At 33.8% G+C, this 59,518-nt stretch overlaps 3 protein-coding genes and 1 long non-coding RNA gene across 6 annotated transcripts; 1 reads left to right on the top strand and 3 right to left on the bottom strand.

The window, feature by feature from the left end:
• Positions 1 to 9,326: 9,326 nt before the first annotated feature.
• On the bottom strand, positions 9,327 to 10,565 carry LOC132058513 (uncharacterized). Its single transcript, XR_009415325.1, has 2 exons — positions 9,951 to 10,565; positions 9,327 to 9,734 (listed from the first exon to the last, which is right to left on the bottom strand). It is a non-coding gene; the product is annotated as an uncharacterized LOC132058513 (long non-coding RNA).
• A 985-nt stretch (positions 10,566 to 11,550) lies between these two features.
• On the bottom strand, positions 11,551 to 14,836 carry LOC132057238 (large ribosomal subunit protein uL4z-like). Its single transcript, XM_059449736.1, has 3 exons — positions 14,050 to 14,836; positions 12,860 to 13,224; positions 11,551 to 11,914 (listed from the first exon to the last, which is right to left on the bottom strand). Exons 1-3 carry the CDS (start codon positions 14,789 to 14,791, stop codon positions 11,801 to 11,803), a joined length of 1,221 nt encoding a protein of 406 aa, XP_059305719.1. The 5' UTR covers positions 14,792 to 14,836; the 3' UTR covers positions 11,551 to 11,800.
• Positions 14,837 to 25,067: 10,231 nt separating this feature from the next.
• LOC132057237 (uncharacterized) lies at positions 25,068 to 34,473 on the top strand. Its single transcript, XM_059449735.1, has 2 exons — positions 25,068 to 25,278; positions 33,960 to 34,473. The coding sequence occupies exons 1-2, from the start codon at positions 25,137 to 25,139 to the stop codon at positions 34,238 to 34,240; spliced, it is 423 nt and encodes a 140-aa protein (XP_059305718.1). The 5' UTR covers positions 25,068 to 25,136; the 3' UTR covers positions 34,241 to 34,473.
• Positions 34,474 to 42,343: 7,870 nt separating this feature from the next.
• LOC132057240 (zinc finger CCCH domain-containing protein 11-like) lies at positions 42,344 to 56,187 on the bottom strand. 3 transcript variants are annotated; one of them, XM_059449742.1, is made up of 8 exons: positions 55,843 to 56,187; positions 51,793 to 51,877; positions 51,195 to 51,335; positions 50,982 to 51,079; positions 48,201 to 48,386; positions 47,960 to 48,090; positions 47,741 to 47,840; positions 42,344 to 42,817 (listed from the first exon to the last, which is right to left on the bottom strand). In XM_059449742.1, exons 1-8 carry the CDS (start codon positions 56,008 to 56,010, stop codon positions 42,767 to 42,769), a joined length of 960 nt encoding a protein of 319 aa, XP_059305725.1. In that variant the 5' UTR covers positions 56,011 to 56,187; the 3' UTR covers positions 42,344 to 42,766. The 3 variants fall into 3 exon arrangements, with proteins under 3 accessions (XP_059305725.1, XP_059305723.1, XP_059305724.1); XM_059449740.1 differs by lacking the exon at positions 42,344 to 42,817 and adding an exon at positions 45,210 to 45,765 and having other exon boundaries at positions 55,843 to 56,181; XM_059449741.1 differs by lacking the exons at positions 42,344 to 42,817; positions 55,843 to 56,187 and adding exons at positions 45,210 to 45,765; positions 53,602 to 53,784.
• Between the last annotated feature and the right edge of the window lie 3,331 nt (positions 56,188 to 59,518).

Here is a 59,518-nt window from a genome sequence, read left to right as displayed (position 1 = left end):
ATTTATTTAGAACAAATACTATTAGTGTATACAAATAGATATTCGGAATATGACCGCCGCACTTGGTAGGGTTATAGAAAGATGAATAAAATGGATCTTGAGTAAAATCCATCATCAAAGGATTGTTAGCGACGTCAAAAGCGTTATTGTCTTGATGATCGATAGCGTAGTGTCAATTACCTTGCATTCTTTCTTGTAATTGGATTCAAAGGAAGGATCCTAGAGAGACATATACGCGGCCGGTTCTATATGAACGAAGAGTGCATGAACGAAGGTCAGCTAGTGTAGTCACTTCATGCACATCACTCTTCCCTATAAAACGCGTAATCCAAGTGGACGGGCGATCTTGAAGATGCCGTTTGCTTTTAGAAAGTGGACGGGCGATCTTGAAGATGCCGTGCAGCACTTTTAGAAAGTGGACCGCTCCTTTCATAAAGTTGTCGGCCATCGGGGGTTTCACACCGAGGGTAAAAAACTTTTGAAAAGTGGACGAGCACTTTTCATAAAGTTGTCGGCCACAAAAATCAAATGATCGGAAAAAAAAAAAAAAAAAAAAAAATCTGGAATTGTGTATAGATACGTATTTTTTTAAAATGTAATTAAGAATAGACGTATATAGCAGATAACAAATCTGTAATACGTCAAAACCATGATATACAAATCAAGAATCAATTAATTACGTTATATAAGTACGGTTAAGAAATCTATATTGACAAGAAATAATTTGTATTAGTACTTATACACATAAGAAATATATAAAGACAAGACAAGTACTTTAAAGTAAATTATCTACCCTAAGTCTACAATACAGTGACTTATACCTTATATTTGGCTAATCATTTTAATTTGGGCTTTGTCCGCCTTATATTTGACTAATCATTTTAATTTGGGCATATCCGCCTTTATAATAGGACTTGGTTAATTTATTTGGGCAGGTCCGCTTAAAATTGGACGTATTAAGAGCACTGGTATTGCACTTGCATTCGCACTACTTTTACCTTGAATGATTTTCGTACTAATCGCACACTAATGCTACTTTTATCTCAAATATTTTATACTACTCTCACGCTAGCACTATTTTTATCTCAAATATTTTATGCGATCTCACGCTAGTACTATTTTTTATCTCAAATATTTTGTACCGATCTCGTATCGGCACAATTTTTACCTCAAATATTTTGTACTTGCACAACTTTTACCTCACATATTTTGTACGAATCGCGCGCTTGCACTATTTTGTATATCGAAATAATATCGCACTAATTTTTTTTTATTTTTATTTTTTACACCTGCATTAATTTTATCTAGGAGTAATTCCACGAAACTTCTTGTAAAAGGAAAGAAAGTACGTAATGTTCTGACCTTGCAAGGACTATGCTTAGAACGGTTTGAGTTTTCTTAGGACTAATTTTACAAAGATTTTCAAAATGGTTCTAAATGGTTCAACATTAGCTCTCCAAACCTTACTCTAGTTCAAATAATTCTGAGCGTATGCATTGCCTATTTGTTTTCAAGTAGTTACTAAAATATCGAGTTTTAATTTATTTCCCTATTGCTGTAATGGACAGATTCAGTGCTAAAATCAAATTCTGTCCAGTTCCGTAACTGAGTTAAAATCAAGTTCATGCTTAGATTAGGATAAGGTGTTTGAGTTTCCAGTTCGTATGCCTTCTATGTTTGTTTCTTTTCTCTAGATAAGGGAACAACATCTTGGATTCGACTTCAGTATCTTTTAATATATGTTGGGGCTTGGCTGAATTCTGGAAGATGTATTTGAGGTTCCCTATTGGTAAAGCATGCCAACTGCATGTTATACGATCATGATGAAGCTACTGCATCTGTCTGAGCCCTATATACGTCTATGTATGGCAAATATCATACTATTGATGCTGCCTATGTTCGAGTAGATTAGACTGCTTTTATATAGTTAATCTAGTAAGTTATTTTAACGTGTGATTCAAGTAGACATAATTGCATCTCATAGTAAGCTTAGGAGAAATGGGCCAGCTTAGACATGCTTGGTAATATGATTATGATCCAGTTTAGTTCAGACAAGATGTGGTTTGGTTCTTCTTTTTGAGAGTTGTCATGATAGGATCATTAAAGGCTTGATTTGTAACTACATAGTTTTCTCCGATCCCTTATAGGAGCACATAGTTATCTTTAAGTTAAATCAAACTAAGAAGGAATTTTACATGTACTTCTGAGTAACAAATCAGTCCCCAAAAAGGTAGTTTGTCCAAGGCCTTAGACTGTTAGCTTAAGTTAAGCACTTTCTCTAGGATTTGACTCATTCAAAAGAGATAAAATTGATAAAGAAGGTTAGGGAAGTTTTGAAGTGATAATTTGATATTTGAATAAGTATATTACGGCTGAATATATATGAATGGTTTAGGAAGATAATGCAAATCATATTTGTTGCAACCCCTGCCCTGCTTCTTTGGTCTGTTTGGTTTACCTTGGAATACTGAGATGCGTTCACTAACCTGTCATAAATTATCTCATTGTTTCTCTTATCAAATTCCTTTTGAGCTGGTGTTGGTTTCAGAGAAGATGTTCATGTTTATTCATATCCTGAATAGATCTAAGGTGTAAGAGGTGTCCTTTGTGTGTACTTTCCTATTAAAAGTAATAGAACTGATGTATTGAATAGTTGTTCCCTTTTTTAGGTGACATGTTTTCTCTATGCTGTGGAATATAAATCTTGAGTGTTGCCTTGTTTTTCTAGGCCGTAAGCATGTAGTGGCTGAATTGTGTATATATACGAAATATACCCAAATATACACATATATGCACAGTCTACTGATCTACTTTGAATTCAGCCTTACTTATTGTTTATATACTAATCCTTTTCCTTTCATTTTATGCATGAACATCGCATACGAGTCCGAGTGACTCGTTCTTCTTCCGCATTTGGCGTTGGGCTAAAAGCCCAACACGATTCCTCTCGAGTCCAGCTCTGTCCGCAGCAGCAATACAAAGGAAAATCATTGGGCCTAAACCCAATAATGTACACGGTCCAGCAGTTGGGCCGTAAAAAATGGACCAGATCCATTCAATTTTCTTCCCCTCTACCTTATTTTATTGTTGTATATATTTTTGATTTGCTTTGTATGACTAACCTTATCTTATTTAGTTTAGATGAATCCAAATGAATTAGTAGGATTAGTTTTAGTAATGGGTAGTTAGTTTAAGAAACACTAACATTAATTCCATAAATTTTTACTCTCTTGTTTTCATGTTAAAATTGTCTAATATTTGTTTTAGAATAAATTGATTTGCCAAAAAAGGGTATAACTTTATATGTTAAGAAAAGAGAATCATATTTTATCCTTATTGTCATACACATCTCAAAATGTCACTAACATGCAAATGTAAATTCAAGCATATCTTATGAATAACTTTTCAAGTTTTGAGTCAATTATGCATATTTCAAAATATAGTTAATAAAAGGGATAAACAAAACTCATTAGCTATTTTGGTATTTTGTTCATACTCCTAAATTGCAAAAATCAATTAATATCTCATCATCTAAGTTGTTTTAAATATTTATCAAAATATTGCTTAAACTCGCATTTTTCTTCTGTTTATATACAAAATTATTATATTTTTTGCGAATCTCATTTTATATAGCATTATTATATATTCTCACTTAAAATCTTAACTATCTTTATAAATCTTATCTTAAATAGTATTTAAAGACATCTTTATGCGAATTATTATTTTCTCTAAGTCCTATTTTAAACAATATTATTACATTTTCCTTCAAAATCTTATCAATATTTACAAGTCATTTTCTTAAATCTTAAATATTATATTTGCGTCTTTAACTTTAACTAATTAACCTAAGTTTGGCCGGATAACCGTAAGTTAACGGATCTTAAAGGATGCCTAACCCCTTCCCTTTAGGATAATATAGAACCCTTACCTAGAATCACACTGGTTAAGCAGACTATTAACGGAGGTTTAGTTAGGCTTTACCTTAGTTAATAAAATAGGTGCCCTAATTCACCTTAAAATCAATTAGGTGGCGACTCCTTAAAATAAAACAAAAATAGGAATCACCAATACGTCATACTCCTAATTTTGACCCCGGGTTAAAATGGGGTGTGACAGCTATACCAACAATAAAATAGCAAAGCAAGCAAAAATAAATCGAATGGAAGAGATACCAAATTTACGTGGTAAAACCCCTTCAAGGTGAAGAGGAAACATCCACGGGACCTCCGGCCCACAAAAGCTCCACTATAATCAACAAGAGTTACAACAATGTTCTCCAAATGGCTACAACAACAAAGCCATGCATGGAGCAACAATACATAAAAGATAGCACCAAAACTAGTGAAGAAAGGAGAGAAATCACCCCCAAAAATGTGCTACAGTTCGTACTCGAAAACTAGATCTACAGACCACAAAATCCGATCTCCACCGTTGAAATCAAAGAACCAGATGTTGAGAACCCTCAGTTCAAATTTCAGCACGATCCAACGGTTAACGAATCGGAAACGCAATTTAAAGCGGACTGCTGTAGCAGAAACTTTTACGGACGAAAATCGCTTTCTCACGTTTTTCTCTCTATATGGCTGCTATGAATTCACTCTTGTGTTGTCAAAATAAGACCTAAATTGATCCTATATATAGAGGAAACTTTGGGCAAAATTGGCCCGGTCCAAATTGGATTGGGTTTTATTAATCTAATTCCACATAGGAAGGGAAAACCCAAAAACCTAACAATTCCTACTTGTCAATAAGGAATTCTTCAATGCTTGAGGCAACAAAATAAGAGTATAAACCCTATTCACTATCAGTATAAAAAAGATTTACATCATCATATTGTTTAAAAGGTTATTGTAGGTAATTTTTATATAAACATTTATTGGTAACCTTAAGATAAAGGAAAATAATCTTTTGTAACGGGTCAATACACAAATAATGCAAAGTTTTTTACACTATCGGTGCATATAATAACACCTTCAGTTCCCAACATAATGTGTTTACGACAAATGATAATACTATATGATATTTTTACTATTCAGCGGTCACACTTTGAACCAAAAATGAAAAGAAAAAAAAAAGTGACTGGTCAAAATGCTTGAGGCAACAAATGTAAAATATGTTATTTGGGCAAATTATGAATAAAAATCGGCTGCAAATTCTTGTCCCAAAGGAATATTTAAATTTTAATTTATAAGAAGTGATGCTGAATATATATGTCCTCGTCAAATCAAGGTCTATTCTTCCCTTGAAATTTACTATTGTCTGATTCGAATAATATTGTTTCATAATTGTGTTGTCATCATTTCATGGCTGTGACATGAAAAGAGATGAAAAAGAAACAAGACAAGCATAAATAAAAGTTGACAACTCAATATTAGAATAGAACTCCTTTATGTGTTTAACTTGTTTTGTTTACTATTACTGTTGTGTATGAAGTGACTAAAGTGTCGACTATTCATAATCGAAAAAGGTTCGAATTCTGGAGTCTGGACCCTCTATATTCGGAATTAGATGTTTCATTTGATATACTTAGTGTTATCACTAATAATATCCTCAGTGAAATCTTTTAGACAATTTGTAATTTATTTTCAAAAGTGGATATTTATGGAAATTATGTAAGAATATGAAATAATTAAGGAATTTGTGTGAAAGACTACTGTAATCTACCCTCGAAATTAACTATGAAAGAGAACATTTAAGTAATGGAGAAAGTAGGTTTTTTCATCAAAACGATGTCTTTTTTATTTTATTTTTTTGTTTTTTTATGTATCAATGAAACAAAAGAGTTACGGATTTCACTTTTCAGACACAATTCATGTGGGAAACTGTCCATCCTAAAAATCTAAGGTTGGAAAATCTTCAAAAAATACTAGTTAAGTTGACTTACCTATTTTTATTCCTTCTCATAAAAGAAAAACAAATTATAGCAGGTGATATCATCACACTCTATACTATGATTATCAATTCTTTTGCATCTGATTCGATATGAATTTCCCTCATCCCCAGCGAACGACAATCCACAATGTCTATCTATTTGTTATGGCTTCAACAATGATTAGTTTCCCAACTGATTGAATTGAACAGTCAAAGACATGAAGCAACGAAAAAACGAGCATCAATTACCACCACACCAATACTTACCTTTTATGTATCCCTACACCCCTGTGCATCTGTAAAAAAATATCTCATTGAAAAGGCAAATATTGTAACATGTTTTTTTTTGGCCTTTTTGGTAAGAATTGGTATGTATCTTTCTTGTCTTTGTCTTACGAATTAATTAAGCCTCGCCTCCTAGCTAGGTTATTAAATAAGTTGGTTTGACAATGATATGTTACATTTTGCTTCTAGTTGTATCTCATTTTACAGGAGTAAATTTTCTAGGTAATAAAATAAGAAAATTAATACTATAACTATCGATGTTCTTTTTTTCTTTTTCCTTTTTCTTCCGAATGAGTTGTGGGTTTAAATGAAACTCGTCTATGATCATTCAATGTCGACCCATGGATATTTTTCTTTTACTGGAAAAAATGTACGTATAATAGAGTGATAAATTGTTGTTATAAATTGCAAAACTTTACCTTTTGCTTCGTAGGGATGACTTGTGAATTAATCTACACAGCTAAATTAGGAAACTTTCACGAAATTTGAAACTATGTGGCAGTGTTGCTCATCTACAATTATCCTAATGAGCCGTTGAATCATCACATCAAGTGAGTTGCTAGAACCATTGCTTTTACAGCCCTTTAGGATAAAATTCACAATTAGTTAAATTCGGCTTCTATAATTGAAAAATAGTTATTTTCATGACGTTTCAAATTTCATAAATGAACTTCAGAACATTGTTGATTATTATATAAAACTTGAAACTCTATTACCCTGGTTGTTCTTCACGGACAAGACCAAAGACTAGCCAGTGGGCTATTTCACCTAAATAAATAGGCATATTTTTTCTCCACCTAAATCATAATTATAACAATCGAAGTTTGAGTTGACTTACCATGTAAAAATATCTTAATTGAATTATAAATTTCATGAGTTTCCAACTTATTGGACCCTTCAACGTAAATTTAGACAAAATTTCTCTCTTGGATTCCACCAACATCATTACATTTAACATTGGGCCTTCGAGACTATAAGAGTTGCATCACTGTCATAATTGATTGCAAGAGATTAAGAGACTGTTTGGATTAGCTGGAAAAGAAATAGCTTTTAAGCATAAATGCTTAAAGTATTTTTCAAATGCTGAAAATTATTTTATAAATAAGCAGTTACGTATTTGAATATAAGTGCTTAAAGAATTTTTAGAAATAAAGGTAATATTGAAATTAACAGAAAATATAAGGGATAAAAAGGTAAAGTTGTTTATCAAACCAAAATGACTTTTAAGCAATAATAATAATAATAATAATAATAATAATAAGTTGGGATTGAGCAACTTCTTGATTTTAGCTTATTTTAACCACTTTTTAACTTAATTTAAGCTATTTTCAATTTTTGCTAAACACTCAAATAAGTTAAAAATAATTTATAAGCTGGTTTGATCAATTTATAAGCCAATCCAAACAGGCTCTTAATGTGAACCATCACGAAAACGGTGTTTACAAGTTTGACGAGATGGTACAAACTTTTGTGCTTGGAAACTAGAAGAACATGAACTCGGGTAAAATTTTCAATATGCCTCCATAAGAAGAGGTCACACAGATTTTCACTTTCCGTAGTAATAAGTAAACCATATAGCCAAACAGATAATTGAAGTCAAACTCAAGATTTTGGCACCAAGACAATGTTCATTTAATTAATCTATATTCTAATGAATTGTCGAGGTCATTGAATGCTCCTTAATCATTCAATGTACCCGCGCTTCGGTGATAAAAGACATTAACGAATATGCAAAAATAATTTATTTTAAGTTTAGTCGAGATAGAAAAGATTAAAAAAATTATGTACATGAATATAAAATTAATATTATAAATTGAAAAATCACAAATATAAATCTTTTCGTTAGAATTGTCTTCACAAGATTGATTGTTCTTTCTAAAACATTCAAATGTCATGTACATATAAGAACAAAACCCTTTTACGACGTAGAACTTTATAAATTTATGTACATGAATATAAAGTCAATATTATAAATTAAAAAACACAGATATAAATCTCTTCATTAGAATTGTCTTTTCAAGATTAGTTCTGTTTTCTAAAATAATATTCAAGTGCCACACATATATATAAGCACAAAACTCAACTTTAAAGATGTACAATTACAATATTATTTATTTATATCAGTAGTGAAATTTCATCTCAAGAGCTGTTTTTCAGTACTTGACCTTAACACTTGTCGTGAAAACTTCATTGGTGGATATGAAGGGTTTGGATGGCATAAGCAATTATCATGAATTTTATGATTCAATTTAAAATATTAAGTAACTACAAAATAAATGTCAATTAAAATCGTCAACTTTGTTTTTGAAATGAACTTGGCTTTGTTTCTTTTCCCTTATTTTTTTGTGGAGGGAGGTGGAAGGATACTTTCAAGTTTATTTCTCTAATTCATAACAGCTATCTTGACTTCTTAGTATATATATGTTAAAATTTACATTTTTTTTCCTTTTACATAAATTGATATTTCGATAAACTGTAAATCCTTGTCGGAAAGAATTAAAAGTTGAAATTTTCAATCTGATGAAGTTAAAGCCAAAATAAAGAGCTAGGTCTCCCTTCTCTAAACTTAAGAATTCTTTCCTTGTCAAACATGCTTCAAACACCGGAAAAAGAATGCGAGAAATTTAATATGTAGTACATGAAAATCAATAATGACTTTTGTTACATGAAAAAATCACTGATATGATATTCATATGAAATGAAACAACTCCACACCTCCAAAAATCTGTTTTTTTTTTCTTTTCAAAATACTTCATTGCTAATAATCCTCAATGAATTCCTGCCCACTTCACATACTTTAAAACAAATTAACAGTGAGCATAAAAAATGACATACCTCTCTTTTTTTATTAACGTTGAATATAAGATATAACCTCTCAAAGAAAAAATTAGTGGAGGAAAAATTAAAAAGAAACTGTAATCTCTAAATTAGATAACAACATCAAAAATAACTCCGATAAAGAACATCTTGCAGCACCCATGACACTGATACAAATTAAGATTAAGAAAATATCACATGCATGGGAACCTAAACAAACTACTACTCTATAAAAACTGAAGAGCCTAAATGTATGTGTTGTATAGGTTCCTTGTTAATTCTTATCCAAACAATAGAGTTAGCAAATTAATTGATCAAAGATGGGCGATGATGAAGTTGTACGGCCGTTGATCAAAGAATCAATAAGAAGCATTAATATGAAAAAACTCTTTTCAATTTGTACATATGTGAATTTGACACTAATGTTTTACAAGGATAATATATTTCATATCTCTCATATAGCAATTTCAAAAGTTACTAAAAATTAAAGGAAGCACGAAACAAAATGAAAAGACAAAAAGAAAAAATCAATTATGCATCATGTCGCGGAATCAAATTTAATTTCTTACTTATCATCAACCTGTACCAAAAGCTCCTAACTCGAGTTGACCAAATATCACCTGATAAGAGAGCGTGCGGTAGAGAGAAATGAGCTTTAACTCTTCATTTCTTGAGTCTATTTCACGAGAATTTTTTATTGCATTGCATATGTGGTTGTTAGATCTTAATTGGTAGGAGAAATGACGTCAACTACAATAAGTCTGCAAACCCAAAAGGATTAATTAATGACTTCCCAAATATTCTAAGATGGAAATCTTTCAATTACAATTTAGATGTCTTCCTATTGGTTGTTGTAACAAATAATAAGAGATCGTTGATAACTACAAATCATCAAATTTTATACGTTTTACAGGAATGTTAAGACAATATCGTTCATCAATTTTTATTTATCAAGAAATATAAATATCATATCTGACCTTTTCATTATAAGGCAGAGCTGTACTTTCTATAAACCCATAACAAAATAATATTGCCACTTGTCCCTCCATAAAATTCAATGGACATAATTTTAGTTCATGCTTGTTTAGAGCAAAATGAAAGAGAAATGAACAAAGTAAAATCTATTGAATGATACAAATCAGATGGAAAAATTACTCACCGACGGCTAGCAGTGTAATCGGATGATCAATCAATGTAAAATTCACTATCAAATTAAGAAGATGAGATGGTCAAACATATATATAGGTGATGATCCTAAATATAATATAGAATGAAAATTTGCTGACTTTCCAGGAGCAAAACTTTATTCATTTTTTACGTTACAAGCATTAGGAATTTAAGTTAAAAGATGATTAATTGTAATTAAGGAATTTATCACCAAAATGCCTCAAAAGCGTTACTCATTCCTTAATACTCATTATGGTCAATTTGTAACTGATGTAGAGACATAGAGTCTCGTGATCAGAATTTGATGGGCAAGTAAATACATAAAATGGAAGAAAAATGTCAAAAAAGGAGAAAAAAGATAAATATCATTGGAGGCCATAGAGAGGTGCCACATCACCTCTTCTATTCCTAGCTTTATATTATATATAGATATAGATTCATCTTTCAATATTTCCCAACTAGTGTTTTGCTTTATATTAAATAAGGAAAAGATGAAAAACACACCTAAACTATCAAATATAGCACAACTTTATTCACTGTTTAAATTAGTCAGGTTAATTACTTGATTCCAACCATTCAAACAAGAAGTGAGAGAGGATATTTTTGAGTGAGGAAATCTAAGAGGTAACCACGGGGAACCCTCATTTGGGGTAGAAGACAATGATATAACAATGAAAGTAGAGAAATATATCCAAATAAACGGCCAACTCAACAAAACATAAATTTTTACATTTGTTTTTGTCCAAGCTAGAGCACCGTTAGCGCGAGGCATGTGGCTAAAGGCAAGAGAGCTAAACAAAGATAAAAGTTGTTCTATATCAATAGTTCAAGGTTAAATTTGGCCTAGGTTCCTTTAAACAAACACAAAAACGGATAAATGGAATAAACCATTCGCATTCAACTAGGGAAGCAACTTTAGAGTTTGGATTCCAAACTAGAAAAAGCAAATTCCCAATGATGGTCCATATAATATTTTCTTCTTAAATCCACCAGTTGAGTCCAACCCAGATTCCAACCAGAAAACAAATTTTCAAATTTTTTTTATCAATCCCACAACCTTGTTAGTGATAAACAAAGGCATAGAAGAGCTAACTTTAGTATACAGCTTTCATTTGACTGAGAAAATACACACTTCTCACGCTATTACCAATTACTAATTCCAAAAGAAGTTGCCTATTAGATGATTTAAAGAGTTCAAAACACAGGCTTGAAGCAACTAAAAATCATCAATACCAATGGAAACCCTCATATAAAGATCATAGATCCATTAGCCATCAGAAAAGGATCCTATCATTTTAACACGTATCTATGGAGTAGAAGGAATATAAAATGCGAGTAAATTATTAATGTCAGGCTGTTAATATATGTAAAATATATGCAGCAGAAAGAAGATAGATCACACATGCAATATTAGAAAACCAACCATCAAAAACATACTACTCCATAAAAATCCTTAATTCCATACCTCTTAAAGTAATAATCCAACTAAAAAGAAAACTCAAAATGTAGGCAAAGCAAATACAGGCAAGAAGCCCATAATTTTCCTCCCACTCAGTATGTTTCATGTCTTGGACAACCAAAGTAGAACAAAAGAACAGACTTAACCACCAACAAGTAAACAAAATACTTTCTAACATGGTCACATAAAAGAAAAGTCCCTTCACTGAGAAACTCCGAGCCACTTTGAGAAGACGTCGAACTCTGCATAGTCGGAATCTGAGATCATTGTCTTGTACCATGAGTGGCTTGCACCCCTGATAGCTGAAGCCTCCTCCTGCAACCAAAAAAAAAATGGATTAGAAATCAGTGCAAGTAAGTTGGCACGACGCAGCTCACAAATTTGATGTACAGCTTCACTAATGTTCTTCAGTAGATACAAGTGTTAAAGCAACATCCTTGTTATATAAATACCATTTCTTATCACAAGCATCTAACACTCTTTCCACACTGAACCAAACTCACAGAATTATTGCCAAAACCAGTTACCCAGAGCTTCACACCTCAAATTTTTGCTGCACTCAACACTTGACCTTAAGCCAATAGCCCAAGAAAGTAACAACTTCCATATACTTATCACTCAATAGTGTCTTAATGTTTACACAGGAACACTACCAAACCAAGTGAAATATCATCAACCAATCAACATTCAAATTAATAATCAAGTATGCCAAACCCAGAGCTTCACATCTCAAATTTTTGCTGCACTCAACACTTGACCTTAAGCTAATAGCCCAAGAAAGTAAAAACTTCCATATACTTATCACTCAATAGTGTCTTAATGTTTACATAGGAACACTATCAAACCAAGTGAAATATCATCAACCAATCAACATTCAAATTAATAATCAAGTGTGAACAGAGGTCTATTTCCTACAATTGGGAAGCACAACTAAGGGTGTACAGAAAATAGAAACCTGCACAGTACTAATAGATTCAGAAATTATACTCACAAACCATACAAGCCCAAAAGCAGCTTCATTATTATTTTCAGCAGAAACTACTTCACTCAAACAATCGTACCCATAATTTAGGACTCCTCCATAATCTACTTCAAAAATGACTATCGGCAAATATTAGGTATTCATTGCATTAATCATGAAACCTTACCTAATTTAACATAATCTATGGTCATTTATTTGCAGTTAGTTCTTTAACCATCACTGAATATAAACATTTGATGATCACAAGTTACAAAATTAAAGCACAAATTCTATTATACCTTTGTAATTGTATGCCTCTTCTTGTCGAGCTTCTCCTTCTTGGCCTTGACACGTTGTGCCTCGGCCAAAAGGGACATCCTCCTGGCAGTCTTTGCATAAGGATTGAGCTTCAACAGCACATTCAAGTTCTTCAGTGGATTCTTCTTCAAAGTTGCCCTCTTGTTAACATCCTTCTTAATAGGCTTAACGACGGATTGCACCTCATCAGAGTTGATAATCCTAGCAAGATCAGCATTCACCATCTTTGGCCTTGGCAACAAATATCCCTTCTTCTTCAATGATGGCTTATCGAATGAACCATAAATGTCATCCAATTTCTCATAAGCAGATTTAGTCCAGATAATAAACCTACCAAGATGACCACCTGGAGCAAGCTTAAGCAAATTAATAATAAAGTATTTTCTGTGCAACAACAGATGCCGCCTATTTCCTACAATTGGCCAGCACAACTAAAGGCGTACAGAAAACGGAGTCCTGTGCAGTACTAATAGATTCAAGATATGGTTAACTTACGCTCTATTTTTATGTTTGAAAATATTTATGCCACTTAGCCCATACTTTGAGTTTGTTGCCCGATCTAGCTAATAATTATGTAAACAACTTTTATACACTTAATACAAGGTTGATACATAATGTACAATGCTTTCCCCAGGTATAATATTGTATATTGGGCTACATGGGGTAATAATTTATGCTGCGCTGTATACAAAAGTTCCCAAATATATGCTGGCACACCGTAAACAGCACAAAAGCATAATCATTATTATTTTCAACATGACCAAATTGACTCAATTAATCATAACCATTATCTAGGACTCCTGCATAACCTACTTCAGATTAACCTGATTTTATGGGCAAACGTTTTCTCTTTTATTTATTACTTAACATGATTCTATGGGTATTTGCAATTAGTAGATCTTAAATCATCACTCAAAAATGTCAGCATTTGATTACCACAAAACTTATAAATTTAACCAAATGATGGTCTCATCTGGAACAAGCTCAAGCAAATTCAAACGATCCACTGGGCAAATATTAGCTTTTTGTTTATTTATTTATTACTCTCTTAACATAATTCTACGGGCAAATATTCATTTTTTTAATTTCTTTCAGCATGAAATTGATACTACTTAACATAATATAAGCATTTGATTATCACAACAAAAGTTATAAAATTAAGGGCCCAAACCTGGAGCTAACTTAAGCAGATTCAAACGATCAACATGACAAATCTCAACACCAGGAATATTCCTAAAAGCCTTAACAAGCTTAGCACCTTCAGTACCATAAACAATCAACGGTCCTTTCCTTGAAATATACCTCCTATTCCTCATCTTCCCTTTTCCAGGCCTAATCGCCCGACTATCCTTCGCTTTCTCAGCATCCCCATAAGCACCAATCTGCTTCAACGCTTTAATCGCATTACTTGTCTTTTCAATCCCTTCAATTGAATCAGACACAACTAATGGCAATTCAGGTACCGATTCGATACGATGTCCACGTGCCATAACGAGAGATGGTACTGATGAAGCAGCAATAGCTGAAGCAACAGCGTAACGTTTTTGATTAACAGGGATTTTACGGTGCCATCTACGCCAGATTTGTGTTGGTGCAAACATACGTCCACCACGACACATGTTACCGAATGCTCCTTGTCCAGCACGGTGGGTACCACCTCCAGGGACACGTGGGATACGTGAGACGGCTCGGCCTGTACCCCATGATTCAGCTGAGGTTTGGTGTCCGGCTTTTCTTGATACGGCGTAAGGTTGACGGGCGTTCTTGGAGATGTTGGAATGGACGTAGGTTACGACGTCGGGACGGATTGGTGCTTTCATGACGGCTGGGAGGGGAATGGCGGATTTGTCAGTGGACATGTCGTTTTCTAGGGTTTGGATTGTGGTGGTAGGGATGGCGGCTGCGGTGGCCATTGTTGGGGGTAGGGGTGGGGGTGGGAGGGGGAAGAAACTGCTAGGGTTTTTCTTTGTAAAAAGAGTATGAGTGAAATTTAGGGTTTCGTCCTGAAATGTGAATATATAGTGTTGATGAGAAGTAGGGATTTAGGAAATGGGCCTGATGAGATGTTGGGCTTAAGCCCATTCTTCGTTTTGGGTCATTTGCACTTTGTATATTTAATTTTTGTCCTCGTAAGTTTCCGCAAAGCGTAAATTTATATTGATCTAATATTCCATAAATTATGTTTTTTAAAACATAACAACATGCTTAGGATTGTCTTCAAGTGAGAATGCGGGGGATAGAGTTAATCTTTACTTACCTACTTGAGAAGGCAGGAGGTTGTTTCTGAGAGACCCTCAGCTCAAAGAAAGAAGAAAAAGAGGTAGTAGCAGCAAGTAAAAATAATAGCAAGATAATAAGGTAACTGGGACTAATGAAATAACAGATTGTAATAGAATCTAAGAAAAAGAGAATACAAGAATAATGCTAAAACTCTAGGAATGGAAAAGAAATGTGTTTGATTACACTGCTCTTCTACCCTAATTTTCTACCTCCACACCCTCCTACTATCAAGGGTCATGTTCTCGGTTATGGATGTTTTGTCTAATCACCTTATAAATCACCTCTACCCCTAAAAAAAAATCTCTCACACCTCCCCACCGCCTCTGCACCTCTCCTCACGCTGCTCGAATCATCTGTCAATTTTATAGTAGATGGCCTAATGAGATGTTGGGCTTTAAGCCCATTATTCCTTTTAAATTCTGTACAGCCTCAAGTTTAGGAAATGTTGATCTTCCTGTTTTTTGGCACGGATTGTCCTTCATTTGGGTTGGTCTTTAATCTTTGCCCTTCAAATTGGTGGTCTTTAAGTTTTGCCTTTCGCCTAATATCCGAGGTTGTGGGTTTGAACTCCAACTCGCAGGCAAGGCAAAAAATATGTCCAAAGACCATTCTCAGTTTTACGAAGGTCAAAAGTTAAAGACAACCATTTTAAGGAACAAAAATTAAGACCAACCCCACAAATTTCCCATGATCTTCTTCGTTTTGGGTCATTTGCACTTTTGTCACTATTTTGTGATGGTATTTAATTTTTGGCCCTCGTAACAAACAAATTTCCGCAAAGCATAAATTTATATTTTTGCATAATAATATTCCATACATTATATCTCACATGACTTTACAACACAACAACATACTCAGTATATGTCACACCTCGATCTCACTAGGGTGTGATGGGCGAGAGGAGCGAGATTTTCTACGTACTAATTTTTTTTTTTTTTTGAACCTCTAAATCCAAATTTAAGACTACTAAACATTCTTTTATTGCTTTTAAATCACAAAGATTGTGTTATAATACAAAGCCAAACCCACGACCGTTCCAACTTCAAAGAAAAGAAAAGAGAGAGTAGCGACTGGAAAAATAATAGCAAGATAATATCCGTCTGGTAACCGGAACGCTAATGAAACAATAGGATTGTAATAGAATCTAAGAATAAGATAAAAAGAGAATACAAGAATAATGTTAAAACTCTAGAATGGAAAAAGAAATGTGCTTCATTACCTTACCGCCCTTTTCTACCATAATTTTCGACCCCCACATCCTCCTCCTAGGCCTATCACCGGCATACGCCTAGTCTTGTCTTCCTGAGCCGTTGTTACATCCATTATCAGCCGTGCATTGGAGTCGAGCCACTTTATCGGAGTCGTAATCAAACCTCCGATTTGCTCCGTGGTCTTCGTCTCCACCCAAGTACCCTATCTTCTCAAACCATAAGGCATCATTTCGTTGATTTTACCTTGAAAAAGTCATCACAAAAATAGCCTCATCACGGGCATATTCGTAGTAGGACCATAGCCTTGGCATCTTCCTTCTCATATCGCCCGTCAATCATCTCGGAACCATAGTCGGTTCCATTAGGACTTTTTGTAAAACTTGTTTTTGAAGAAAAATGAATATTTTGGAAAACACTTGCAAACTTTTTGTAAGGATGTTTGGGGTCAAGGGCTTTAAGCCCATTATTCCTTTTAAATAGCTAAGAACTCACCGTATAATGCAAATAAGCCTAGTAGTTTAGGAAATGTTGATCTCGGATCAAATGAGGTGGCGTTTTACGTATAATACGTTTCATAACAATACTTATGGAAGTTTTTGTCCTTCATGCAAGTTCTAAGTGTTTGGACCTTTCTTTCAACCATTTAAGAATATTTAAATCTTTGAATAGTAACCAATTTTAATCTCGATTTCTAGGATTAGAATGGTCCCCGGACACGTATTTCTAAGACATTTTACATACCTTTTTCCTTTCGCCTAATATCCGAGGTCATGTTTACCAAACCTTAATTAGGGTTTATGAGTTGATTCCTTAAAATAACACTTGGTCAAGAAATAAAAATATGCAAGAACAACAACAACCAAATGGAACTCGGCCACATTATCAACAACAACACCACAATATTCATAATAATCCAATGCTACCCGAAACCTTCCAAGGTCAAAAGTTAAAGACCACCATTTTAAGGAACAAGGAAAAATGTCATACTAGATTCTTCAACAATGCACATACGACTTCAAATCCATTTCAAGCCACCAAACCTTCATTTTTCATCATGGAATCAAGAACAAAATCTTTCAAATTTGATTCATTTTCTCTACATGATCTTTTCAATAAAATTTCATTTTCCATCCATTTCTACACAACAATTTTGTCACTAATTTGTGATGGTATTTAATTTTTTCATCCATGACAACAACAACAATCGTAACATAAAATCCAAATTTCCGCAAAGCATAAATTTACATTTTTTCTTCATTCACCATAATAATTGTCACACCATAACATCAAGAGGAAGTAATTTTACCTTTCTTTCCTTGATTCTTCAGGGCTAGAACTTGTCACTCGTATGAATATGGATTTTTCGCTTATCCGAACACCCATGTTGTAGTGAACCCTCCATTTAGTAGAAAAGGTGAAAGAAAACAATTTTTGAACCATGTTTTTCCTCCTCCAAGCCGAGCGAACCCTCTCCCTTTTTTTTTTTTTTTTTTTGTTTTGTTTGCCGACTCTTCGAATTAATATATATATATAACTTTCATACATTATGTCTCACATGACTTTACAACACAACAACATACCCCATCGTGGAATCTCACAAACAAGCCAAACATGGCCCTTCCAAGATTTTTCATTTAAATTAAATTTTACCCCTAGCCTTCCATAAAGATATTCCATGAACCCTTTTCCGAGAAAATAATTTTAGAACATAGTCTTGTTCTTACGCAAACCTTAATTTACCTTGAGAAGGCAAAAAGGTTGTTTCCGAGAGACCCTCAGCTCAAAGAAAGAAGAAAAAGAGGTAGTAGCAGCAAGTAAAAACAATAGCAAGATAATAAGGTAACCGAGGCTAATGAAACAACAGATTGTAATAGAATCTAAGAATAAGAGAAAAAGGGAATACAAGAATAATGCTAAAATTCTAGGAATGGAAAAGAAATGTGCTTGATTACCCACTGCCCTTCTACCCTAATTTTCGACCTCCACACCCTCATATCAACTCTGCACCTCTCCTCCTCACATGCCCAAATTATCTTAGCCTCACTTTCAGCATTTTATCCTCGAGGACCACTCCTAACTTGTCCCGGATATCTACATTCCAAATTTTGTCTCTTCTAGTGTGCCCACACATCCATCTCAAAGATCCTCATTTCAGCCACATAACTTTAGTTTCTAAAAGAACTCATGCCTCAATAGACATAAATTTTGTTGCGAGGGGAAAAAATTAAAGACCGATTCATATGAAGGGCAAACAAATTAAAGACCAGTCCATTTGAAGGGAAAATCAGGCAATTTCTTCTTTTGTTTTCTAACCGGTGTCTGATATTTCTTTTGGGCTTGGATAATTCAAATTGGCATCACATACGGTACAATTAAAAAAAAAAATACTCTCTACCAGAAATGTCATTAACTCAGAGACATATGTACATATGGTTTCTATTTTCTGTAAAATCAATTTCGAAATCTTTATTATCCTTGTTAGAGAAATGAAATTGGATATATTAGAAAGATCCATCCTTGTTAGAGAAATGAAATTGGATATATTAGAAAGATCGACTGAGTTTAATTAGTTGAGAATTTTACACGGCTTATCACGGTTTAAGAATTATAAATGTAATTAGCACAACTTTTCAAGTGGAACAAAACTAGCAACTTTTATTACTTTTGGATATACTTACTTATGGTCATTTATTCCACTAAATTAGGGAGAATTACAAAATTTATTTCATCAGGAATCCACAATTATTCTCTTGATATTTTATCTTAATTCTATTTTTCAATTCATTCTCTCTTAATTCTATTTTTCAATTCATTTTCTCTTTCTTCTTGAGTCGATACACCCCATTATCTCAATTTTCTATTTTTTTTGTTGTTATTAGACTCTATGCTACTACTAAGTCATTAGGTTATGGCTGAAAGGATAGCTACCATTAATGATCGTAGGTTTCAGATTGGTTATATACATTATACCATGTATATGTTTATTATATCTTATACATATATGGTGTAAATATATTTTTGTGAAAATACCATGTATAGTTATGGTTTAAGTATATTTTTGTGAAAATACCATGCAAATTTATGAGGTAAATATGTTACATGAAAAATATTTTTCAGTTGAAAAAATACCATGTGTATTCATGGTATAATTTTTTCTTTTTTGTGAAAATACCATGTATATTTATGATATAAATATATTTTTTGTGAAATACCATGTATATTTATGGTATAAATATTTTTTAGCGAAAATACCAAGTATATTTCTATAGTATATGTTACATATAAAATATATGTTTATGTGTATAATTAGAGATATACACAAATGCTGGACAATTTTATTTTTTTCTGCAAAATAAACCTTAGAAAAGGTAAGGATGAAAAAAATTGAATGATAGTTTCATTTACGAAAGATAAATATGCTTTCCAAAAAAAAAATAGGAAAGAGTTTCTTTTGGGATTGATTCTCGTGCAACATAATTCTAGGAATTTTTTTTGGAAGTTGTTGGTATTTACTTGCTATGATATAAGGATCTAGGAGCTCAGTTGGTTGGCTACCTGAACTTTCACCTTGTTGGTGAGGGTTCGAATCCCTACGTTCTACGTTGTAATCTCCTCCCCATTTCCCCTCCCCTTATGTAATAAAAAATATTAAAAAAAAAAAAAAAAAAAAAAAACTTGCTATGATATGAAAACTAAATATTATGGAATTATTTTTTAACTTTGCCTAGTTATGTTTTTTTCCCTAATTAGTTTATGGTAGGAAGGTGATTTTTAAACTTTGGATAGCCATTACCAGATTCTAGAAAAATTGAACCTTCGTTATATTGGTAGGTATTATAAAATAAGGAGATGAGTCCAAAACTTAGTTTAAATTGTTTTTTCTTCACCTCCACTAGATTTTCTCCGTAGTATATTTTATGGTATTTCGGATGTTCATTATATAAGATGAAAATTAATTAGATAATACGTTATCAGCTATATAAATTCTTCTCTTTTTTATTCCGTCATATAAATTCTTATTGTTCGTATCATATAATTTAGTCCATTTCAATCAAATATTTTAAGCATTTCATATTTTTGACGAGTCCTTTACATTTTTTATTGGCACATAGATTTCTGTCAAAATTAATATACTTCTAACAAACATTAGCCATAAATAAAATTTACTAACATAAGAAAACTTAATCCCGATGTATTGTTAGCAACGTTTGTATTTTTTCTTCTTCCATGATATCCTAATATCTGGTTTGTCCATATCAAGGTTTGCTTTAATTTTCCCCATTTTTTATTAATTTCACTTCCTCCATCCATCTACTCTTCTTCTTCTTCAAAAAAAAAAAAAAAAAAATCTCTCAATTTTCCATTCCATTTTTAGTATGAGGATCACATATATCCAATCAATCATCATCATCGATCATCATCATCTTCTTCATTAGGAGAAAAAAAAAATCACACCAACTTTCAAATCTAATCCAAAAAAATCCAAATGTGAAACAAGAACATTAAGTAGAACAAAGTTCATATTGATCAAACAATCAAGTTTAAAGAAAGCCTTTGTTCTTCAGTACCTATTTTAATTTTCTCCCCAAATCAACTCAAAGAATTAGTGCTTAAACAACTCCAACCAAGCAACAAGTAGCAACCCAAACAAGCAACTTCCAATCGACATTTTAGATTTTCATTTAAAAAAAAAAAAATTGATTTGGGAAAAGCAAAGATTATTAATAATCACTATCCTAGCTAAATTTATAATGGGTATTATTTTGACAAAAAAATGGAGAATTAAATAGGGTACAATGAAGTAGCCTAAAAATGGAGGGAATTTAAATTTATCTATGTGGCATCTACGTGGCGGTCCACGGAGCTCCAAAATACATATTTTTTTAAAGGCTATAACGCGCCATTGACATTTATTTTAATCTTTTGTCCGGGGTAATCCAACGCAAAGGTTAGGTGTGTAGTTGGGATTTTGGTTCCCACACATTATCTCCATGTATTGTTAGCAACGTGTGTATTTTTTCTTCTTCCATGATATCTTCTCAAATATGAATTCAAGTACTAAAATACTCTCTCTCAACGGAAACAAGAAAGGAAAATTCCTCAGGTTGTAGCTTTTTTAGTACCTATTTATTCATAATAACTTTTCATTTAATTATTATTAATAGCTAATTAACTTTTCTAAATTATAATTGGTAGCTATATCAAAAATACATACTCAAATACATTTATCTTTTTCTATTCCCATACACTACCCATTTCAGGTTTTTCATATTCTCAAAAGCCTAAAATACTCTCTCTCCCCTTCCCTCATTTGCGCCGCCATAACCACCACCACGACGGCATGCGCCCGCCGCTACTATAACAATATTTCATTCGATTATACCAGATTTGCCCACAAAAAAAACTAAAAGAATGAAAATTTTAGGGTTTTCTTATAGAAGATGATGTGATGATGATTAATAAAACTAGGGTTTAGATGATTTTTTTGTGATAGTAGTTGTAGTTGTACGATTTTGATGTAGATGATGATGATGACGACGATCAGATATGTGGTGACAGCTTGGATTGCGGCGGCGACTTTATTGCGGTCAATTTTATTGCGGCGGCGACTTGTATGGTGACAGCGAAGGCGACGGTGGTGTCGCCATCGTGTTTCAGATATGGCCGGAAAATGGCTCAAATCTAGCCGGCTCAGATCTGCGGATTTGAGTGTTTTTTGTATTTTTTGAGTGTATTTAGCTGAATATATGAACAATGTATTTGACTCAGATATGGGCGGAAAATGGCTCAGATCTAGCTGGCTCATATCTGCGGATTTGAGTATTTTTTTAGTGTATTTGTTAACAGTGTATTTGGCTGAATATATGAACAGTGTATTTGGTTGAATATATGAATATATGTATTTGGCTGAATATATGAACATTGTTTTCAAATACACGAAAATTTGAATGTATTTAGCTTCATATGTAGTTTGAATGTACACAATATATTTGACATTTTGTTGAAATCCATTTAAATACATTGAATATATGAATAGTGTTTTCAAATACACGGATTTTTGAATGTATTTGGCTTCATATGTAGTTTGAATGTACACAATGTATTTGAAATTTTGTTGAAATGGCATCAAATACAACGAAAACCCATAAATGTAGCTACATAATCAATATGTATTTGAAAACAAACAAATACACCTATTAAAATACATATGTTCATTAAATAGTAGCTATGGTTGGTAATATTGAAAAGATAGCTACTAAAGGTCGACCTACTAAAGGGTAGCTATTCATGTAAGTTTATCAAAAAGAAATTCGACCCTAGATAGTTATTCAAGTAAAGGAACAAGAAGGCAACACATTTCATTTCATTTGACAATTACAAATACAATATAGAGAAAACAACTGTTTTGGTCCCTGTGTTATGGCTTTATCATAATTTTGGTCCCTGTGATATTTGACTCCTCAAATATAACCTTTAATTAATCAAAGTGAGTGATTTTAATCCTTTTACTAACGGTGATTATTAATGTAAACATACCGGTCACTAGTGCCAAGGACAATTATGGAATTACAACAGGAAACACTTTTATACTAATAAAAAAACCCAAACATATGGACAAGTTTACAAATCGTATGTTTATTTCGTGGAAGTTGTTAGTAGCCTCATTTGTGTTTTGTGCGAACTGTAGCAACTTCGAGAAGGTGGTTTGGCCCAATGTTTAAGGTGTTAAATTCAGTGTTAACATTTCACTTGTGCTATTTTGAGATATGTGTCTCTTTCCTTTCATGACTATGGAAGATGTGGATTTAAACATACTATTTTAGGGGTTTTTGGCTGAGTTTGGAGACATAGCCATCAAACGGCTAAGCAGGAGTTCATTGCAAGTACTGGAGGACTTCATGAATGAGTTAAAGCTAATTGTAGAACTACAGGGGAGGAGAAGATAATGATCTTGAGTATATTTCAATAGGTTGTAAATTGGTCTTAAACATATATATGGATCGATTTGTAAACTTGTTCATATGTTTAGTTTTTTTGTTGTTTGTATAAAAGTGTTTTCTGCCATAATACCGTAATCGCCCTTGGCAGTAGTAACCGGTATGCTTACATTAGTAACCACCGTTAGTAAAAGGATTAAAATCACTCACTTTGATTAATTAAATGTTAAATTTGAGGAGTCAAATATTACAAGGACCAAAATCATAATAAAGCCATAACACAGGAACAAAAACAACTGCTTTCCCTACGATATATCACTACCAGAGATAGATTTAGGATGAATTTTATAAGCCTAACTAAGTTCATTACATTTGGCTCGAATTATAGGTACATACATAAAATTAAAATCTATAGAAGAAATAAGACACATTCATTTTGAATATGCTAGCTTTAAGTCATGAATTCGTCTCTGCTTGCTGCCCGACATTCTAATTAAAAGTTAAAACAACTAATAACCGCCAATTACATAATAAAACAAAGAGATTAATAAAAATTCTGATAATTGCCTCACAATACAAGCATATTGGTTAGCATTTTCCATCATAGCTACTTTTGGTCCTCAGTTATTGTTAATTTAATTTTAGTTCTTAAGATATTTGTCTACGCAAATCTAACCTTAATGTGTGCTTTTTGATCTCTTTGCTTTTGAATATTCACAATTTTTTCTGAATTGTCGATCGTTCCTCTATTTATTACACACGTGTTATGTTAATCTTGTATTGTTACTCTATATTCGAGGAAAATAGACTTCTAAAAATAGTCCTAACATAAACATATTTCCTATATAAAGGAGCCAAAATAGACTTCTAAAGGTAGTCCTAATATAACATATATCCTATAAAAAGGGGTCAAAGCGCACATTTCAATCAATTGGTTATCGTCTCTTGAGCCGAGGGTCTTTCGGAAACAACCTCTCTACCTTCCGAGGTAGTGATAAGGTCTGCATACACTTTACCCTCCCCAAACCCCACATTGTGGGATTTCACTGGGTATATCGTTGTTGTTTTAGAATCAAAGTTAATTAATAACCAAAAAGGAAATATTTGTCATGTTAATTCTTCATAACTACCCTCATGAAGTATTAAAATTGTCATACTTAAGCCCATAATTTTGATAAATACTTATATGTACCCATTATTTGCACTAATTCAATAAATACATAACATATATCTTCACAACAACTATGGTTATCATTAAATCACAGTCAATTAATATACTGCCTCCATTCATTTTATTTGTCCAGTTTGAACTTTACACGCCCCTTAAAAATTAACAAATGAAGTGCATATTTTACCATGATACCCATAATGTATATAGACTCAATATACTGGTAAAATGATTTAAAAATGAGTAATTAATGTTAAGTGTAAAATAGGAAAAAAAAAGTTTGTCTTTCTCTTGATATGCTAAAGTGAATAACTAAAAGTGAAAATTTATTTTTAGTATAGTTTACGAGTAAAAGTGAAACGAGTGAGTACATTCTTACCTTAAATTATTACTCTACTGAACTATATGATTTATTGGTATAATTTAGTAAAAAAATTATTACCCACGTGTATAGCCACGAAAGCAAAAAAATTAACGTGGAAAGCCACGTGGACTAGACTTGCCACGTGAACATACGTGTTTGGCAACGTAGGCAGCTTCTATTCACACTTGTACATTCTTTATATTTATTTATTACAGTCCCTGTAAGAAGAAAAACGTTTGAGTGGTGCTTGTGGTTTGTACACAAATTGTTGATCAAAGCAGAGCAGAGATATACCAAATGGATATTCGACTTTCATTTAGAAACATTTCTTCTCATGGTTTATGGTCTTGTCCAAGAACCCAAAAGGGTCTCAAACCTTGCTGTTCTGGTAAAGATTCTCAGCAAAATGGTGATTCCAACAGTAACAACAGCAACTCAGGTTAGGTATTTCACTTCAGTAGCAAAGTTTTTTGACAATTCATTGATATATAGCTCGACCCTTTTCTTGATATTGTTGAAATCGTTGCCAATTCAGTATTTTTTTTTTTTACCATTCATTGATATATGGCTTGACCCTTTTCTTGATATTGTTGATCTTATTGTTTTTTAGTTGCATATCAGTAGTTTTCGACCATTTTCATTAGTAATTGGCTCGACCCTTTTCTTGTTATAGTGAAAACTGCAGTAAAGTTCTAGTCTTTTAGTTTCAATTCAATAGCTTTAGACCTGTTCTTTTGTATTTTCCAGCAAATTGGCGATGTCAACTGCAATAACAGCAACCCAGGTTGGGTATTTCACTTTTGTATCAAATTTTTTGACCATTCATTGATATATAGCTTGACCCTTTTCTTGATGTTGTTGAAATTGTTGTCCTTTAGTTGCATATCAGTAGCTTTCGACTATTTTCACTAGTAACTGGTTCGACCCTTTTCTTGTTATAGTGAAAACTGCTGCAAAGTTCTAGTCTTTTAGTTGCAATTCAGTATCTTTTCTTGACCATTCATTGATACATGGCTCGATCCTATTCTGGATATTGTTGAAATTGTTGCCTATTGTTGTCCTTTAGTTGCATATCAGTAGCTTTCGACCATTTTCATTAGTAACTGGATCGATCCTTTTCTTGTTATAGTGAAAACTGCTGCAAAGTTCTAGTCTTTTAGTATCTTTAGACAGCAAACTGGTAATTCCAGCAATAACAACTGCAACCCAGGTTGGGTATTTTACTTCAGTATCAAAAATAGTGATCATTCATTGATATATGGCTTGGCCCTTTTCTTGATCTTGTTGTAATTGTTGCCTATTGTTGTCCTTTAGTTGAATATCAGTAGCTTTAGACCATTTTCACTAGTAATGGCTCGACCCTTTTCTTGATATTGTTGAAATTGTACCCAAATTGATGTTCTTTAGTTGCATATCAGTAGCTTTAGACCATCTTCATTAGTAACTGGCTCGACCCTTTTCTTGTTATAGTGAAAACTGCTGCAAAGTCTAGTCTTTTAGTTGCATTTCAATAGATTTAGACAGCAAAATGGTGATTCCAGCAATAACAACAGCAACTCAGGTTAGGTGTTTCACTTCAGTATCAAATATTTTGACCATTCATTGATGTATTGATTGACCCTTTTCTTGATATTGTTGAAATTGTTGCTGAATTATTGTCCTTTAGTTGCATATCAGTAGCTTTCGACCATTTTCACTTGTAGCTGGTTCGACCTTTTCTTGTTATGAAAACTGCTGCAAAGTTCTAGTCTAATCATTGCAATTCAGTAGTATCTTTTCTTGATAATTCATTGATATATGACTTAACCCTTTTCTTGATGTTGTGGAAATTGTTGTCAAATTATTGTCTTTTAGTTGCATATCAGTAGCTTTCGAATTGGTTCGACCTTTTCTTGTTATAGTGAAAACTGCTGCCACGTTTTAGTCTTTTAGTTCAGTATCTTTTTTTGATCATTCGTTGATTACAAAATAACCCTTTTCTTGATGTTGTTGGAAGTGTTGTCCTTTAGTTGCATATTAGTAGTTTTCGACTAAGTTACTCAGACTTTTCGAAAGTGTTGCTGCACCCGTGTCGGATCCTCCAAAAATACACTACTTTTGAAGGATCGGACACACACCCGATGACATTTTTGGAGAGTCTGAGTAACTTAGGTTTTTGACCAATTTCACTAGTAACTGGCTCGACCCTTTTCTCGTTATAGTGAAAACTGCTGCAAAGTTCTAGTCTTTCAGTTGCAATTCAGTAGCTTTAGACTCGTTCTTTGATATTTGCTTCACCCTTTTGTTGCTATTGTTGAGACTGTTGCCAAATTCTGTCTTTTAGTCGCTGTACTAGTTAAGAACCGAAAAAGCTAAATTTACCCTTTAGTCTAAGTAACGGATGGTGGTTAGGAACTGCTAGAGAGCTTATGTATGGCTTAGGATGCATCAAAATACGCAAGCTTTACCATATTCTACATGGATTATAGTGCAAGCCTTGCAGGTCATGGTTATAGAGGCGAATCCATTATTTAAAGTCAGTGAGTGCTAGGAGTGGCAAACAAGCGGGTCGAAAACGGATAAAATATTCTACCCGCACATATTTAACATGGATCAAAAATGGGTTAATCCACGGATAATTCCATTTAATCCATGGCTTTAGGAATAGTCAGGTGAGACTCCTAGCCAAAATAAGCTTAGACTCCTAGAAAGCGAGAACTCATGAAAAATAGCGGACAAAGGGGTACTGATAATATGGATCTGGATATCCATTTTTTAGTGGATAATATGGATAATAGCCATATTTGATCCATTTTTAAAAAGTCCGGTATCCAACCCATATCTAATCGGTCGCGGATCGGATGGTTATATATATATATATATATATATTTTTTTTTTTTTACCATTTTGCCAGCCCTAGTGGGTGCACCTTTTATATACAGATAGTTGGTCCATGATATGCTGGATCTGCCTCTGATGAGGAAGGAGTATTTGCAAATTTGTACTATAGGGGAAGTGTGTAGTACTAGCATTACTAGCTGCTGCATAATCGGAATGCAGGCTAAGGCGGATGTGGACGTTAGTATTTAACCTCTGACTGATTTAAAAAGACAAAATGTTTGCTGTTTACAAGCAGCAGGTGTCAAGTTTGTTTAGGGAGATCTTTATTGGGTTTAGAGACCCAAAGAAGAACAAGAAAGAAAAAGGACTAGGTATCAATTTTGTTTGGGTAGTTCTTCAAAAACTACTTGGCATTGTGTTGAATAAGTCTATTTCCGGCTTTTACTCCTGTGAATTAGATGGGAAAGAGTATCAGATCCCATGTGAATTAGATGGGAAAGAGTTTCAGACCCCATGTGAATTGGATGGGAAAGAGCTTCAAACCCCATTATGAATTAGATGGGAAAGAGTTTCAAACCCCATCTTCTCAGACGAGGTTGAAGTCATTTTCCCGTCTATGTTGCTCGGACCCTCCAAAAATGCTAACCGTACCCGTGTTGGATCCTCCAAAAAGGCACAGCTTTTGGAGGATCGACACCCACACGGCGGTACTTTTTAAGAGTCTGAGCAACATAGATTCCCATTATCAGGCAACATATACATGGGAGAGATCGCCACATCACCTACGAAGAGTCAGCTGCTTTTCAAGCATCCCGACTCTGTTTGAGGATCGAGAAAAGAAAGGAAAAATAGGCAGCTTTGCAATAGAGTTGGGGATGATGAAAGTTTGGTGGTTTAAGGCATTATAGCTGGAAGTAGTATGCTTAGGTTTCAAAACAAGGGCTCCAATGTTGAGAATGATAAAGAAACTAGATCTGAAACTTAATTAAGGAGGTAGCAATTAGAGAAGGAGGAGGATAAAGGGAATAAGAAAAAGAGAAAAGATCTCCTTCTCCAGGATTATCATCATGAAATTCTTGGAAGCTCAAGCAACTGTTTCATATATACTGAAATTCAGAAAATATCAACCTTACATAAATGTCTTATATTCTCACAAAACATCTTTACACGAGCTGCACGAGTCCAAATTAAGTGCTTTCGACAAGACAACTCATGAGACTAGAGTCCACACCTCTTCCAAGGCAACTATTGAACTAACAAATGTCAATCACTATTGCTCCAAGAAAAACAAACGCCCGTTAAGTCCATCGGAATTTGGCTCGTCGATAACGTTTTCAACAGATTTGTCCAGATGTGTCCTTGAGGGGGTTACCAATAACAGCAGCCTTGTGTGGATCGGATCCCTTAGGGCAGAGAGTTCTTGCTGTTCTGAAGCTCCAGCCTAATTTCCCCCAAAACAACAAAAATAAACGAGTTAAATGAACGAATTTCTCAAGATACTCCAGGAACTGAATGTGAAAGGTCGAACTAGTTATCTGCCTTTCTTGGACTTCGGTTTTTGAGTGTAAGCATTTGCCTTTTTCTTGGAAGCAATGCTGTCATCATAATACACAAGAGGCGTTTGTTTTTCTTGGAGCAATAGTGGTTGACATTTGTCAGTTCAATGGTTGTCTTGGAAGAGGTGAGGACTCTAGCCTCATGAGTTGTTTTGAATTGCTTTTAGACACCATGAAGTCAGTGCTTATCTTTTGTTCAGATTGATAAATGAAATAAACCTCCTAAGATCTTGAAAAATGCCTTGTACAATCATGAAATTTCTCTGGCAACAGTTTTCAAAGGGTACCATCTGTTTCATTAAATGGCTGGAGTATCCAACAAAAATAGGTAAGTTACAACCTCCTTTCCTGTTTGTGACCGTGGCATAGAGCTTGCCTCTACTTTTTGGAATTACAATGAGCCCGTTACAATAACTGCCTCTAAATGTTTTAGTGATTACCGAGAGTGTCACTCTTCTAATATTTCTAAAAGAATTGGATTCTATCTCCACTTTTTTCCTCCATCGATTTCCCAACAAGATCAATTTTTTTGATTATATGATGAACTCTCTTAATAAATATTGGTGGGCGTCCTATAAACATGTTCCTTTTCCTTTCTTTTTAGTTTTTCCATTATCATGAATTCATATAATGCTTCTATGTCTATCAATGTGATGGAATTATCAACCTTGACACCCTTTTCTATAAGGTAATGTCAAAGCACCAAGTGGGTGCTCAAAAAACTGTACAAAGCTTCTGCCTGTTACATTTGCATAGAATACTGAAGCGCCAAAATCCTATCAAAATGATGTACAGCTTTCATTGTATACAAAAAGTTTAACGACTGTAAGCATTTATTCGTTACACAAAATCTGCTTTTTCCTTCCTTCAAAACATCTAGTGACTATTTCTAGCCATAATGTCCATAAGAGGGCCTACTAGAGTTGTCTAAAAAAACGCTTCATTTGCTTCTCCATCTTTTGTCCTTCTTAGCTTAGCATCCAAATTTATTCAGAATAAAAGGGCTCGCTTTGCCCGTTAACAGTATGTAAGCCGTTCCCTGTCTTTGTTTCTATTGCATTCTATCTCATCGTATCACATTCTGTTCTGCGAGATTAGAAAATCACCATGGGAATTTCTAGAGGTGACTTTGTTCCTGGTTCATCTTCCATGGCCACTTTCTCTCATTATCCTTTCGCTTTTTCAACATTTTATAGCGACAGTTAACGGTAAATCTGCTGTCTTTTTTTTCCTTTCCACCATAGCTTATCTGTTTCTTATCGGTCTTGGCACCATTGAGGCCGTGAGATAATTTTTTCTCCAACTTTGGTCTACATTAAACTGTTTTTTTATAACCGTGGTGTCCGGCCAACTTGTGCACAGCTCGACAAGTTTCACGGGTATCGGGTAACTCTATCCATCAAAACTTGGACAAATGTGAAAAAATCACCTAATGTTTTTGCATCCGCTGGGATTTGAACCTGAGACCTTATGGTTCTTAACTCACTCCATTGACCACTAGGCCATACCCTTGGGTGCTGGTCTATATTAACCTCTTATCCGTCCATAATTTCATAACTACTCTAAAGGTTCCAAATTGAAAAACAAAAAGTTATGTCTTCATCCATATACTGTTGATGCTTCCTCTGTTTTGAGTATCCTCTTTCCCTGATTATAATCATCATTTACTACTGGCAGTTTAAGGATGCCCTGATCGATCATAGACATTAGTTTAGGGTACCTCGGACTTTTTGGCCAGTAGGAGTCCTTAGTAACTGCTTGGTGGTATCATCTTCAACAGACATGCATACTGACCAACCCGTTGAGACATCCATAAGTACATCTACTATGTTGTTGCCTATTATAAATTTCCTCTATAAAGGTGTTTAGTAGGGCAAGTGGCTCTTTTATGTTGATTAGCGGTAGTAAAGCTCCATCCATTATTTGATTGAATTATTTCAACTGGTTAGGCTGGTCTAGATAAGAAGAGACTAAGCAGAGCACGAAGAGTTGGACCGAAAGACTCGTGTGATGGGAAAAAGAACCAGCATTGCAAAGGAAAGACACGACCTGAGAGGAGCAAAATAATATCACCATAGTTAGAAATTTTACACTTGGTAGTCTCGAGTAAAGTACTCAAGAGACCACTACAAACTCAAAAGGAAGAACCTTCTTTTGATTTGCTCGCTCACACTCTATTTTTCCTCATAGTCTATTTTTCTTCTCACACTTTTTGTAACTTGCTTGGATACGCAATGAGGAAGATATCCTCTATTTATATACAAAGAGATGGGGCCTCCAAGTAGCAAAAGAAGAAAGAGAGAATGGGAGCTAGAATTCTCTGTCACTCCTTTTGCTTTTCATTCAATTTTTCACAACCACCACCAAATTTTACTTGCTACCAAAGTATTTTGAAAATGGGCGCATGTCTATTTAATTTTCTAGAATGGGGATGGATCCCACAAGTCTCTTTTCTCAGGTCCATTCACCTGAATAAGGTAATGTCAAACTAAAAGTTTGAGCGCATGCTGTCAACTGACATAGCAGGTGATCTTGATCATAGAAAATTCTCTACGGGGCATATGTTTACTTTTTCCATGGAAGTTATGTCATGGTATTAAAGTTGCAGAAGTGTGTCTCTACATCTACAACGATATTGTTGCTACACAAGCTGGCACAGAAATGTATCAGAAGGAGCATGCACACTATCATGATAGTCAAAGCGAAATACACTTCGAGCAAGAACTCTATGTACCATGCAAGAATGAAATACATCAATTTGAGATATAACTAGATGAGAAACTGGAGAAAGAATCCCTGCAGTACAAGAGTTTTCCATGACTAAAAAGTTCTTCGGATATGCCAACTAAGGTAGCAGCAAGGGATAAGTACGAATTGTGTAAAAAACTTGTTGCTCAAACTAGAAGTATGGTATTATCTTTTTTTTCAGGCGAATGAATCTGAAGGGGGAGATTGTGGGGTCCATCCCATTCTAGAAAAGTGAATAGGCATAGTCTATTTGCAAAATATTTTGGCAGCAAGTAAAATTTTCTGTGGTTGTGAAACCTTGAAAAGGCAAGCAAAAGGCTTGGAGGAGAACTTGCAGAAAAGTTTTTACTTTTCTTTCTGTGCTTGGAGGCCAAGCTTGGTTTCTGTATAAATAGAGGATCTCTTCCTCATTTGTGTATCCAATCAAGTCACAGACCGTGTCAGAAGAAAAAAGAAGAGGAAAAATAGAGAGTGAGTGGAATTATAGTGAGGTGTGAAAATCAAAATTAGGTTCTTTCTTGGGTGTATAGTGGTCTCTTGAGTTTTTACTTGAGACTACTGAGTTTAAAATTCCTTACTACAGTGATATTGTGTTGGTCATTCCAGGTCGTAATTTTCCTCCTATTGATTACCTATCTCGGTGTCTGTCATTATTCATAACAATTACCGTGAATATTATTATTGTGTACTATTTTCCCAACAAATGATGCTAAAACATCAGATGAAAATTGATTGCAAAGTTTGGGAGAAAAAAGAGGGAGAGTAGATAAAGAGCTGGTGAAGTGAAATAGAGTTTATTCCTTTTTCATCCTCGTTCAATTTAGGCAGGAGGATACTATAGATAGGTTTTATTTACTTCAGAATTATACATGGTGAAGGTTAGCCAGCATCTACATGCACCTTGGTTGGGCACTACGTACAAGATAGAGAGAGTAGTATCTTTTGGATGTTCATTTGCAAGGTCAATTTAACTTCAATTATGGCTTTTGGCAATTATCGGTTTTTTCCAAAATTATAGTAGCTCTTATGCTCCAAATACTCCATAAATTATAGAAACTGATTGTGAAATATTGTTACAGAGTTGGAACTTGCAATACCTTGTCTTCTTAAAGAATTTATTAGGTCCTGGATCTTACCCTTCTCTTTATGTACTTGGGTCTCTAGCACAATTGTTTGAATGAATATTACTCAACTGGTGAGCCTACATATGATACTGTTGCTCTTTGTTTTTTGATTTTTCTCCTAGTGATGTTTATAGTTGTTTTGGAAACCTTATCAAATCGATCTCTTAGGAAATTATTCTTTCTATTTATAGACTTAGATCTTAGTAAACTGTTAGTTAGACAACAACAACAAGAAGTACACTTCATTCCAAACAAGCTGGAGTCGGCTATATGAATCCTCACCATTCCTTCTAAGCTCAACATGTCATCATCACACCAAATAAAAATAAAAGTTAAAATAAGTTAGATATATGTATGTAAATAAATGTAATAATAATAACATTGGAAGTCTCCTCTTACAAGACTAAAACCTATTCCCAACTAGTAGATATTACCTGTATGAATTTTTTCCTCCATTTTGCGCTATCTTTAGCTAAGTTATTAATGCCAAGAAATTGTTGGTCTTTCATGACAGCTTTCCTCCATGTGATTTTAGGTCTACCTCGTCCTTTTTAACACTTTCAGTCACCATAGTTTCACACCTACAAACCGGTGCATCTGTAGCTCGACTCAGGACATGATCAAACACTACTTAAAAAGGGGAATTTCCTATGGAGGTTTCAGACTGAATCGGTCGGAAATCCATCGAAAAAGTTACCGACAAGCCAAATTCCTACGTATTCTCGACTGGACATTCGTCGGAAATTCCCGTTTTTTCAGTAGTGAAACCATCTCAAGCGTTCTTATCTTATTTATCCACTTTATTGCACCTTACATACTTGGTAATTCTTTTATCAGAAAGTATGACTTAAACTTATTTTTTTCTTCTGTAGGTGATAAATTCTCAACCGATTGGGACAAAGCCTGGTCAAGCTTCAAGAAGCAAAACAGGAAGAACATCTTCTCAAACATCTTTTCGCAATTCTCTCCGAACAAGTATGTAACATGGAATCCTAGGCGTTCCGACTATCCATTGTCTGAAGAAGTTGATCCTATTAAGAGAGCAGAGAAATCAAACCTTATGCTATGGACAAGTCCAAAATTCACTCTTGTTGGAGCAATAGTTATAGTCACATTTCTTTTGGTCTATTCCATTCTTGCTATAGCAAAATGAGCTTTCTATATGTGTCTCTTCGTGCCCTCTTGTAAAGATGCGCTTATTGGTTTATCATAATGGCTGCCTGATGAGGGTTCGGTAAAATTTTAGATCGATGCAGCTTGAAAAATATTTATGGTCGATTCCTTTAAAATTGTATAAAGTATGTAAAGTTGAATCATGAAGAAAATATTACTCTGCCTCTTGTATACTGGTTGTGCCTTGTGAATAATATCTGGTTTAACAGGAAAGACCACTGCCTACTCAAAGAGAAAAGAAAACTGCTACAATTGCTCTGCTATTTGAACTCAAAAGATTTATTTCACTGAACTGCTTACTGCAAAAGGCTTAAACAGATGTATATGTGCATCAGAGCATGTCTTTATTTGTTGAATTAGACTTTCTTACTGCTTATTCTTTTAGATTTAATGTTTCTGATTTATTTGATTGGTAAACGGAAAATTTTGGTTGGGACACGGGATGATACGCCAGATGACTTTCTGCCAAGTCCATCGCCATACTAAGCGCCTCGTCACATAAGTAAGAAAGTTTAGCCACACAGGATAAAAAGAGGCGTAAATCTTATAATTCTCTGCCTTACATACTAGTTGTGGTGTTTTATCTTTTTCTTACTTGAATGAAGAAAAGACAATAGGACAAAACTTCCATTTTCGGTCTTTGCTAACAATTCGCTTTCCACTTCTGAATATCAAAGAGCAATTGAGAGAAGAGGAGAACGGAAAATAAATTTATTGAGATTTCAAAAACAAATGCATATACAAACACACCAATGCATGCCTCTTGGGCATGGGGCAATTTTCGAAATCTAATTAGAATAATTTATTGGCTTATAATAGTAACAGTAATAGTGAAATCAGTATAATAGTAACAAGATAGTTGAAAAAGAATTAAATCAGTATAAAAGTAACAAGACAACTGAATATAGGATGTTATTTGCTGAAGTGAATCTTCAGTATCTCTTTTTTATCACCCTGCTTTTCTACATATAAATATTTGAAATGGTGTAGCCCTGTGGTGGGTGTAAGAGAAGCCATGGTGCTAATATTGAAGAGATCTTAATCTGCTTATTAATCTAAAAGAGAAACATTCTGTGTTGTGTCTAAGTGCAAATAACTAGTTAGAAGATTTACAAATTTCTCCTGGCAAAAGTAGATCTGCAGCAACTATGATTTGAATTACTGGTGATCGGAAATTTTCACGAAATGGATGAATCCCCTTGTCCATAGCCTAAATATCCTCAAGAAGATGCAAAGCATATTCTCTTTGCAAATCATAGAAGTCATATTACAATGGAAAATCTATTTCTTCCAATATCCATAATGGTATAATTATACGTTATAGGTAAGGTTTAGAAGGAGGACAAGCTAATGGGCTAATTAGCATCCTTTATGGATAGATTCGACCCAATAGTTATGTCCAACATCATGGAATTCCCAAAAAGTAGAAGATGCATTGAATTCAGATTATATGTTTGGAATTTTAACAAATTATTGGTCTTTCCGTATTATGCACTTTAAGCTGTGACTGTAAGAGTTTTTTTTTATCTTCCATAGACGACAAGACTTTGACCTGTCTGCTTCTCCCCCTCAAGCAGAGCTTTCATTGTTCTCACAAAGAGAAACATATATATATATATATATATATTTTTTTTTTTTTAAATGGAGGACACGGAATTTTGGAATTATAAGTAATAAGATTTGACAGTCAGGTGATGTGGACAGTTTTATAGTCACTCTCTTTGCAACAAATGACTCGTTTTCGTTATATACATTGATGGTATACAATTTATTTACAAAGAACAGGTTATTTCTAAGATAATCACAGTTAAAAATCTCTATTATGCGTATTAATTGATAGCCTGATAAACATATATATTCACTAACTTGCTATAATAGGTTCAACTATACTCATATAGCTAGTGAAAAAACTCTTAGTATAAGTAAATTAAATCCTTATCAGACAACTAGACTTGTAGTTCTTTTGCTTTAGGTTCAACAAAAGTAGTATCATTGTACTTCCAACCTTTATTATGGTTGTGTTTGTTGTTGGTGGCAGATCCAAAGTATAACCTATGAGTTTACGGGAATTTAGTACTTTTTGTCTAAATTTTGTGTATGTGTTATTAATTTATTAAATATTTATATATGTTTATTTGTGAAATAAGTAAGTATTAACTAGCTATTTTTGTAAAAACTCACTAATTTCAATTCCTGCATCTTTTTTTATTTACGAGTCGCATTTAGTAGGCGTTTGGATATGTGATTTCATCTCATGAGATGAAATCAGCGTTTTGACATGCGATTTCATCTTTGATTTCATCTCATGAGATGAAATCCCAAATCATCCAAAAAGGCATGATTTGGGATTTGAAATCATGATTTCAAAATATATAAATGTAAAATTTGACGTACGTTTATATTTTGTAAAAAAAGACCCATAAGTTGGTAGATATATTTACCAATCATGTTTACCAACCATTTGTATTAAATATTAATCTGCAAGTTGGTAAAATATATTTACCAATCATGTTTACCATGTGGGAGGATTATATTAAAGAGTAGTTACATTACTGTTCATGTTAAATTTTCCTTTTTATTGAACTAAAATTTGATCAATTGATGTTGTATTTTTTAGAAAGGCCTTCTAGTCGCGTATTAATTTTATTATGAACTATGATTTACTCATTTGGTAAGATTGTATAAGAATTGGGAAAATTTTGATGGTTTTTACAACTTGTGGAGTTTTTATGTTTATAAAAAAACTACCAACTTAAAAAATCTAAATTGCATGTCCAAACATGATTTCATATCATGATTTCATCACATGATTTCATGTTATGAGATGAAATCATGTCCAAATGGCTCCTTAATTAATTTCATAGCATCTTGCAAATAAGTATATATTGAAGTCAAGAGGGTCAAGTTAAAAGTGCCCCTCGTGTGCATGTCATGCCAATTATTGACCTGAAGAAAACCATATTATTATCACATTTTTCTTTTCTTGTAAATTATTTATAAAATGGTTGCTTTTTACTATATATATAGGAGGAGTCTTCATATTCTAGAGAACCATAGACATATAAATAGCCTGAAAGTTTATAGGCTGAGATTTTATCATTTGCTTACAGTTTATTTATCAACCAGCCATGAAAGACATTGTGGTGAGAGCGCACACTGGATCTGCTGAACTTATAAAGGAAGAGAAAGTAAGTGTTCCTCCAAAGAGAGGCCAAATTAAGGTTAAGATAGTTAAGTGTTTTGTAAAGTTTGTAAAGAATATTTTCTTTAGGAGATAATTTAAGCCTTATTTTTTCTGGTTCGCTCATATTAGGATGTGCTTTATTACATGTAGTATTTTCTCGTTCCTTTAATCTTTTCGATATGCTACATTAGTGGTTATTTGTCTAGTTAAAGAGAGCCTATATATGTGCATGATAATGTTATCATTGAAGCCATACAAATTGAACATTCCAGAAGCTTCTACAGAGATTGACGCCTGGGTACGACAATTAAAGTTGCTTCTGCTATAATTCAAAGGTCATAAACAAAAATGTCTAAATGTTCTCTCTCTCTCTCTCTCTCTAGTATTATCTTAATCGGGTTCATGTTTGCTTGGAGTTATTTTTTTAATAACCATATTGTATTCAATCTTCGTGCTGCTTGAGACCGTTATGTAAACATTTTTATTGTAAACTAAGTCTCACACGATGATAATAAAAATTTGTCTCTCCCTCAAATTCTTCACCAAGGATGGTAACTCGTATTTTTCTACATTTTTGTTGTCATTTTTATATTCAAGTACACAAGTCCTTGATTATCATCTCCAACGACAGTGATATACGTATGATATTTCGTCAATGGTACTAATATCTAAATACGTAAAAGAGAATAAATCACCATAACCACATCAAATTTAATAAAAACACAAGTAGATGACTATAACTCTCTTAGACGAGTTTTTATTTTCTGAAATACATCATAATAGTCTTATTAAAGACAGTACTAAATACTTCTTTTTCTATATAAGACACCAAAAGTTAGCTCTCTTAACTATAGTAAAGTGTCTTCTGGAACGTGCCATTTCTGTTTTGGAGTAGTTTTCTCAAGAAAATTATGTATATGGATTTAATTTTTGTGTCCACTGACATCAAATTATGAGAAAAAGAAAACAAGAATGAGAGAGGTAGTTCTGTCTCCACTGAGAGAGGTAGTTCTGTCTCCATTATATATGTTCGCGACCACTAATTCATAGTAAGATTTTATGTCAAGTTTCATTGAAATTTGAACTTGTTGATATTCTTCTATGGTATAGATTTTATGTTAAGATTAATGAAAAAGTTAGTGAAACAGAATAGATAAAGAAGGAAGTGGAAGAGAGCAACTTTTAACAAGTTGAAACAAACTAAAACATAAAACTTCATGTTATATATAAATAGAAAAATAAATTACTTTAAAAGTAACAAATGAGATAAAATACATATACTTCTGTAAAAGCATTAAGAAAAAGGGAAACTCAGCCATAGATTCTCTTCGGGTTCACTACTCAAAGTGGATTTGATTCGATTTTAAGTTTCGTGCAATTTTTGGAATTTGGTTGGACACCCCTACTAAGGAGTATTAGCCAATCTGGTACATCAATAGTGTTATCAACATAGTCGTCTTTGTTAGAAAACGTCTTAATTATTATATCGGTGTGAAACTCTCCACTGTAATTTTAAATTTAAGCAGGCCTTAATATGAATACAGATCATTTAGTGGAAAACCAAAAACATCATGTTTTTGTGGTTCTATTATTGGATTAGAATGTATGTCAGTGCCTGCAATCATTTCTTGTGAAAAGACAGTAGCTGAAAAATGTCATTATGTGTGTGGATGACCCCTAATAAGGTTTTTGAAGTTCAAATTAGAGAGAATGAATTTTCTGACTACACTTTTGTCATTGTGTAAGTGACAAATCTAATTGTCCTTCACGCAAAGTAACTTACTTTTTCCATTTGGATAGACGCAACATATTATTACTACATTTGTTTTCTAAATAAAGTTGTTCCTCCCTTATTATTATGAACCAAATGTTTGTTGAGTATGCCAATAAATATATATATATATATATATATATATATATAGCAAATCAACGAGTTTCACGCCATTATTTCATTAGGCTTGTTTCTTAGCTCTTAATTTGTGCGCGCCCCAATAAAAGCACGCAGTATTTGTGCGCAAAATTTTCATCTTTTTATTCGCCGAACCTCATCCATGCCAATTTGTTAGATTAAATTAGACAAAAGACATTATTAATATAGTGAAATATTATCTTATTTGAACCAAATTCGCATAAGTTCTTTAAAAGACATTGCATCTTAAGAGGTCTCTATCTTATATGTAACTTTTTTCTAATCAAATTTTAATGTGCGATTTTGTCAACATGTACATCCAACTAACTTTAACAAGTCAGGCTTTCTTTGGATTTCAGTAGAACAATATAATGACTTGCGAGAAGACAAAAAGTACACGGAAAGAGAGAAATCAAAAGAGATTCAAGACCTACTTTACGACTTTGAATATGATAGTATACAAAAATATTTCAACAATAATTATTGAAATTCTTCTTTTGAAGGTCATTAAAATAAAATAAATGAGAACAGAGAGGCCTAATGTGTCAGAAATTATGAAGAAATAAAAGATAATCCACAAAAGTAGCAAGATTAATTCTACAGTTCATAATCCTTTCTCAATTAAAACGAAATCAGAGTGATTTAGCACATAATATCTAAGAGGACAATAGACAATGGCAAAATTTTAGCAGATTTCGTTTTTATAATTCTCTAATCAAATCAGATCATGTTTGTTATTATAAATATAACAAATTATTGTTTCCAGTCCCAAATATTAGTAGTTTCAGAAAATTTAATTTATTTAACAAATATTTGACATTTTAAAACAATAAGAAGTCATTTATTATTTTTTTTTTTTAGATCTTTTCGTTCTATTTCAATTAGTGGAGTATTTTCTCTAAGTGAGACATTTAAGCAGAGACAGATCTAAAATTTGAAGTTTAAAGCTTCTGGTTATATAGTTTATCATCGTACATATTTTTTCAACAAATATATATGAAGCGGACAAAAGTTATTAGGCTTTATCGAACTAGCACTTCTCATACTAGCTACGTCCTTACGTTTAAGGAGAGTCAAAATTAAAGCTGCTAAATATCTTTTTTAAGTAACTTTTGAATATTATAAAAGAGAGATAATATAAACGGAAAGCAACAATTACTACTAAATAAGGAGATGAAAGTGACGGATTAAGTTGTTGAACAAAAAATGGCAGACCAAAGACTACTCACTAACTTCCATATTTTGCCAAAGCCAACTATAAATTTTGATAGTCATTCAGGGGACAAAAATTACTATGCATGTCTTCCTAGTGTATTTAATTATAGATTTTTCAAACTTTTGGTGACAAACAAGTTAATTACGTCAACATATCAAATAGGGAGAGATGAAGGCTAGCTTGCTTTAAAATAAAATGTCTGTCTTAATTGCTGGCAATTCTAAAATAACAAGACGAGTGAATGAAAGATGTAAACAGTAACGAATGATATTTTCATAGAGAGACAAACTCCTCTGACAAAAATGTTCCCTTTATCACTACATAGAACATATATAGTGGATTCGCATTTCAATAAAACAAATAACAAACAATATCATTGTTAAGAAGAACTTAAACATTAAAGTCATCAAACTGTTGGCAACATTTGGTCTGGTCTATGATCCTCATAGGTATTCAGTTGTGTCTTTTTTTAATCAGAACTTGAAAGGAGCAAAAATCTGAGACACCTGTTACTGATTTTATCCAACCTTGTCTTGTCGTTGATCCTTTTCTGTTGTGCACTTAACACTCCCAAATTTTAGGTGATGGAAAATTTTCGTCTATAGGTCTGTTAACCCTTTTATAAATTTGTTTTTAATTTTATAATTTTGTATTTATTTTTACGCATAAGATATTTGAAAATAATATACAAGAGATCTTTACGAGATTATTTACTTTTATTCAAATTATAAAAGACTATATCACTTATTTTCTTGTTCCGTAACAATAGCCTCAAAGTGTGTCTCATCCCATTAATACTTACTCGCCTCAAAGTTTCTCTCATCCCATTAATACTTACTAGGAGTAATACTATCTCTATTCCACCTTGTGATGTGTTATCTCATTACTGAGAGTATAAAAGAGTTTAACGGGTTATTATTATGATTTTCATATTACCATATTAGATTCGATAGAGATTTTACCTGTTATTGTAAGTAGAGATTTCTAAATTCTCAGTGCACGAAACATAAACATGTTATCGAAAAGTGTTGGAACTTCTCAGCAATTTGAGAAACATCGAAATATCTGTGTTTGACGACAACTGCCTCAATTTTACATATAGCTTTTTTTGGAGAAAGAAACTTCAACAAAGTACAAACTCTGAATATCGGTGCTGAGATCCTAACAGAGACGGAAAAACAGTTATGTGATTGCTTCTCATATGCTTAAATTTTTGGTGAGTAAAGTTACCAAATATTATGTTGGTGGAAGGGAACAAGTACCCAGTGAAATAAGCGAGCTGCGCGCAAGATTTGCCCATGGGATGGTAACCGGTAAACCTGGAATAACCCTAGCCATGCAGTGCTCTATGTTAAACTCAAACACTAATTATAGGCCAAAAACAGTCAATTGCACAATACTGGATATTGACCAAAGCAATACATACTAGACCAGGTGCAAGGAGGACTAAGAAGGGATGCTGCTACTGATGGACTGATGCTACCTCTATAGACAAAAAACCCAAATCATGGAAGACGTAACCGAAATATACACCTGGAATTAAACCACAATGGTATAAAGAGCCGGGGGGGAAGGAACGCACGGGACAGTTTTTTATCAGTTACTGTAAAATTAAAAAGTGTCTCAATTACTTCCTGGAGCATGTTTGCAGACGATAGAGAGCACGACAACTATAATGGCCCTCAAGAATCTTGAATATCATTATTGAGGGGCGGGGAGAAGGCAACCCATGCTTCCAAGCGAAATAATAGTAGTAGTTGTAGTAAAAGTAAATTAGTAAAAGTAAAGTGAAAATGATAGCTCTCTTTGTGGCAGCAAAACAACCAGAGAAGTTCAATTCAGCACAAAATTCCGGAAGAAACAAGTCACAACTCATCGAACTGAGGGTAAAGACTAGTAACATAGAAGATCAATTATTAAGGACACGGATAGCTTACACATCATCTCATTCCATTTACATGCCAACATGATTCTGTATCACGTAGACGTGAAAGAGCATGCACCGAGAGGTATATCGTGTGCATATACTTTGGGACCTAGGTCAAGCGTGACTACTAGGTTCATTGATTAGTAACGACGTTTTTGAAAGGCTAGCTTCCAGTTCATTTAACTCATCCACATCAAAGTCATCATCATCGTCATCAAAATTGTCATCCACTTCGTCATTATGAGGAGCCTTACCACCATCGTGAATATTCTAGGCCGACGTCGAGGGGCTTGCCTCATTTTTAGCAGAATCCTTATTCTCCTGCTAAGGAAATGTAATCTTCTTAGAAAATGATATGCAGGCGCTTTTGCAAGCAACTAACAGCACTGCACAAGAAATGCACATGGCAACAGCCACCTTATTTTTTTTTTAAAGCAAGCAAAAACACATGGCATCGATATCATGCTTCAATTTTTTTTGATAACCATGATGTCCGGGCCACCTTGCCGGCACCTCGACTAATTCCACGAGATACCTGCTACCTCCCACCAACAATCGATACCTGCCAGCAAGACTTAGATAGATGGGAAGAAATCACCTGGCATTTTTGTATCTGCTGGGATTTGAACCTTTACCTCACACCTCCCACTAGGCCACACTCTTGGGTGGATCAGTACCATGCTTCGTCAAATGGCCAGACCAGGGGATTACTGGTTACTTGGCATAGCTTCTTGGGCAAAGGTGCAAATATACCCCTCAACTTTGCGATTTAGAGCAGATATACCTTCGTCATTCTAAAGTTTATCATAGTAGGATTTTTCAACAAATATAGATGATTTGGATCAAAGTTATCAGAGTTTGTCAAGCCGTACTTCCCATACTAGCTCCGTCCCTACGTTTAAGGAGAGCTGACGAGTAGTTTAGACCAGTAATCTTATCATTAAATCTGCTAAATGTCTTTCTTAATGAACATTTAAATATTATAAAAGGCAGATAATATTGAAGGAAAGTAACCATTACTAAAGAAGGAGATGAAAGTGATGGATAAGTTATTGAACAAAAAATGGCAGACCAAAAAACTACTCACTAACTTCCATATTTTGCCAAAGCCAACTATAAATTTTGATAGTCATTCAGGGGACAAAAATTACTATGCATGTCTCCCTAGTGTATTTAATTATAGACTTTACAAACTTTTGGTGAAAAACATGTTAATTACGTCAACATATCAAATAGGGAGAGATGAAGGCTCGCTTGCTTTAAAATAAAATGTCTGTCTTAATTGCTGGCAATTTTAAGATAACAAGACGAGTGAATGACAGATGTAAACAGTAACGAATGTTATTTTCATGGAGAGACAAACTCCTCTGACAAAAATGTTCCCTTTATCACTACATAGAATATAGTGGATTCACATATCAATAAAACAAAGAACAAACAATATTCATTGTTAAAAAGAACTTACTACTCAAACATTAAAGTCATCAAACTGTTGGCAACATTTTTTCTGGTCTATGATCCTCGTAGATATTCATTTTTGGTTTTTTACCAGAACTTGAAAGGAGCAAAAATCAGAGACAACTGTTACTGATATTATCCAACCGTGTCTTGTCGTTGATCCTTTTCTGTTGTGCACTTAGCACGCCCAAGTTTTAGGTGATGGAAAATTCAAGTCTATTGGTCTTGTAACCCTTTTATAAATTTGTTTTTAATTTTGTAGTTTTGTATTTATTTTGACTCATAAGATATTTGAAAATAATATTTATGAGATTATTTTCTTTTATTCAAATTGTAAAAGAGTATATCACTTATTTTCTTGTCCCGTAACAATAGCCTCAAAGTGTCTCTAATCGCATTATTACTTACTAGGAGTAATGCTATCTCTATTCCACCTTGTGATGTGTTATCTCATTACTGAGAGCATACGAGCGTTTAACAGGTTATTATTATGATCTTCATATTACCATACCAGATTCGATAGAGATTTTACCTGCTATTGTAAGTAAAAGATTTCTAGATTCTTAGTGCACGAGACATAAACATGTCATCGAAAAGTGTTGGAATTTCTCTGCAATTTGAGAAACATTGAAATATCCGCGTCGGACGACAATTGCCTCAATTTTACATATAGCTCTTTTTGGAGAAAAAACTTCAATAAAGTACAAACTCTGAAGACCAGGGCTGAGATCCTACCAAAGACGGAAAAACAATTATGTGATTGCTTCTCATATGCTTAAATTTTTGGTAAGCAAAGTTACGCTAATATTATGTTAGTGGAAGGGAACAAGTACCTAGTGAAATAAACGAGCTGCACGCAAGATTTGCCCATAGGATGGTAACTGGTAAACCAGGAATAACCCTAGCCATTCAGTGCTCTATATTAAACACTAATTATAGGCCAAAAACAGTCAATTGTACAACACTGGATATTGACCAAAGCAATACATACTAGACCAGGTGCACGGAGGACTAAGAAGGGATGCTGCTACTGATGGACTGATGCTACCTCTATATAGACCAAAAACCCAAATCATGGAAGACGTAACGGAAATATACACCTGGAATTAAACCACAATGGTATAAAAAGCAGGAGAGGGAAAAAGGTGGAAAAGCGGAGGCACGGGACAGTTTTTTATCAGCTACTGTAAAATTAAAGTGTCTCAATTACTTCCGGGAGCATGTTTGCAGACGATAGAGAGCACGACACCTATAATGGCCCTCAAGAATCTTGAATATCATTATTGAGGGGCGGGGAGAAGGCAACCCATGCTTCCAAGCGAAATAATAGTAGTAGTTTTAGTGAAAGTAAAGTACAAATTAGCTCTCTTTGTGGCAGCAAAACAACCAGAGAAGTTCAATTCATCACAAAATTCCGGAAGCAACAAGTCACAACTCATCGAACTGAGGGTAAAGCCTAATAACATAGAAGATCAATTATTAAGGACACGGATAGCTTACATATCATCCCATTCCATTTGCATGCCAACATGATTCTGTATCACGTAGACACGAAAGAGCATGCACTGAGAGGTATATCGTGTGCATATACTTTGGGACCTAGGTCAAGCGCGACTACCAGGTTCATTGATTTGTAACGACGTTTTTGAAAGGCTAGCTTCCAGTTCATTTAACTCATCCACATCAAAGTCATCGTCATCGTCATCAAAATTGTCATCCACTTCATCATTATGAGGAGCCTTACCACCATCGTGAATATTCTGGGCCGACGTCGAGGAGCTTGCCTCATTTTTAGCAGAATACTTATTCTCCTGCAAAGGAAATGTAATATTCTTAGAAAATGATATGCAGGTGCTTTTGCAAGTAACTAACAGCACTGCACAAGAAATGCACATGGCAACAGCCACCTTATTTTTTTTTTTTAAAGCAAGCAAAAACACATGGCATCGATATCATGCTCCAATTTTTTTGATAACCATGGTGTCCGGGCCACCTTGCCGGCACCTCGACTAATTCCACGAGATAACTGCTACCTCCCACCAACAATCGGTACCTGCCAGCAAGACTTAGATAGGAAGAAATCACTTGGCATTTTTGTGTCCGCTGGGATTTGAACCTTTACCTCACGCCTCCCACTAGGCCACACCCTTGGGTGGATCAGTACCATGCTTCGTCAAATGTCCAGACCAGGGGATTACTGGTTACTTGGCATAGCTTCTTGGGCAAAGGTGCAAATATACCCCTCAACTTTGCGATTTAGAGCAGATATACCCCCCGTTAAAAAAATGTTGTATATATACCCTTGCCGTTACAAAATGGTGCAAATATACCCCTGCCCTTACACAAATACTGCAAATATACCCTTTTCGATAACAGGATTTTTTTAAAAAATCATTTAGCTTATTTTTTAATTAAAAAAAAATGCCATGTGGCTTTACAAAAAGGGCTACCCATTTTTTTTCAGTAGACATATTTTTCTAAAGCCACATGGTACTTTTTTTTCTGGTGGGTTGGGTCTGGTTCGGTTAAAAAAATCTCCGTGGCTTTAAAAAAAGATAAGTCTAGCCATTTTTTTAAACAAACTAGACCCGACCCACCAGAAAAATAAAATTATCATGTGTCTACTAAAAAAAATGGGTAGACTTTTTTTGAAAGCCACGTGGTTATTTTTTTAATTAAAAAATAAACTAAATGATTTTTTTTTTAAAATCCGTCAGCAAAAAGGATATATTTGCACCATTTTGTAACGGCAGGGGTATATTTACACCACTTTTATAACGGGGGTATATCTGCTCTAAATCGCAAAGTTGAGGGGTACATTTGCACCTTTTCCCTAGCTTCTTTATTTTTCACTCACAATGGAAAAGCACTGCAACTACCCATAAGTACACACACTTAGATTATCAAATCTCTTTCTAATAATGCTTACACTGCCATAGACCAACCACCACCACATATTGCACACTTCTGTGTCTACTTTCCAAAGTCATTAGTAGATTACAGACACCATGCTTTGGCAGTTCAGCCCTAGCACGCGAAAATTACCTCTTTTGATGATCAACAAAATATGTGGTTAAGTAAATGATTTCAAGTAGATGCTTTAGTCTTTCATTTTGTTCTGCATATTTAGAAGATTTGTCATCTGCTAGTTCTACCGAATCTGTGCATTGTCTACAAAGGCAGGTGAAAGTAGAGGGAACAACACTTTTGATGCAAGACCTCTAATCTTTGCCTAGTACAACCTATCGTTTAGCTCCAAATATTAAATTATGAAAATCTTGCCCAGGTTTTATAGAAGCATAGTTACAAAAAGTTGAGCAAAAGGGTGAAGCTTGTACATCAAGCTTACAAATTGAAGCAAGAGAATCACAAGCACCTCCTAAAAGAGCATGTGACGAAACAGTACTAGAAAGTGAATCTGACTAAGACTTCCTCCCGAGTTAGATGAGAAATCAATGAAAAAATTCATCATGATGAAGACTTCTAGAAGCATCTGAATCAAATTAAATCTTTGATCAAATAGGAACTGTTTAATCTAACAATGCACATACTGCAAAAGCCAACTGAACATTATGTGATGTCTTTTGTGGTTTCTTATTCTTTGTTTTCTTACCCCTACACAACAGGGTAATTGCGCAGTCCCCGATATTTTACCCTACCTTAGTTGGTTATGCAATACTGTAGTCTGTGACAGTAACCAGTTGACAGCGGAAAGTCTTGAATGCTAAAAAAAGTCGAACAGAGGATATACAAATGCAGAAATTTCTTTTATCATAAAATATTCACCTTCGGGGGTTCACCAGACTCTTCTTCCCTTTCATACATGTCATAGGCCCCGATATCATCCACAAACCAGCTAGCGTCCGACATGAACAGCTCACGACCACTGCAAGAAAGAGAGCATAGGATTTCCCAATAAGCTTATGCATCCACTGAAAGAGCTTTTCCCAACTGATGAGTACATATTGTTGAGTAAAGAGGAAAAAGGAGTGCAAAGAATGATACCTCATGCGATCATTCTTAGCTCTATCTGCCCTCTGCTTGGCCAAATTGGCCTCTTTTTCATCCATCTTCTTCTTTTTCCATTCCATAAATAACTCAGTGGTCAAAGGAGTTGAAGCAGTCAATTTTGCACGCTGCAGGCAGAGCAGAAAGCATGTACAGTAGTTCCATTAATAAACATGTTTATAAAAGCTCTGATGGCTGTCAGTAGTTGGAAATATGAATACTCAGATAGCACGGTCACCTGTTCATCAATTTCTTCTTCAATAGGCATCTTGTCAGATTCCTCCTGTAACAAAGCTTTCATTTGTGACTTTAGAATATATCCAGGAGGAAGTGCATGCCTGTAGTGGCATTCTTTACCATTTGGACAGGCCCAAAACCAACCGTACTGCTTCTTCTCCACAGCGTCCAAAAAGTATTTACATACCTGCATATAAGCCAAATCATAAGCTTGATTTCTGAAACAAACACTACATTCCAATTCATTTGGCAGTATTTGACTGGGGTGTTTTAAGAAAAAATTAAGACTTTAGACACATACGCTAAATATGCATAAAACACCAAAAGTACCCTGGTCTCCTACCCAGTGGAGACAACAGTAAGCAGAAAATGAGCATTATAAAGATTCAATAGTTTCTGGATATAGGTGCCAATCTTTTTCTCAGGATGGACTCGTAAGGAAAGAGTGCCAGACAATCTCGGATAGAGTAGTAATTTGACTTTTCAAGAGACAAATAAAGATTAAAATGAAAGCATACTAATACAGCTCAAAATGAGGAAATATGGTCATAATTACAACGTCCAACCAATAACTACATATCATTTTGCTCCATGCAATGGAAAATCAAAGTTATCATGACACTTAAATGGAGTGCTAGCACAGTAATATTTCTTTCCCAACTCTCAGTGTCCACAGATACGTAAACAATATTGCATGCATTCTGCACAACCAAGCTTTCTAGGTCATCCTATTTTCACATGTTCGAAACTCTGGGAAGCATGGACCTGTCCCTCTCCCCTGCTCCCACTTGGGTTTCATGTTTGGCAAAGGTTCGAAACTATGATGTGCGCTCAATACACATATTCCACGGTGCATGCTTCCCATTGAACAAAAGCCCTGGGGCCTATCTTTTTATCAATAGAGGTACTTTTACTAACTCCAGCAATAAGAAAATGTTGTGGAGTATGTACAGTTTTTTTTTTATCTGCAAGTAAAAGTATGTACAGTCTAGCAACATTACATGTGTAATGTGCTCAAAAAATCAATCACGGCTTCTACATTATTAATTGAAGCCATGTTGCACCACAAGTAAGAAGATACACCAATATTTAACTACAATTAAAGATTCTTTTTCGCTCCCAAAAAGTCTTGCACTTCTTTCTTTCCATATGGACCACCCAGATAGCTACTGGGATGAGTTCCAGACCTATCCTATGCCAGCATTGCAAAAAATCAAGGGTAGACTTGGGCATAACCAGGACACCCCCAAAATGATGAAGAAAACATTCCAAACTCCAGCTGTAAAGTTGCAATGGATGCATAGGTGGTTGGTATGTTCTATCTGATTTTCGCAGGGAACACATCTACTGCAGATGATTCTTTTTTTGTGACTCTAGTGCAGATGATTCTGTTGGCCAGCACATAACTAACCCCGAGGTTTTTAAAGTCTATCTATCACAAAACTTATAAAAAATAGATGAGTTTAACCTGACATCCAGTCATTTTCTCCAGTATTTTTACATCCTGATTTCTGTGTATACTACACTTTGTCATCCATATTCTTGAGATTTTGATACACTATCACTAACAACGACTTGATGTCCAAAGGCTAACCAGAAACTCATGGAATCAATCAACCAAGCCTCAACCGTCAATTACCAAAAAATCATGGATTAGATCATATGGGGTTCCAATTTTTTATAAATATGACGAGCCCAGTGTTTTGGCTGCCACTGAATCTGATTGCAATTTTCTGTCTTCTCTTTCCTAAGCATGCAGAAGCTTCTGAGCAAAGGATAGTATAGTGCATGAACTGGTACCAGTTCCTTTTTTGGATCAGTAAAAAATAATATTTCTTTTGAAACGAGCAGCACTAAAAAGACTGCTCTGTGGTCTCCTTCGTATTACTACTAAGTTATGAAAAAAATTATAGTTTCTAATGCTTTAGTGAGTATTTTGCTGTTCTGTGGATGACCTTTTTTTTTTTTTTTGAAACTGGTAATGTTGTTCTGTGGATGATCTTGGGATATCACAATAGTTATATCTAGTTTGAAGGCTTTGTTCCATTTCAATGGTTTAGTTTTTTATTGTGATGATGCATAGATGCTGATTACAACAAATTAACTGTTGCTTTCTGCGAGTGGCGGCTGACCAACTTCTAGGAAGTCGCTGAAAAGTCATAAACCTGTAGCAGAAAGCATCAAAATCCAACAAAAAAATGTCTGGCAAAGCAAAAGTGTGAAAGAGGCTTTCTTAATTGAAAAACAACTATGAGAGAGACCTTCTTCAGTATGTTACTACCACTTGTCTACGTGCCGGGCACACTGATTACTCATTATTAGCTACTTTTGTCATCCATATCTTTCACCCTTTTACTTCACAGATTTTAGCAATTAATTTGAAATAAATATCATCAAGAAAGGTCATTAGGAGCAAAGTCTGCAGATTCTGTAAGTTCTATGACTCGTGCCAAGTTATTGCATACTAGTCTATAAGACTATGCAATTATAGCCTCTTGTGACTCCTGGAAGATAAATATTTTACCAAGAAGGATTTCATTCTATACACATAAACCATAACTAAAGTTTCAAGTATCAGTGGAAAGTAAATGAGGAGACTACATAACCATTTAGAAGATCATATGCAATGAATTTTATCCTGAAAAACGCTACTATATTGGTAAACGGATGCTGAATGATTGAAAGAGAGTCCAATCGACAAGTTCAAAATTATACCCTGAATATGACTTTCAAGGTTGGACCAGAGCAGTACAAGGTATATATGGAAAAGGACAATGCTTACAATGTCAGTTGGTTTGTTCTTGTTATACTCCTGACTTTTTGATGCCACAACCTTCTCCAACGTCTCTTGATCCCAATCGTCCATTGTTTCCTTTCCATCTTCATTTAGACAAGAGATGCCAGTCAATAAACACTATAATCATTGTAAAACATTATCACATGGCAAAAGAAAAGTTTATGCAAAATGTTAAATGTTAATGTGTTGCATAACCACCTTCATCACGCTTATCGCTGAAAATATCGATCTTCTCTCCTTTTCGCTGAACATTCAGATCGTGAGAGAACTTGCACTTAAAACCCTTAGCACATTGCCCCGCCTTAAAGAACTCACATAAGATGGATTTTGGATCAACACCTGAACACAAATTCCCAACATTTTTAATATATATGTATGATATTTTTGCAGCAGCATTTCACATGAAAAATTGAAATAAGATCAAACCTTTAAAGCAAGAGAGAGTTTGTAGTAAGTTTTTTAATACAAACTACTACCGACAAGAGAATGATAATCAACTATAAACAATAAAAAGAAGGGTCTCTTGAAATAAATTGACAGGCTAATATTAAGCTATGTTTGGATATCCCATAATAAAATTACAAAGTTTATCAGCTCTAACAAACTGGCAAAACCCAGTTTGATATAGGAGAAAGTAGATAATTGGCACGAAGTCTTCCTACACAACATTCTCAATTGTTCAATCTAACAAAGCCACGGTGACTCTTTAATATTGACAACAATACACACCAATCATAAAGTATTGACACACAGAGAAACAAGACAATGCAGAAATCAGTCACAAGAAGAAGAATACCAAGAGGCACTTTAGGCTGGTTAATAGCGACTTTGAACAATTCGTTAAGCTCTCTCTCTCTGGCTTTCTCTTCTTCCTTCTTTTTCTGTGACAAAATTAAAGCTTAAATGTCAATATATACACAAAAGACCACCAAAAAAAAAAAAAAAAACAACAACAGGATCAGCTATATGATCCTCTTATTCATACCATCCATTTGGACGTGAAATAGTCACACATGTCAGTGTTTTGTATTCATCCTGCCCTGTTTGGGCTTAAAAACATAGAAAAATAATATTGTACTACAACAGTCTCAGTAGCCGTTTGGCCATAAAAATTATTCACTTTTTTCCGGAAATTTTTTTCACTTTTAGGCGTTTGGCCATAAATATTCGGAATACAACTCCGGAGTTGTATTCCGGAATACCAAAAACAAGAAAAACTTGTTTTTCAAAAAAAATTCACTTTTTTACACTACATTTCACCAAAAACTACAATTTCAAAAACTATGGCCAGACACAACTCCAACTTAAAAAATTCCAAAAAAGGTGAATTTGTTTTTGGTATTTATGGCCAAACGGCACCTCAGACTCAATCTAATTAGGCTAGGATTTATATGAATCCACTACCCTATTTTGATTCGAGAAAGATCACACAAAAAGAATACAACGCATTATATGTCAATCCCAAGCTAGTCAGTCGGAGACATATCCTCTCTGTCAGTTATATACATACAGCAACAACACACACGAGAATAATACAACAATTACTCCTCAAACTCAAGCTAGTTTAGGTCAGCTACATGCATCCTGTATATCTATCGGAAAAGTCACACAAAAATAATAACACAACTACCCTCAAATCAAAAAGCTAATTGGAGTCAGCTACATGAATCCACCTGCCCTATCTCGGTTCGAGAAAGATCACACAAAGAATACAAGAAAACTATGTGTCAATTGCAAACTAGTCAGTCGGCTACATCGGTCCTCTCTGTCAGTTATATACATACAGCAACAACTCAACACGAGAATAATACTACAATTACTCCTCAAACTCAAGCTAGTTCTGGTTAGCTATATGCATCATGTATATCTACAGGAAAAATCACACAAATAATAAAACAAAATTATGGGCCAATCAAAACTAGTCAGTCGGCTACATCAGTCCTCTCCATCAGTTATATAAATACAGCAACAACTCACACAATAAGAACACAACAATTACACCTCTAGCTCAGGCTAGTTGAAGTCAGCTATATGCATCCTGTATATCTATTGGAAAAATCACACACAAATAATTCAACAAAATTATGTGCCAATCCAAACTAGCCAGCTAGATCAGTCCCCTCTGTCAGTTACATACATACAGAAACAATTCACACGAGAATAATACAACAATTACGCCTCAAACTCAAGCTAGTTGATTGAGTCAGCTATATGCCCCCTGTATATCTATCGAAAAAATCACACAAAAATAATACTCCCTTTGTCCCGATTTATGTGACATTTTTCACTTATCAAGAGTAAATGACTAATTTTCAAAGCTAAATTGGATTAGATCAACTCAATATTTTAAAATTAAAATTTCGATATTCAAAAACTCTATCAAAAGTTTCAATAAAAAGATGCAGTTCTTCTCATGAAAAAGACATTAAATTATTGGTCAAGGTTAACATAGTTTGAATCCCGAAAAGCGAAGAATGCACATAAATTGGGATAGAGGGAATAACACAACTACACTCAAATCAAAAGGCTAATTGGAGTCAGCAACATGAATCCCCGATACTCTTCAGTTAAAAAAATTCATCCCAAAAAAAAAAAAAGACCGAACCTTGGCATCAAGTTTCTTAGGGTCAGGTTTAGGCTGAACATTTTGCTGTAAGGATTGGACATATTTCTGGACATTCTCCAACTTGTTCTTATTTTTGAGACCAAATGTTTTGTCTTCGACTACCTTTTGCTTCTTTGCTACAACGGCTTTAGATTGCTTTACCCTCATTTATGTCTTAAGCTATAATCTCTTCATTAAATATTTCTCTATTGAAGTGTTTGTAGTCTTTAGGAACAATTACTTTCTTTTTGAAAATGTCTTCAAGAAAAATTACTACAAAGGATAATATGGGAAAAAATAATTAATTTTGTCTTGAACTTCTAAAATGACAAATAATTTGAGACAACTATTCTTAAAAATCACAATAATTTGAGACGGAGGGGAGTACAACACAACTATGTGTCGATCCCAAACTAATTGGTCGGCTACATCAGTCCTCTCTGTCAGTTATATACATACAGCAACAACTCACACAAGAATAATACAACAAATGACACCTCAAACTCAAGCTAATTAAGGTCAGCTATGTGCCTCCTGTATATCTATTGTTAAAATCACACAAAAACAATAACCCAACTACTCTCTAATCAAAGACCTAATTCAAATCAACTACGTATAAATACTCCATTTCAGTTCGAAAAAATCGCAAAAAAAAAAAAAAAAACTTGGCAACAAATTTCTTAGGTTCAGGTTTAGGCAGAACATTTTGCTGTAGTAAACATAGTTCTCGACATTCTTCGACTTATTCTTATTCTTAAGTCCAAATGTCTTGTCTTCGACTAGCTTTTGCTTCTTTGATACTTCAACCTGTTATTATTTTATCTGTTTTTGTTTAACCCATTTAGACCCCGCCCATTTGACACTCCTAGTTATATACATACAGCAACAACTCACACGACAATGATACAACAATTACACCTCAAACTCAACCTAGTTGAAATCAGTTACACACATCCTATATAGCTATCATTAAAATCACACAAGCATAATAACACAGCTACACTCAAATCAAAAAACTAATTCAGTTCGAAAATTTCACAAAATTAAAAATTAAAAAATTGAACCTTGGCATCAATTTTCTTAGGGTCAGGTTTAGGCTGAACATTTTGCTGTAGTGACTGAACATATTTCTGGACATTCTTCGACTTATTCTTATTCCAAATGTTTTGTCTTCGACTACCTTTTGCTTCTTTGCTACATCAACTTCCATATTCTTAGTTACTTTCGTCATCTTTCAGACTTTTATGTGTTCTTTTTGTGGCGGTTCTTGATCATTCATTTGCCTTATTCCTCATATTTCATTTATTCGATTAAGTTGAGTCATATATATATAGGAAACAAATTATTTCTCATCAAGCTTCTCAAATCAAAAAAAAAAAAAAAACCTACTCAAAAAAAAAAAAAAAATCTAACTGTATTCATCCACATAAATCCTCAATACTCTATTTCAGTTCAAAAAAATCACAAAAAAAAAAAAAAAAAAAAAAACATTACCTTGGCATCAAGTTTCTTAGGGTCAGGTTCAGGTTGAACATTTTGCTGTAATGACAGGATATTTTTCGACTTGTTCTTATTTTTATCCATTTTTGTTTAACCTGTTTTAGACCCGCCCATAATCCTATCCGACCCGCCCATTTGACACTCATAGTTATATAAATACAGCAACAACTCACACAATAATAACACAACAATTACACCTCCAACTCAACCTAGTTGAAATCAGCTATATGCATCCTATATAGCTCTCTTTAAAATCACACAAAAATAATAACACAACTACCATCAAATCAAAAGGCTAGATACTCTATTTAAGTCCAAAAATAAATCACAAAAAAAAATTACCTTGGCATCAAGTTTCTTAGGGTCAGGTTTAGGCTGAACATTTTGCTGTAGTGACTAAACATATTTCTAAACATTTTTCGACTTGTTCTTATTTTTGAGACCAAATATTTTGTCTTCGACAACCTTCTGCTTCTTTGCTACATTGGCTTTAGATTGCTTTTAGGCTAATATTTTTTGCTTACGTACCGAACACAAGAAAATAACTAAGAAACCCACTTATTTTCCTATATAAAACTTTTTCCTTCATACCCAACACACCCTATAAGTATCCAAACTATTCAGTTGGCTACATCACTCGTCTCTGTCAAAAAATCTAATTGAGACCAACTACATGAATCCTCAACACTCTATTTCAGTTCAAAAAAAAAAAAAAAAAAAAAAAAAAAAAAAAAATGATACCTTGGCATCAAGTTTCTTAGGATCAGGTTTAGGCTGAACATTTTGCTGTAGTGACTGAACATATTTCTGGACATTCTTAGACTTGTTCTTATTTTTGAGACCGAATGTTTTGTCTTCGACAACCTTTTGCTTTTTTGCTACATCGGCTTTAGATTGCTTAGGCGGCATCTTTTATTCTCATCCAAACAAACCCTAAAATCAATTCAATAGATTCGTCGGAAAAAAAGGGGTTTTCCGGCGGCTCGAAACCCTAGGTGGATTAAATTAGAGACTAAATATGTGTGACCGGAGGCGGAGATTGGGTTGAAGGTGTTTTTAGGGAAATTTGGTAAGGTTAAAATAGTCAAATCTTACAATTTTTTGTGAAATGACGGTTGGGTCCTAATTTGTTTTTGGGGATGCAGTATAGTCACTGAGAAAATATGTTTTCTCATATGAAGTCCTTTTTTTCTTGAATTTTCGAAAGCTTATTATGTGGGAAGTTCATAGGCTACCATGTTTTTAGTAGTGTTTATAGGGTCTTTGTGTGTGTATTCTATCGAATATCTATTGCTTTCCATCTGTACATTTATTGAGTAAGTTTCACCAACCTCTTAGACAAATGGGAAAAGATTATCTACTGTTATATTTTGTAGCCCAACTTGAACTTTGATCTTCAAGGTTTGCATCCATTTCATTGTCTGCTAGATCACGCCATGAATCCGATGTAAAGACTCTTAATTGCTAAGTGTTATTTTGATTATTTAAATCAAAGTTAATTTTTTTTTACAAAATTGATAAATAGTTCGATCTTTATTCCCGCATGTTTATCGGAAAAATAACCCAAATATGATAATATAGAAGTTGTTGACACTCAAGTAGGTCAAAGGGAATAAAGACTAAAACTATGTGATCAGTCCAATATACATTTTCGGTGTACCTGTACGATAAGGTTGAATACTTTGAATTTCCAAAAAGCTATGGCGTTCTAATCTATTCTCTCACACTAAGACATAAAATTGAAAGAAAGAAAAACATGTTATATCCCTTAAAAAGAAAATTGTATCCATATATCGCAGTTGAATAAGCCTCGCAAGCCTTCATGTTATCTTTTTCACCTTAACATCGCTAGTCTTGAACATCTCATATCATCCTTAGATTAATTATTTTGGACAATTCTCTAATACCATGTATTGGTGGTTGTCTCTTTCATTGAAAATAATATATGAATAGCTACTAATTCTCCGTATTCAAAAGTTAGTTGTTAATCTGTGGTGCCTCAGTTCGTTTTAGGAATAACATTAATATAATGTATGTTTCTCTTAAAAAAAAAAAAAAAAAGAGAGAGAGAGAGAAGTTAGTTGTTGATTAGTGTTTAATAAAAAAACCTACATGAGTATAGGAGGGAATAGAGTCTTGTCCAAATATCGTTCATGTAGAAAGGATATCAGAGTTACACTATATATTAAGCTGGGAGAGGAAGGCCATTGAGATTGCATATTGCTAGGCCCTTGACCTAAAAGGACTATGGTTACCTTATTCGATCCTCCAATTTGAAATATAAACTTATATATTTGGTTCGCCGAAAATACACACCTCTTGCATAACTTATATAGCAATTATTGTATTTCCATTGTTCGAATATTTATGCACGTTCTTAATATTTTAAAAACCATATTTATGATTTTTGGAGATTATATCATATTCTCGATCGCCATATATTTTTTTATTGTAAATACTTGATCAGAAGATCATTGATGACATGTCATGATTGGTTACTCTATTGGCTTGGTGGTAATCCGGGGACATCAAAGTTACTTCTTATTTTTTTAATGACATGAGTTATGATTATTAAAACTTACATACATTATTATATGCAATAATTATAAGTATGTGACTCATTATGTATGAATTACATGACGAGATGTTTGGCTTAGTACGTATAAGTTACAACATATCTTGTAGTCATCTATAGTAGCCTCCATATTCTTCATTACTTCACCATTTTCAGATTTTTATATGTTTTTGTGGAGTTTCGTGATCATCCATTTGTCTAATTCTTCATACTTCATTTATTCAATTAAGTTGAGTTTCATATGGAAAACAAATTATCATGCTTTTGCTTTTCCAGTTAGCATGGCTTTTTATAACAATAATTATATTACTACTTAATATAAGTGAAGATCCAAGTTTTTTGTAGTCCTCACGAAAAATTTGATCCTCTAATGTTGTGACATGTGGCTTTCCTTTTGATTTTTTTGGCCTATTCTCCTTTTCCACTCATTTTTTCTTATCCATTTTTATATGGGTCCCTAAAATTGTGGTATATTGATATTTATAGAACTTTTTGTGAATCTTTTTTTTCCATGGTACTTTTAGCTTTCATATTTAGTCCAAATAAATATTTTTTATATATAATTAAGAATATATTAATAGTCTTATATACCAAATTTATCATTATTTAGATAAGTGAATTTTTACACAATCAAAAAATCATACTAAATGGGCAGTCTTTAATTAAGGTGATTTAAGTGAGGATCCATGAGTTTTGTAGTCCTCACAACCTCGAAACTTTCATTTTTACCCCTATTTTGGCCTTTATTTACATAATTACCTATATGTAATTTGGTAAATTTTGATGGCAATTATACCCCAAAAAGCAACAAAGGTGGAGGACACTTAGCAACTATCAAGATTTTTTTCCAAAAGTTAAGGGCCCTATGTATCCTCATTTAGATAAGTTAATTTTCATATACTATCAAGAAACCATATAAAATCGATAATATTTAATTAAGGATAATTTAGTGAAAAGACTTTTTAATTTCTAGGTATGAGTGATTTGTTAGAGCCAAATTTTTTGTTCCAACTAAAGCATTTATTAAGTCTTACTTTATAGTTAAACATGCCCTACGCCACATGTTTCTCTCCATATGCTACTCTCTATTAAACATTCAACATTTTACTTCTTTAGTGATATCATATGTGTTTATAAATATAGAAAGTAAAAAATTAGTGAATGACATTGTTTAATGTTGAAAATGAAGGTAGAGTTATCAGTCAAGATTAGATTATCTTTAAGATCTCTTGTTTGATTAACCAAAAATTAATTTTTTTTAAGCATAAAACATATATGAATAACTAAATTGATTCTCAAGGTTCATTTTATGAATTTAGTTATTTATTGAATTTCGTCTAAACTAAGGTTAAAAAACACATTTGACTAACATAAAGCCTTGACACGTAGAATAATGAGTGAAAAATTAATAAATATCAAAAGAAATCTATTTCTATCTATACATAACAATCGCACGCTCACAAATTCATAAAAATACAAAAATAATTTCCAATTTATGATCTTCGACGAGTTGTAATTATCATACTTTATCATGTTAGTTTACAGAATATCGAATTACTTGCGCCCTTTTGGTATTTGCTAATTTTCCTACCAAACTTATTTTCTCATAAATATTTTTCTTACAAAAAGCTATCTAATTATATGACGAACAAACTTTATTAATTATGAAAATTTATAAACAAAATATGAGTAACCTGCAATTACATTAACTTAATTATGTACTAAAAAAGTGACACAATTTATACTTATTGGATAAAACTTACGCATTATATTTATATTTTGAGTTTGGGCCCCGACTTAGCACGGGCCTCCGACAACTAGTCCTTATAATATCGCTTCATT

This window comes from Lycium ferocissimum, chromosome 5 (assembly GCF_029784015.1).
Source record: "Lycium ferocissimum isolate CSIRO_LF1 chromosome 5, AGI_CSIRO_Lferr_CH_V1, whole genome shotgun sequence".
Lineage (NCBI taxonomy): Eukaryota > Viridiplantae > Streptophyta > Magnoliopsida > Solanales > Solanaceae > Lycium > Lycium ferocissimum.
Note: the sequence above shows the minus strand (reverse complement) of the source record. Positions and strands in the feature narration are given on the sequence as shown.

Coding starts and splice junctions, on each gene's coding strand:
- LOC132057238 (XM_059449736.1), bottom strand. CDS start 14,791: ATGGCCACCGCAGCCGCCATCCCTACCACCACAATCCAAACCCTAGAA. Junction 13,225..14,049: donor TCTGCTTAAGTTAGCTCCAG/GTTTGGGCCCTT, acceptor AGCTTGCTCCAG/GTGGTCATCTTGGTAGGTTT. Junction 11,915..12,859: donor AGAGGCATACAATTACAAAG/GTATAATAGAAT, acceptor TTTTGGTTGCAG/GAGGAGGCTTCAGCTATCAG.
- LOC132057237 (XM_059449735.1), top strand. CDS start 25,137: ATGGATATTCGACTTTCATTTAGAAACATTTCTTCTCATGGTTTATGG. Junction 25,279..33,959: donor CAGTAACAACAGCAACTCAG/GTTAGGTATTTC, acceptor TTTCTTCTGTAG/GTGATAAATTCTCAACCGAT.
- LOC132057240 (XM_059449740.1), bottom strand. CDS start 56,010: ATGCCGCCTAAGCAATCTAAAGCCGATGTAGCAAAAAAGCAAAAGGTT. Junction 47,841..47,959: donor GCTAAGAATGATCGCATGAG/GTATCATTCTTT, acceptor TCTTTCTTGCAG/TGGTCGTGAGCTGTTCATGT. Junction 45,766..47,740: donor AGTCTGGTGAACCCCCGAAG/GTGAATATTTTA, acceptor TTTCCTTTGCAG/GAGAATAAGTATTCTGCTAA.